This window comes from Apium graveolens, chromosome 9, assembly GCF_009905375.1.
Source record: "Apium graveolens cultivar Ventura chromosome 9, ASM990537v1, whole genome shotgun sequence".
NCBI classification, from domain to species: Eukaryota; Viridiplantae; Streptophyta; class Magnoliopsida; order Apiales; family Apiaceae; genus Apium; species Apium graveolens.
In genome coordinates this window covers 128,031,907-128,103,995 of record NC_133655.1, presented here as the reverse complement: position 1 = coordinate 128,103,995, position 72,089 = coordinate 128,031,907, and the positions used below count along the sequence as shown (strand labels likewise).

Below are 72,089 nucleotides of genomic sequence, written 5' to 3'. Positions count from 1 at the left end.
TTAATGATGACATTCCCAAGATTGATATTGCCATATCCCAAAGTTTTTCCAATGTTGCCATCTCCATAAGAAACACTTGGGCCGGCTTTCTCCACAAAGTCTGATAGCAGGGCCTTATTTCCAGTCATATGTCCTGAACATCCACTGTCCAGAACTAAAAATATTTTTCCTGTTGCCCTGCAATCAAAAAGACCACTAATTATTAGTTTTAAGGACCCAGACTTACTTGGATCCTTTGGCCTTTTTAGGTTCGTTAACATTTGCAGCGGATTTAGCATCAGATTTTATGTTAACAGTTTTCTTATCAGAACTTATACTACCAGACTTTGAATCAGAACTTACACTAGAAGGAACAACAGAAACTTTCTTTAAAGAAGGTTTTATTTGATAATAATCATAGTACAAACTATGATATTCCTTACAAGTATAAATGGAATGCCATAAACTACCACAATAAAAACAAGGATTTTGTGGTTTGTATCTAACAGACTGACTCTTAACTCCTGACTTTGTAGATAAGGAGTTAATATTCTTATTCTTCCTGTAAAAAGAAGCCAGATGGTTAGAACTTCCACAGTTATGACATGCTTTCCTAGGAGCATCAGGAACAGATTTATAGTTATTGCTTTTATTCACACCTTCCTTTCCATTCCTGTTTTTCCTAGGTGATTTTACCTTGTTTGCATTCTTAACATCTTTCAGCTTATGCTTAAGCTGCTTCTTTGTCATTAAGCCTATGTTAACTTCAGCTGTCTTTTCCTGTTTTAGTTTGTCAGAAGTTAATTCCTTTTTAACTTCTGATTTCTCATTTTCAGATTTTTCAGTTACAAACTTAACAGGTTTTAACTTCGGCTTTCGCTTATCAACAGGCTTAATTTCTACAGTTCCTTTTTCATTTTTATTTTCTCCATAGCCTAAGCCCTCTTTCCAGTTTCCACTGCTTAGCAAATTTTGAGTTGTTTTGCCAGAGTTAGTCCAAGTTCTGATAATCTCTCTCTCCTTTTCTAACTCAGTTTTTAGAGATTCATTCATTTTTAGCACTTCATCCCTAACATAAAAAGCATCATCTCTATCCTGCTGAGTTTGATGGAACATGACTAACTCTTTTTCTAAGAAATCATTTCTTTTCCTAAAAGCAAGATTTTCAGAAGTTAATCTTTCACATGTTAAAGTTTGATCTCTATAACTAACAAACATGGTTTTAAGATATCTTCTCAACTCATTAATATCATCAGTATGAAAAGCATAAGTAGTCTGAGGTACCTTTGTTTCAGCAGCTTCAGAACTGCTCTCAGAACTTGATTTATCAGCATTTGCCATCAATGCATAGTTCTCCTCACTTTCAGAGTCTGAGGTGTCTGTCCAGCTTTTCTGCTTTGTGACAAGAGCTTTGCCTTTGTCACTCTTGGTCTTCTTGCAATCAGGAGATATGTGGCCTTTCTCACCACAATTATAACATTTAACATTAGCGTAATCTCCTCTGTCAGACTTTCCTCCTTTCCCTTCAGATCTTCTGAAATTCTTCTTTTCAGAACTTATGCCTTTTCTGGAAAACTTCTTTCCCTTCCTGAACTTCCTGTATGCAATCTTTGTGATTCCTTTCACCATAAGAGCACACAGCTTCATCATCTCCTCATCAGCATTAGTTTCAGGCAAGCTTTCAGAATCTGAGTCATCATCACTCTCAGAACTTGATGACTCAGTATCAGACTTTATGATAAGAGCTTTACCCTTGTCTTTCTTTGAGGAAGGTGGTTTGGGGGATTCCTCTTCAGCCTTGAGAGCAACTGTCCTTGACTTTCCTCCTTTCCTCTTGCTTCTTTGTTCCATCTCAAGTTCATGAGTCTTGAGCATTCCATAGATTTCATCAAGAGTTGTTTCATCAAGATTGTAGTTGTCTCTTATTGTTGTTGCCTTCAAATCCCAACATTCAGGAAGAGCTAACAGGAATTTAAGGTTTGTATCTTCAAGATCATACTCCTTATTTACTAATGACAAGTCATTCAAGAGTTTGACAAATCTATCATATACATCAGTCAATGACTCATTAGTCCTAGAGTCAAAGTGTTCATACTCTTGAGTGAGTATTGTCTTCCTGTTCTTCTTAACTGTTTCAGTTCCTTGACACCTTGTCTCCAGTGCATCCCATATCTCCTTAGCAGTCTTGCAGTTGATTACCCTGTTTGACATTACATTATCAATGGCACTATGCAATAAGTGTCGTACCTTGGCATCCTTAGCAATAGATGCTATATCTTCAGCAGTGTAATCACTCTTTTCCTTTGGTACGGTCATTGCTGCTTCACCTGCAACTACAACAGCGAGCTTGGTAGGTTTGTGAGGCCCTTCCTTGATTCTATCAAGGTATTCTGGATCTGTTGCTTCCAGAAACATGGTCATCCTTACCTTCCATATGGGATATTCAGATGGTCTCAATATGGGAACTCTGATAGTCTCATATCGACTCTGAGTTGATGTCTTTGATGATTCCTCAGTTTTGGTAGGCTTAGTTGGAGTTTCTGTGTCAGACATGATTGTGTTTGGATCTTTAACTGTATGTGTGTTAACAGAAGGCTCTGATACCACTTGTTAGGTCACACTTTCACTGTAGAGGGGGTGAATACAGTGTTTATTACAATCAAATCAAACTTCAAGAACTTATGTAACAGAAAACAAACTTTATTTAAACGATAAACTCTATTACAATCTGGAACTGTTATCTCTCAGTGATGATCAAAATATCACGAGAGCTGCTAGGTTATAGTAAATAATATTCTCGATTATAATAACACTTATAGTGTAAACCCTATGTCTGTGTTTATATACTACACAGTTACAAGATAATCACTAATTGATATGGAATATAATTCTGCTTCCTAAAATATATCAATCAGATATCTTCTATTCCAAGTATTCCATTCTTCACGGAATTCCTTCTTCATGCATATCTCTTCTTATGTTTATCTTGATCTTCTTAACTTTAATCAGCTACTGTCCTTATCTGATCGTCCCAGCACTTAAGTTCTGATATCTATCTCCTGATGCTTATCTCCTGATAATCATAAGTACTGATATCCCTTAAGTTCTGACTTCCAGTATAAGTACTGATCAGTTAAGTACTGATTTGTTCTGTTCAAATAAAATCTGAAATCTAAACATAAAACATATTAGCCATGACATTATCAAATATATCTAACAAAGTTAACTCTAAATCTGAAGCTTTTGTTGGTAAAAAGAAACTTCCAAAGGCCAAAGGCATTGTGATAAAAGAAAGGACAAATATTTAGGCAACTAAGGTCAAATCACAATTGCAGATAGATCCAAGGTCTAAGGGCAAAGAAAAAGTTGGTGAACCTATAAAGGTTTATGTGCCTCCTGTGGATGAAGAAATTATTGTTGAAGATACTGATCTTACTCTCACTTCAAGAAAGATTTATAAGACAACCTCTGACATGGCTCAAGTTGTTCAGAGTCAAGATATAGTTAGTTCTGATATTACAAAGAAGCAAGTAACCTCTGACATAGCTCAAGTTGACTTGATATCAGAAGATAAATCAAAGGAAACCTCTGACATTGCTCATGTTAAACCTTCAAAGTTACTCCTACCAGGTTTCACCAAAGCCAAACAGACTCAACCTTTGAAAACTGCTGCAAGTGGTTTTGAAGCGAGAGTGGTTACTGGAAAGGAAGCAAGAGATAAATCTGGATTGGGTAGTGCTGATGAAAGAAGAGTACAGAATACAACCAATGATCCAACTTCCTTAAGTGAACCAGGTGTTGGAGCAACTCCTGAAAGATTGAATCAACTAGAATCTGTACAGATGGTTTACCATACCTATTTGAAAGAACACATCTTGTTATACTTCATGACAGATGGTAGGGTTTACCACATAAGGGAAAATGCTATTCCACTGAAGTATTTTGAAGAACTGGAACATGTTTTATTTTTACTTCAAGTGAATGACAGAATAACAGAAAGTGCTGCAAACTATTTGAAGAATCAAATTCAGAGACAGAAAAGGCTTTATTCTGTAAAATCTGACAACACATATCTTCCAAAGTACAGAGATCACAAGGGTGATATTGTTGAGATGAAGCCTAACTCTGCTAAGATTATAACTACCTTTCTGGGTTACAAGGCTGTAGAATTCAATCTTGAGTCTGACAAGGCATATTTGATCAGACTGGATCAGGATATAAGGAAAGCTAGAATTAATGATCTCAGGGCTGCTATCTTCCAAACTGGTGAAGATTCTGCAGAGCTTAAAGATGCTAAAAGGAGGATGATTGATGAACTCAGATATGCTGAGAGATGTTTGTTAAAGAACTATCTCAGAACAACTCCTGACATCAGAGAGATCAGAAAGTGAAGCCAAGTCAAGATCTATAACTGCTCAAATTCTGATATGTATACAGACTGAAGTTGTTATCAGAAGTTAAAGTTGGTAAAGCTTTAAGGACTGTAAGTTGTAGTTATCTAGTCAAATTCTCATGTATTTGTACTTAATGTTTTTGACATCATCAAATATTTGTTAAACTTGTATATTATGCTAATTTACAAGTTGGGGGAGATTGTTAGATATATTTGATAATGTCATGGTTAATATGATTCATGTTTAGTTTTCAGATCTTACTTAAACAGGACAAATCAGTACTTAACTGAAATCAGCACTTATACTGAAGTCAGAACTTAAGTCATCAGTACTTAAGGTTCAGGAGATATTTATCAGAATATAATATCAGGACTTAAAGGAAACGTTCAGATAAGGAAGGTGGCCGATTGAAGGAAGGGAAGATCAAGACAATCATAAGAAGAGATATGCATGAAGAAGGAATTCTATGAAGAATAGAATACTTGGAAGAAAAGATATCTGATTGATATATTTTAGGAAGCAGAATTATATTCCATATCAATTTGCGATTATCTTGTAATTGTGTAGTATATAAACACAGACATAGGGTATACACTATAAGTGTTATCATTATCGAGAATATTATTTTTTGTAACCCTAGAAGCTCTCATGATATTTGTTCATCACTGAGAGAGGACGGTTCCGCATTGTAACAGAGTTTATTGCTTTAAATAAAGTCTGTTTTTCTGTTACTTGTGTTATTAGAATTCGATTTGATTGTGCTATACACTGTTTTCAACCCCCTTGTATAGTGTGTGTGACCTAACAACTACACTTGTTGTTCGTAAGATCTTTGTCGTGAACAATTATTTAAGAACGATAAGGTTACTATACACATGAATTATCAATATAAGTATAAGTTTTGTTGGATAGATCTCGGCCCATATGAAGATGATGATTATAACGAATGCAACAACTAAAGTGAAAATGTTAAGAATGAGAAATGTGTTAATCATAAAGTTACAAAGAGGGTTAGGAGATTCTAAATGAGCTATTTTCACTATTATAAGAAGTGGGTTGAAAATTACAAGTCTGGAGAAAGCATTTGAAAATCTCTATGAGATGAGAACCTGGAAACTTCAGAAACTTTGGGAACATACACTACGCCATTGATGGCTTTTAGCAACACCAAAATTGTGTTGCTATAGACCCCTAAAAGTGTTGCCATAGGCAAAAAGAGGTATGTTGTAACACTTTTTCGATGTTGGGTCTAAGGCCGTCACTATAAGTATCTAACCTTACATCAGTGTCAATCTATGGTAACACGGCAAAATATGTTGCTATAGGTATCAATTGCAAAGGATTTTCAGAGTATAGCAACACAGACTTGGTGTTGCAATAGGTATACTAACTTACAAAAAATGGGCCCCACCAGTGGGCCCCACATGTGGGCCCCACTAGTGGGCCTCACATTAGTAGTTTTTAAAATATTCATATTTAATAGTTTTTTGTGTGTTTTTCTTTAATTTTTCATAAATATAATATTAATTAGACAAATATTTATATCCAAAATATAAAACTCAAATTAAATTAATAAATATAAAACTCATGAATCATTACAAAGAGTTGAACCAAATTCATAAAAATTACATTCTACTATCATTAGGAACTATAACAAGTTCTATAATCGCTATAATAGTTGGGTGTAGAAAGAGGACTTGTTCTGACAATCTCACTATCTTGAGTACCTGCATAAGAAATTCATTAATCCCTTAGTTCATAAAGGTATATCAGGACAAGCTAGCAACAACATGAAATTTAGTTATAAAGTTTTCATCTATTTTAGCCCCCACATCTCTTTTCTAAGCTCCTTTCTACTTGACTGAGAAAAGAAAAGAAAAAAATTTCATATTACATCACGTCTCAAAACTATGTCTGGTAAGAACAGAATCAGTCATGTATTCACAAAGCAAGATAAAAAAAAGGTGCATAGAGATCATGTTTTGAACACCTGAAGAAATAGATTGAAGTCTCAATAGTACAATCTAATAAAAAATGATGATTATAAGGTACGTTATTTTTCCAATGTTCACAAGACATTATGAAAAACATGTTAATGGTGGAACAGAAGCGTATTCTAAGATATAACATTGAAACAGTTGCTTCAAAACATCAAATGGCAATTGAGATAATACGATGTCCTCAATGAAGTAAGACCTATTCAAGTGATACTTCCTACTACAGTATAATCAATTCATTAGGAGCTCTAACTTAATAACATGGCAACTCATATAGGTTGTGCATAAGAAATAGCTGCAGCCCTAATTAAGCCAGTAAGCACAATACACACATATATATTTTATCATAATTCATTGAAGGTTGCTACCAGGTCATTTTCCATTTGTTGAAATCCTTGAGGGTGTATGCTACCATTTTATAAAACTCACCTGAGGGGTTTGCATTGGTTGTTGGTATGTGTCGCCAGCCAGTGAATTATTATCTGCTTCTGGCTGTTCTTCCCATGGTGGTCGAGGAAACGCAGTACTTCCTGTCAAAATACTTCACATGTTAAAATTGTAGATTAAACTGCAGCATAACTCAGTCATCCAAAACTATTTCCTTAAATGTTATGCACTTCGAAAGCACTAAGCTTGCATGTCTGAGAAAAAGATGTTGAATGTTGATTGCCTAAATCTAGTAGACTATAATGTGGATGTATGTTGTACCAACCATTTTCCTGTAAAGGCGGCTGCTGGTCTTCCAGAATCTGATTATTCTGAGGCTGCTGCAATGTTGAAGCATTATTTTCTGAAAACATGTCAACAAGTACTAGGGCATTCTGCTGAGGTGCAGCATCATTTGACTGAGATTCCTCAACTTTAACAAGAGCTCGTGAATCCTCGGCTTGTGATGAGCCAAAGTCTCCGCTCAAAAGGTCAATCAAAGGATCAACACTAACTGATGCTTCTGGTAATCTATATTCAGCAACTCTGGATGTGGGTATGATATAACAACCATGTTGGGATCAGTTAAAAGACTTTTTTTAAGAATCCATCAGTTGAACTTATCATCACATGTAAAAGTCTAAGTAAACGGACACCAAAAATAAAGTTTTGTTCATTATGTCCGTCAATGGTCTACAATTGAAATCAAGACTATGTAATTTTGCATATCCAGCTAAATAAAGAACAAATATTCTATGTAGAAGAGATTACAATGAAACAGATATGGAACGAATAGAGCTTTAATATGAAATCGATCAATTCGTAAAGAACAAGCTCGATCAGATGAATATTAATCATCATATTGCTCAATCAGATAAGTATTGCGCAGATAAATGAGTAAGTTCAATCGAATTACCTGAAGTCGGTGATGCTCTTTGGTATCGAATAGTATCTGTCTCATCCCCTCTATAGGAGACTCAGCATCAGAGATTTGTCCTTGCAGAGTTAATCATGTAATTTCACAATGTACCAAATTAGCTAGCAGAGTTATAACATGTTATGTAATTCTAAACTACATAAATAATAAAAAAACAACAAAACAATCAAATAAAATCAATAACTAAGATTCATAGGATAGCCTCCTACTACAAAGTTGATGCATTTGAATCTACACTCACCTTGTACTTAAAAATCTAATAAATTAACAAATATAACACAATTAGCATAACCAATAACAAAAAAATCACAAAAACAAATTTGGACCAATTATGCTAACTATTTATATAAAAAATAGAAACAGAGGAATAAAGCTCACTGGGCTTATAAGAATCACAAAAAGAAGAAACAACAAGCTCGTGTAAATCCCAAACTCTACCTAGAAAACAAGCTCATGTAAGACAAATTTCAGTATCTAATCATCCTAATAAGATATACTATCTCACAAATATATAGAAGACGACATTAAAAGCATATATGATCGGAGTAATCGGACCTCCCAGTGCCAACCTTGGAGCAGGAGACCTCTTATTCGGTCCCAATATAGAACCAGCTTACATCATCTTCGCTTTCCACAGCTAAATTCCATAACAAAAAAGACAATAAGCTCAAAACCCACAATTATATTCACATCAATTCAAAAAAACACAAAATCGACAACCAAATCATCATTAAACCTAACCAACCAGTCTAGCATACCCTTAAATGAAATTCAACCTCACCTCGAAGCCTACTTTAGATAGAGAGAGGCGGGGAGAAATTAGGGGCCAGTGAATGAAGAAGGAAGGAGACAGGGGAGTTTTTCTAAATGAAACGAAGCAACGAAAGTGAATCCCTAAAATTATTTTCCCTTTTTGTCTGAATATTTCACTTCCCGCCTCTGTCTATCTGTCTAAAATTTAGCGGCCCGATCCAATTTTTCAGCAGCCCAGTCCATATCAATTCATTTTTTTAATTTTATAAATTTTATAATATTGTTTAAATAATAGATATTATGAATATTATCATTAATTTATTAAATTAATTAATTTATGAAAAGTAATAATACTACAGGGTGTTATTTTTATAAAATATTTTAGTGATATCAATTAATTTTTTTATTTTATTAAATTAATTATAAAAATACTTCATTTAATTTTATATTATAATAAAATATTTCAATTTCTATAAATATAAGAATAATTTGTTTATATTTTGGGCTTTCACTTTCCAAGAAACTCTACAAACTATTTTATTCAAATTTACTACTTTTAAAGATAAATTTAATTTTAAATTCAAATAAAAAAATCAACCACTTATGGCAACACGGTCTATATATTGCAATAGAGAAGACATCTATGTCAACACCAAAGATTTATTGATCTATTGCAACATGTTATTATACCTATCGCAACACCAAAATCTGGGTGTTGTGATAGTCATAGGGCAATAATTTCATACCAATTGCAACGTTTTCTAAGGCAACACCAGGAAAAAATGTGCAAATATGTCATCTATGGCGTAGTGATATGAAAGAATATGGTATGAAGATACAAGAACATTGATTTCTTGCGGAAGCTTATGAATAAATTGTTGAATTTTAGCTAGTGTTAAAGTGGTCGTATGCATGAGGATACTACATGCCAGAGGAAACATCTTTGAAGACAAAACTACTTATGCACTTACAAGGTGAAGTAGAGTAAGTAGAGTAGAGGTGGCTCTAAACAAACCTGATCCTTAACGTGGGGGGCCTAGGTAAAATGATATATGTATATATTTGAGATATCATGTCTAATATGATTTGTGTTTAGTTTTCAGAACTTAACAACGGGACAAATCAGGACTTACTGGAAGTCAGAACTTAATATCAGAACTTAAGGTCATATCAGAACTTAAGTGCGGGAAGACTTTCATATAAGGAAGGAAGCTGATTTACAATAGAAGATCGAGACTAAATAAAAGAAGATATGCATGGAAAGAGTTAGAAGACTGAAAGACTTGTAGAAGATATTTGATTGATATATTTTAGGAGACAGAATTATATTCCATATCAATTAGAAGTTATCTTGTAACTGTGTACTATATAAACACAGACTTTGGGTTTACACTATATGTGTTATCATTATTAAGAAGATTATACATTGTAACCTAGCAGCTCTTAGTGATATTTGTTCATCACTGAGAGAGAACAGTTCCATCGTAACAGAGTTTATCATATTGAATATATCTGTTTACTATTACTTGTGTTCAAAATTAATTTGATTGTAGTAACATTGTATTCAACCCCCTTCTACAGTGTTGTGTGACCTAACAAGTGGTATCAGAGCTTATATGTTAACACACATACAGTAAAGATCCAAACAATCATGTCTGAAGAAGCACAAACTCCAACCAAGCCCACCAAAACTGAAGAAACTCAAAAGACTCAAACCCACAGTCGATATGAGACTATTAGAGTTCCCATACTGAGACCTTCTGAGTATCCCATATGGAAAGTGAATATGGCTATGTTTCTGGAAGCTACATATCCAGAATACCTTGACAGAATTAATGAAGGACCACAAAAGCCTACCAAGCTCTCTGTTGTAGTTGCTGATTAACCAGCAAAGACCATACCAAAGGAGAATGGTGAGTACACAGCTGAAGACATCTCATCTATTGCCAAGGATGTAAAGGTAAGGCATTTGATGCATAGCGCCATTGATAATATCATGTCAAACAGGGTAATACATTGCAAGACTGCAAAGGAGATATGGGAAGCTCTGGAGACAAGATGCCAGGGAACTGATGCAATCAAGAAGAACATGAGGACTATACTCACTCAAGAGTATGAGCACTTTGACTCAAAAGCTGATGAGTCATTAACTGACTTATATGACAGGTTTGTCAAACTCTTAATGATCTGTCACTAGTGGACAAGGAATATGATCTTGAAGATTCAAATCTAAAATTCCTTTTAGCCCTTCCTGAAAATTGGGATTTGAAGTCTACTACCATAAGAGACAACTATGACCTTACTGAAACTACTCTTGATGAAATTTATGGTATGCTAAAGACTTATGAACTTGAGATAGAACAAAGGAGCAAGAGGCATGGAAGAAAGTCAAGGACAGTTGCTCTTAAGGCTGAGGAGGAATCTCCTAAAGTTGTTGCATCAAAGAGGGGCAAAGGAAAGGCTCTCATCATAAAGTTTGATTCAGAGTCATCATATTCTGATAATGATGATTCAGAAACTGAAAGCTTATCTGAAATGGATGCTGATGAAGAGATGATGAAATTGTGTGCTCTTATGGTGAAGGGTATCACAAAGATAGCCTACATGAAATTCAGAAAGGGAAAGAAATTTTCCAGGAAAGGTGTAAGTTCTGATAAGAAAGGGTTCAAAAAGTCTGAAGGCAAAGGTGCAAAGTCTGACAGAGGAGATAACTCAAATGTCAAATGCTACAATTGTGGTGAAAGAGGCCACATATCTCCTGACTGCAAGAAAGGAAAAAGTGACAAAGACAAGGCACTTGTCACAAAGAAGAAAAGCTGGACAGACACTTCAGATTCTGAAGATGAGGTGAACTATGCCTTGATGGAAAATGCTGATAGCAGCCCTGAAACTGTTGAATTGAAGGTACCTCAAACAACTTATGTTTTTCATACCGATGATACTACTGAGTTGAGATTATATCTTAAAACCATGTTTATTAGTTATAGAGATCAGACTTTAACATGTGAAAGATTGACATCTGAAAATTCTGCTTATAAAAAGAGAAATGATTATTTAGAAAAGGAGTTAGTTGTTCTTCATCAAACTAAGAAAGAAAAAGATGATGTTTTATATGTTAGAGATGAATTGTTAAAATTGAATGAATCTCTAAAAGCTGACATAGAAAAAGAAAGAGAGATTATTAGAACTTGGACTGACTCTGGTAGAACAACTCATAATTTATTAAGTAGTGACAACTGGAAAGAGGGCTTAGGTTATGGAGATGATAAAAGTGAATATGGAATTGAAAAAATTGAGCCAATTGTTGTTAAACAGACTGCTAAGCCAAAGGTAAATCCTGTTAAGTTTGTAGCAAAAATTGTAAAGTCTGATTCTGAAAAGATGAAAGAGTCTGTGACAAAAGTCAAAGATAAGTCAACTTCTGACAAATTAGAATAGGATAAACCAACTGAAGTCAATATAGGCTTAATGACAAAGAAGCAGCTTAAGCATAAGCTGAAAGAGATTAGAAATGTCATCAAGGTAAAGAAAGCTAGGAAAAATAGGAATGGAAAGGAAGGTGTGAATAAAAGCAATAATTATATGCATGTTCCTAATGCTCCTAGAAAGAAATGTTATAACTGTGGAAACTCTAACCACCTTGCTTCTTTTTGCAGGAAAAATAAAGATATAAACTCTTTACCTCCTAGATCAGGAGTTAAGAGTCAGTCTGTTAGGTTTAAACCACAAAATCCTTGTTTTAATTGTGGTAGTTTATGGCATTCCATTTATACTTGTAAGGAATATCATAGTTTGTACTATGACTATTATCAAATAAAACCTTCTTTAAAGAAAGTTAGTATTATTCCTTCTAGTGTAAAGTCTGATGCAAAGTCTGATATAAGTTCTGATAAACAGCATGTTAGCATAAACTCTGAAATTAAATCCGCTGCAAATGCTAACAAACTTAAAAAGGCCAAAGGATCCAAGCAAGTCTGGGTCCTTAAAACTAACTATTAGTGGTATTTGTGATTGCAGGGCTATGAGAAAAACATCCTAGTTCTGGATAGTGGATGTTCAGGACATATGACTGAAAATAAAGCCCTGCTATCAGACTTTGTGGAGAAAGCTAGCCCATGAGTTTCTTATGGAGATGGCAATATAGGAAAAACTCTAGGATATGGCAATATCAATCTTGGGAATGTCATCATTGAAACAGTAGCTCTTGTCTCAGGACTTAAACACAATCTGCTCAGTGTGAGTCAAATCTGTGACAGAGGTTATCATGTGAATTTCTTTGAAGAACACTGTGAAGTTGTAAGCAATTCTATAGGCAAAGTGGTTCTTAAAGGTTACAGGCATGGTAACATTTATGAAGCCAGACTTTCAAAAAGTTCTGATGGTTCTGCAATCTGTCTGTTGAGTAGAGCATCAATTGAAGAAAGCTGGAATTGGCACAAAAGACTCTATCATTTAAATTTTAATAACATAAATGAGCTAGTAAAGAAAGATCTTATGAGAGGACTGCCAAAATCAGTATTTATTCCTGATGGCCTTTGTGATTCATGTCAAAAGGTAAAATAAAGAAAATCTTCTTTCAAGAGCAAAACTGAATCTTCAATTCTTGAGCCTTATCACCTACTGCATGTTGATCTATTTGGTCCAGTCAATGTCATGTCTATTGCAAAGAAGAAATATGTTATGGTTATAGTGGATGAGTTCACAAGGTACACTTGGGTGTATTTCTTGCACAAGAAGAATGAAACTGCATTTACTCTAACTGATTATGTCAAACAGCTGGATAAGTTGGTCAAAGATTCTGTTAAAATTTTAAGAAGTGATAATGGCACTGAGTTCAAGAATTCAATCATGGAAGAGTTCTGCAAAGAGCATAGAATCAAACAGGAATTTTATGCACCTAGAACTCCACAGCAAAATGGAGTTGTAGAAAGAAAGAACAGGACTCTCATTGAAGTTGCACAAACTATGCTTGATGAAGCAAAGCTACCAACCTACTTTTGGGCCGAAGCTGTGCAGACTGCTTATTTTACACAGAATGCAACACTCATAAACAAGCATGGAAAAACACCATATGAGATGGTGAAGAAAAAGAAGCCAAATCTGAAATACTTTCATGTATTTGGTTGTAAGTGTTTTGTTCTTGAGACTCATCCTGAACAGCTGTCGAAATTTGATCTAAAAGCTGATGAAGGAATTTTTGTTGGATATCCACTTTCCTCAAAAGTCTTCAGATTCTACAATTTAAGAACAAGGGTAGTCATGAAATCTATCAATATAACTTTTGATGATAAGAAGATTACTGGACTTGAAGATTTCAATGATCATGATCAACTGAGATTTGAAAATGAAGATTTAAATTCTGATGACTTAAACTCTGATCCTGTAAGTTCTGACGGGTTAAATTCTGATGTCATTGAAATTGTGGTAACAACTCCAAAGAAAAATGCACCTGTCCAGGGGGAGCAAGCTGAAGATCCTACCACAACTCAAGACTCTCAAGAAGCATCAGAACCTGTCACTGGCTCTTCAAGTTCTGATTCATCAAGTTCTGATGAGCCAAACTCTAATAATTCTGAAAACTCTGATTCTTCAACTCCTGAAGGAACCAACTCAAATTCTGAAGTTTCAGAGAGCATAACTACAGGGGGAGCATCAGAAAATGCTGATGGAGACAGATGAATCATGGGGGAGGATCCAGTTCTAGAAATTAACTTCCATCTGCAAGGAAGTGGACCAAATCACATACACTTGACTTAATAATTGGAGATCCTGAAGCATGTTTCAGAACTAGAACTGTAACATCAAATGAATGTCTCTATCATTTTTTTCTATCTCAGACTGAACCAAAAAAAGTGGAAGAAGCTCTTCAAGATGCTGATTGGGTGCAAGCAATGCAGGAAGAGTTGATTGAATTTGAAAGAAATAAAGTCTAGACCCTAGTGCCAAGACCAAAGAACAGATCAGTTGTTGGCACAAAATGGGTGTTCAGAAACAAAACTGACAGTGATGGCATAATTACAAGGAACAAAGCAAGGCTGGTTGTTAAAGGCTACTCTCAACAGGAGGGTATTGATTATGATGAAACATTTACACCAGTTGCTATATTGGAAGTCATAAGAATCTTTTTGGCTTATGCTGCTCACAAAAAGTTTAAAGTCTTTCAAATGGATGTGAAAAGTGCTTTTCTCAATGGAGAATTGGAAGAAGAGGTTTATGTGGAACAACCTTCAGGCTTTGTAGATTCAAAATTTCCAAATCATGTCTACAGGCTTGACAAAGCACTTTATGGCCTTAAGCAAGCTCCAAGAGCATGGTATGAGACTTTAGCTCAATTCTTTCTGGAAAGTGGATTTCACAGAGGTACAATTGATAAAACTATGCATCAACCATGGAAAGGACTTACTTTTGGTACAGATATATGTTGATGATATCATATTTGGTTCTACAAATGCCAAACTCTGTGAAAGGTTTGCATAGCTAATGCGGTCAAGATATCAAATGAGTATGATGAGAGAACTTAGTTATTTTCTGGGACTTCAAGTCAAGCAAAATGAAGAAGGTACTTTTATCTGTCAATCCAAGTACACCAGAAATTTACTGAAAAAATTTGGAATGCAAGACTGTTCAACTGCATCCACTCCCATGGCCACTGCAACCAAGTTAGATAAAGATACTGGTTCATCAGTAGATATTACTAACTACAGAGGTATGATTGGCTCATTACTCTATTTAACTGCTAGTAGACCTGATATCATGTATGCTACCTGTCTTTGTATAAGATTTTAGGCTGATCCAAGAGAACCTCATTTAATAGCTGTGAAAAGAATTTTCAAGTACCTCAAGGGTACAGCTGATCTAGGATTGTGGTATCCTAGAGAATCAGATTTTAAGCTAATAGGTTAATCATATACAGATTTTACAGGATGCAAAAGAGACAGGAAAAGCACAAGTGGAAGCTGCCAATTTCTTGGACGCAGATTAGTTTCTTGGTTTAGCAAGAAACAGAAATCAATTTCCACATCAACTGCAGAAGCAGAATATATTACTGCAGGAAGATGTTGTGCACAGATTCTTTGGATGAAGAATCAGTTACTGGATTATGGGTTAGAATTTTCTAAAATACCTATTTACTGTGATAATCAAAGTGCTATTGCTATGACAGGTAATCCAGTTCAACACTCAATGACAAAGCACATCAGCATAAGGTACCATTTCATACGGGAACATGTGATGGAAGGTACAGTGAAATTGTATTTTATTCCAACAGATCAACAACTATCAGATATCTTCACAAAACCATATGTGAAGCTACTTTTACAAGACTGGTAAATGAACTTGGAATGGTTTCAGGTTCTTTCTCTAAATCTTCTTAGTTTTTGTTCTCATGCATCGGACTTTATGATCAGTATTTACAGATTATCATAACTTCATGTAATATGTGCTTAAATTGAAATACATTAAATGATGATTGTTATATGATGTGGATCTATATACTCTGATAGTGATTTGAATGTTCTGTGACTATTCAATCCAATGAGGATTATTGTGCTAGATGCTGACCTAGTAGTCTTTAACATACTAGAAATCCCATGCTTGAATTAGTTGTTTATCTGGAAATTTATTAACACAAGCAAATTCTGATTTTGAGCTTAGGGGTCATTTGTTAAATCTGAATGAATATTTTCTGGATGATTAAAATTCTGAACGAACGGCTATCTGGATCATTCATTTATTCTATTATTTGATAAATAATTTTCAGACTTTTCTGAACAGTAATATATAATTATTTTTTAATAATAAATATTATTTATTACTTTTTTGATAAACACAATATAAAATAATTTTGGTGATTTCAATACAAAATGAGTATAATGAATTAAAACAAATTTAATTATAATATTATATATTATTTCTTGTACACTCAATAATTTTATTTTTTAATTTTTTAATAAATTATATCACACCTGTCTTTTAGACCTTTTCAATTATTTTTTGATAAATGATCAAACTATATAATGAAATTAGCATCTCACAAAATTACTAAATATTATTTATATAATTTCAATATATTGTTTTAAATGAGGTTTGTACATGCAAAAATAAAAATAATATATAGACATATTCAAAGAAATAATTAATAAATTATAATATTAATAAATTTATTGTATTTTTATTGGAACTTGCAAAAGAATGGAAAAATATAGGTACACTAGACATTAGAGGTGACTGGTTCAGTGAAGTTTTTTAGGTTGTGTCGTCCAGAATAATTTTGGTCTCATTCAGCAAAAAATTACTTAGCAAACAATCTTAACGAGCTTATTTATAGCTCATCCAGTTCATTTAGTATGGTTCATGGCTTAACAAATGAGCCCTTAGTCAAATTTACTTTGTGTATCTTATTACTAAGTCACAAACTAGATTCTTGCTTCTTATCTGTCAAATTATGCTGTTAGTAAATCTTAAGGATGAACCACATGCTTGATAAGCCTCACTTATCTGAAGAAAAGAAAAGAAAATTAGAGTCAGGTACTCCTTTGAGATCTAGAGTAAAAATGTGGAAGGGAAGACCCAAGTACATTGCTGGTATTAAGTTATATGCATTAGAAAAGCAAATAATTTTTTCTTGGTGACTTTTCACATTCTCTGATTACTGGAGAAATACTCTGATAATAGCATAAATTTTGATAAGCAGTTGTGACTCACTTACACTGAGAAGCCACTGTAAAAAGAAATTTTAAAAGATGCATAAAATGAGCACAAACAATTGAGGTGGACTTTTGCATAAATTTATTTTATAGTAGACTTCATTATTAATGACAGATTTTAAGCACTTTTCTTAGTTATGTCTCATTTCTAAGATGTACTGAAGTTTATCAGACTTTAATCTTTATCTGATATTTTTCTAATGCACACACTCTCACTCCATATGAATAATGAAAATTAATGTGGTGATTAAGTTATTTTTGACAAACAGTTAAGTGTCATTTGCATAAATTCTGAGGACAAGTTCTGATGGGAGTTCTGATGATTAAATTCTGAATAAACAAGTTTGTATTTGTATGAAGAATCACATAAAAAGACATTCACTTTTTGAGTACAGAAGCCATGTTCTGATGACTGTTAAAATCTGATAATAGTCAAGTTCTGATATTAAATTCTGATGGAAACTCCGATGCTTACGTGGCATTATTCTTTACTTGACTTATTTGTGGTAAATACTGAAACGGTCATAATTAATCAGAATATAATTAGGTGAGATAAAAATAGTCATAATTATTTGGGTTAGTGGTAAACGTGTTTGTCTTGAAAAACTGCATGTGCATAGTAATTGTTACTTATTTCTCGTGCTCATTAACTCCTGCTTTAACTTTTTACTGACTGTTATTATTACACATCGGTCTAGGGAGACGAGGCATCATTACCTCTACACTTAAATCATTAATCAGTCCTCTAGTCCCTTGATATTCCATTGGCTATTTAACAACCATTTCATCTCAGACAAATCATCTTCTACTCTCACACAAAATCATTCTCTCTCTTTTAATTCTCATCATTTTCTTTCTTCATAAAAATGGTTCTTGTAAACATGTTTATGAACTATGAAAACTTCAACGTCGAGTTCAGTTGTGGTGACTGGGAACAGGAATGGCATGTCACTGCCATTCCTGATGAGATATGGAACTTGGTTCCACAAGAGGTTCAGATAAATCTCTTGTTCTTTAAGATGGACTATCAACTCCATCTTGATCGCTTGGAAGAAGAACGGAGAGAGGCTCTTCTTCAGCAAGAACGGATCATCCGTCTTGCAATGATATTTGTCTGCAGCAGGAGGAACTAATCTTAAACTAGGATTATCTTGTAATCTTTTGCATGTAATCTACAATGTTAAATATATTTGATAATGTCATGGCTAATATGTTTTATGTTTAGATTTCAGATCTAATTTGAACAGAACAAATCAGTACTTAACTGATCAGTACTTATACTGGACGACAGAACTTAAGGGATATCAGTACTTATGTTATCAGGAGATAAGCATCAGGAGATAGATATCAGAACTTAAGTGCTGAAGGACGATCAGATAAGGACAGTAGCTGATTAAAGTTAAGAAGATCAAGATAAACATAAGAAGAGATATGCATGAAGAAGGAATTCCGTGAAGAATGGAATACTTGGAATAGAAGATATCTGATTGATATATTTTAGGAAGCAGAATTATATTCCATATCAATTAGCGATTATCTTGTAACTGTGTAGTATATAAACACAGACATAGGGTTTACACTATAAGTGTTATCATTATCGAGAATATTATTAAATATAACCCTAGCAGCTCTCGTGATATTTTGTTCATCACTGAGAGATAACAGTTCCAGATTGTAACAGAGTTTATTGTTTAAATAAAGTTTGTTTTCTGTTACATAAGTTCTTGAAGTTTGATTTGATTGTAATAAACACTGTATTCACCCCCTCTACAGTGAAAGTGTGACCTAACAAGTGGTATCAGAGCCTTCTGTTAACACACATACAGTTAAAGATCCAAACACAATCATGTATGACACAGAAACTCCAACTAAGCCTACCAAAACTGAGGAATCATCAAAGACATCAACTCAGAGTCGATATGAGACTATCAGAGTTCCCATATTGAGACCATCTGAATATCCCATATGGAAGGTAAGGATGACCATGTTTCTGGAAGCAACAGATCCAGAATACCTTGATAGAATCAAGGAAGGGCCTCACAAACCTACCAAGCTCGCTGTTGTAGTTGCAGGTGAAGCAGCAATGACCGTACCAAAGGAAAAGAGTGATTACACTGCTGAAGATATAGCATCTATTGCTAAGGATGCCAAGGTACGACACTTATTGCATAGTGCCATTGATAATGTAATGTCAAACAGGGTAATCAACTGCAAGACTTCTAAGGAGATATGGGATGCACTGGAGACAAGGTGTCAAGGAACTGAAACAGTTAAGAAGAACAGGAAGACAATACTCACTCAAGAGTATGAACACTTTGACTCTAGGACTAATGAGTCATTGACTGATGTATATGATAGATTTGTCAAACTCTTGAATGACTTGTCATTAGTAAATAAGGAGTATGATCTTGAAGATACAAACCTTAAATTCCTGTTAGCTCTTCCTGAATGTTGGGATTTGAAGGCAACAACAATAAGAGACAACTACAATCTTGATGAAACAACTCTTGATGAAATCTATGGAATGCTCAAGACTCATGAACTTGAGATGGAACAAAGAAGCAAGAGGAAAGGAGGAAAGTCAAGGACAGTTGCTCTCAAGGCTGAAGAGGAATCCCCCAAACCACCATCCTCAAAGAAAGACAAGGGTAAAGCTCTTATCATAAAGTCTGATACTGAGTCATCAAGTTCTGAGAGTGATGATGACTCAGATTCTGAAAGCTTGCCTGAAACTGATGCTGATGAGGAGATGATGAAGCTGTGTGCTCTTATGGTGAAAGGAATCACAAAGATTGCATACAGGAAGTTCAGGAAGGGAAAGAAGTTTTCCAGGAAAGGCATAAGTTCTGATAAGAAGAATTTCAGAAGATCTGAAGGAAGAGGAGGAAAGTCTGACAGAGGAGATTACGCTAATGTTAAATGTTATAATTGTGGTGAGAAAGGCCACATATCTCCTGATTGCAAGAAGACCAAGAGTGACAAAGGCAAAGCTCTTGTCACAAAGCAGAAAAGCTGGACAGACACCTCAGACTCTGAAAGTGAGGAGAACTATGCATTGATGGCAAATGCTGATAAATCAAGTTCTGAGAGCAGTTCTGAAGCTGCTGAAACAAAGGTACCTCAGACTACTTATGCTTTTCATACTGATGATATTAATGAGTTGAGAAGATATCTTAAAACCATGTTTGTTAGTTATAGAGATCAAACTTTAACATGTGAAAGATTAACTTCTGAAAATCTTGCTTTTAGGAAAAGAAATGATTTCTTAGAAAAAGAGTTAGTCATGTTCCATCAAACTCAGCAGGATAAAGATGATGCTTTTTATGTTAGGGATGAAGTGCTAAAAATGAATGAATCTCTAAAAACTGAGTTAGAAAAGGAGAGAGAGATTATCAGAACTTGGACTAACTCTGGCAAAACAACTCAAAATTTGCTAAGCAGTGGAAACTGGAAAGAGGGCTTAGGCTATGGAGAAAATAAAAATGAAAAAGGAACTGTAGAAATTAAGCCTGTTGATAAGCTAAAGCCGAAGTTAAAACCTGTTAAGTTTGTAACTGAAAAATCTGAAAATGAGAAATCAGAAGTTAAAAATGAATTAGCTTCTGACAAACTAAAACAGGAAAAGACAGCTGAAGTTAACATAGGCTTAATGACAAAGAAGCAGCTTAAGCATAAGCTGAAAGAGGTTAAGAATGCAAACAAGGTAAAATCACCTAGGAAAAACAGGAATGGAAAGGAAGGTGTGAATAAAAGCAATAACTATAAATCTGTTCCTGATGCTCCTAGGAAAGCATGTCATAACTGTGGAAGTTCTAACCATCTGGCTTCTTTTTGCAGGAAGAATAAGAATATTAACTCCTTATCTACAAAGTCAGGAGTTAAGAGTCAGTCTATTAGATACAAACCACAAAATCCTTGTTTTCATTGTGGTAGTTTATGGCATTCCATTTATACTTGTAAGGAATATCATAGTTTGTACTATGATTATTATCAAATAAAACCTTCTTTAAAGAAAGTTTCTGTTGTTCCTTCTAGTGTAAGTTCTGATTCAAAGTCTGGTAGTATAAGTTCTGATAAGAAAACTGTTAACATAAAATCTGATGCTAAATCCGCTGCAAATGTTAACAAACCTAAAAAGGCAAAGGATCCAAGCAAGTCTGGGTCCTTAAAACTAATAATTAGTGGTCTTTTTGATTGCAGGGCAACAGGAAAAATATTTTAGTTCTGGACAGTGGATGTTCAGGACATATGACTGGAAATAAGGCCCTGCTATCAGACTTTGTGGAGAAAGCTGGCCCAAGTGTTTCTTATGGAGATGGCAACATTGGAAAAACTTTGGGATATGGCAATATCAATCTTGGGAATGTCATCATTAAAGATGTAGCTCTGGTCTCAGGACTTAAACACAACTTACTGAGTATAAGTCAAATCTGTGACAGAGGTTATCATGTTGATTTCTTTACAGAACATTGTGAAATAGTTAGTAAATCTAAAGAAAAAATTGTTCTGAAGGGATTCAGGCGTGGTAACATTTATGAAGCTAAGCTTTCAACAAGTTCTGATGGTTCTGCAATCTGTTTAGTGAGTAGAGCCTCAACTGAAGAAAGCTGGAATTGGCACAAGAAACTCTCTCATTTAAACTTCAACAAGATAAATGAACTGATCAAGAAAGATCTTGTGAGAGGACTGCCAAAATCAGTGTTTGTTCCTGATGGTCTTTGTGACTCATGTCAGAAGGCTAAACAAAGAAAATCTTCATTCAAGAGCAAGACTGAATCATCAATTCTTGAGCCTTATTATCTGCTTCATGTTGATCTATTTGGTCCAGTGAATGTCATGTCTATTGCAAAGAAGAAATATGCGTTGGTCATAGTAGATGAGTTCACCAGATACACATGGGTGTATTTCTTGCACACAAAAAGTGAAACTGCATTTATCCTGATTGATCATGTCAAACATCTGGATAAATTGATCAAAGATTCTGTGAAAATTTTGAGGAGTGATAATGGCACTGAATTCAAGAATCTGATAATGGAAGAGTTCTGCAAAAATCATGGAATAAAGCAGGAATTTTCTGCTCCTGGAACTCCACAGCAAAATGGAGTTGTTGAAAGAAAGAATAGAACTCTCATTGAAGCTGCACGAACAATGCTTGAAGAAGCAAAGCTTCCAACCTATTTCTGGGCTGAAGCTGTGCAGACTGCTTGTTTTACTCAAAATGCAACACTCATTAACAAGCATGGATAAACACCATATGAGATGGTGAAGAACAAGAAGCCAAATCTCAAATACTTTCATGTATTTGGATGTAAGTGTTTTGTTCTCAAGACTCATCCTGAACAGCTATCCAAGTTTAATTTAAAAGCTGATGAGGGAATCTTTGTTGGATATCCACTTTCTACAAAAGCCTTCAGAGTCCATAATTTGAGAACAAAAGTGGTCATGGAATCTATCAATGTCTCTTTTGATGACAAGAAGATCACTGGACTTGAAGATTGCATTGATCATGATCAGCTGAGATTTGAAAATGAAGATTCATATTCTGATACCTCAAGTCCTGACAGTCTAAGTCCTGATACTGTAAATTCTGATGGATTAAACTCTGATGTTATTGAAACTGTGGGGACTACGTCAAAGGAAGATGCACCAATGCAGGGGGAGCATACTCAAGATATTATCACATCTCAAGAAGCATCAGAACATACATCTGGCTCTTCAAATTCTGATTCGTCAAGTTCTGATAAGCCAAGTACTGACAGTACTGAAAATCTAAATACTGAAGGATCCAACTCAGAGAGCATAGTTTCAGTGGGAGCATCAGAAAATGAAACCGAAGACAGCATGAATCATGGGGGAGCATCCAGTTCTAGAGAAAATCTTCCATCTGCAAGGAAGTGGACAAAATCACATACACCTGATTTGATAATTGGAAATCCTGAGGCAGGTGTCAGAACTAGAACAGGTACTTCGAATGAATGTCTTTACAATTCTTTTCTCTCTCAGTCTGAGCCAAAGAAAGTGGAAGAAGCTCTTCAAGATGCTGATTGGGTGCAAGCAATGCAGGAAGAGTTGAATGAATTTGAAAGAAACAAAGTCTGGACCTTAGTGCCAAGACCTAAGAATAGATCGGTTGTTGGTACAAAGTGGGTATTCAGAAACAAAACTGACAGTGATGGCATAATTATAAGGAACAAAGCAAGGCTGGTTGCAAAAGGATATTCTCAACAGGAGGGAATTGACTATGATGAAACATTTGCTCCAGTTGCTAGGTTAGAAGCCATAAGGATATTCATGGCTTATGCTGCTCACAAAAAGTTTACTGTCTTTCAAATGGATGTGAAAAGTGCTTTTCTCAATGGAGAATTGGAAGAGGAAGTATATGTTGAACAACCTCCAGGCTTTGTAGATTCCAAACATCCAGATTATGTCTACAGGCTTGATAAAGCACTTTATGGACTTAAGCAAGCTCCTAGAGCATGGTATGAGACTTTAGCTCAGTTTCTTCTGGAAAGTGGATTCAACAGAGGAACTATTGACAAAACACTGTTCTATCTCAACCATGGCAAGGACTTACTTCTGATCCAGATTTATGTTGATGATATTATTTTTGGGTCTCCAAATGACAAACTTTGCAAAAAGTTTGCCAAACTAATGCAGTCAAGATATCAGATGAGTATGATGGGAGAACTTAGTTATTTTCTGGGCCTTCAAGTCAAGCAGAGTGAAGAAGGAACTTTTATTTGTCAATCTAAGTACACCAGAAACTTGCTGAAGAAATTTGGAATGCAAGACTGTTCAAGTGCATCCACTCCCATGGCCACTGCAACAAAACTGGATAAGGATACTGGTAATTCAGTAGATATTACTGATTACAGAGGTATGATTGGCTCACTTCTCTATCTAACTGCTAGTAGACCAGATATCATGTTTGCTACATGTCTTTGTGCAAGATTTTAAGCAGATCCAAGAGAACCTCACTTAACAGCTGTAAAAAGAATCTTTAAGTATCTTAAAGGAACAGCTGATCTAGGATTATGGTATCCTAGAGAATCAGATTTTAAATTAATAGGTTACTCAGATGCAGATTTTGCAGGTTGCAAATTTGACAGGAAAAGCACAAGTGGTAGCTGCCAATTTCTTGGAGGCAGGTTGGTTTCTTGGTATAGCAAGAAACAAAAGTCAATTTCCACATCAACTGCAGAAGCAGAGTATATTGCTGCAGGAAGCTGCTGTGCACAGATTCTCTGGATGAAGAATCAGTTACTGGATTATGGGTTAACATATTTCAAAATCCCTATTTACTGTGATAATCAAAGTGCTATTGCTATGACAGGTAATCCAGTTCAACACTCTATGACAAAGCACATCAGCATCAGGTACCATTTCATCAGGGAACATGTGGATGAAGGTACAGTGGAATTGCATTTTGTTCCCATAGATCAACAAGTAGCAGATATCTTCACAAAACCACTGTGTGAAGCTACCTTTTCAAAATTGGTAAATGAACTTGGAATGATTTCAGGTTCTTTCTCTAAATCTGCTTAAACTTGTTCTATGTTATCAGACTTTATGATCAGTATTTACAGAATTAATCTCTTTGTATATTCTGTGCATTAATTGATAAATGTCTTTAAGTACTGACTGTTGTCTGATATATGTTTCTAAACTCTGATAAGTGATATGTCTGTTTCAGTAACTATTCAATCCTATGAGGATAACTGTGCTAGATACCGAGCTACTAGTCTTCAATAAACAAATGATCCCATGAAAGAAGTAATTATTTCTGTGGAAATCTTATGACACAAGAAAATTCTGATACTTGAGCTTAGTTTAGTTTACTTTATTCATCTTACTACTAAGTCCCAAATTAAAATAATGCTACTCATCTGTTTAAGTTCTGATTCTAGTAAAACTGCTGAATGTACTAAGTGCTGATAAACCTCACTTATCAAAAAAAAAAAAAATCAAAGAATAATATCAGGTACTCCTTTGAGATCTAGAGTAAAAATGTGAAAGGGACGACCCAAGTGCATTGCTGGTATTAAGTAAATATGCATTAGAAAAGCAAAATATTTTCTTGGTGACTTTTCACACTCTATGATTACTGGAGAAATACTCTGATAATAGCATAAATTCTGATAAGCAGTCGTGACTCACTTACACTGAGAAGCCACTGTAAAATAGAATTTCAAAAGATGCATAAAATTAGCACAAAAACAGTTGAGGTGGACTCATGCATGAACTCATTTATCAGTAGGTTTCAGGATAATGACAGTTCTTTAGCAAAATTTTAATTATGACTTATTTCTAAGATGTACTGAAGTAGATCAGACTTTACTCTTTGTCTGTTATTTAGCTTAATGCACACACATCACTCCATATGAATGATGAAATTTCTGTGGTGGTCTATGTTATTTTAGATAAACAGTCATTGTGTCACTTTTGCACAAATTCTGAGGACAAGTTCTAGTTACACGTTCTGATGATTAAGTTCTGACGTTCATAACTAAGAACTTGTATGAGTATTTACTAAGATAGATATTCCTTGTTCGAGTTAAGACATTATGTTCTGATGACTGTTAAGTTTTGGTATAGGTCTAAGTTCTGATTTTTCAGTCTAACCCTTTACTTGACTTATCTGTGAGTAAAATTTGGTAACAGTCTCAGATTAATTTCGAAATGTTGAAGTGGAAGATTAATAGTCTATGGTTAAAACATAATGGCACTCGTCCTTGAACAGTTCACTCTTGTTACATGTGCACATTCCTTTTCCAATGACTGTTATTCTTTTTCAAAAGTCTAGGGAGACGAGGTAGAATTAATTCTACCTGTCAGAACTTATCTTAAATCCTATCTCTCCACTTCACAGACTGCTCAACCTTCTTCTTCAGCACCTACTGTGAAGCCTACATCCTCTAAGCCAAAGAGAACAAAGACTGTTCCTCAAACATCTCAGAAGAAGAGGAGGATTACTTTGAGAGATGAATCAGATTCTGAGGATCAGATTCCCTCTTCAGAACCTGTGGTAAATGAAGCTGAGAAGGCAACTTCTCAGAAGGATTCTGCAATTGGGGGTTCTAGGCTTCTCAAGAGGCTTAGACGTATGACGGTTCCTGAAACTCCCAAGGAATCCAAATCAACAAGGAAGTACAAGAAACAGAGGGCACAGAGGCCAGTTTCAGATGATGAGGAGGAAGCAGCTAAGGAAGGGGATCAGGAATCTCTGATCTCACAAGACAAGGAATTTGCTCCAGTCACTTCTTCTCCATCAACTCCATCTCAGGAACCTGTATCTGACAAGGCTAATTCACCTTCTATGTCTCTTGTTGATCCAGGCACAAGTGCTGAAATTGATATTCAGAACCTGGTTGTGCCTGAAATACTTTTCTTAGAAGCTCCAACAGCAAATAATCCTTCCACAACACCTGTTACTGATGCTGTTCAAACTCCTGAGTTATCACTAACACCTTCTCTGCATCAAGATACTGATGATCAGATTTTAGGTGAGCATCAGGATATGGCTGTTGATCAGAACTTAGTATCAGATCAGCAATCAGAGGATGTTGAAGCCTCCATTGCTACTCACACAGTTGTCTTATCAGAAGATACTGATTCTTTAAGTTCTGATGCTGCAAATATTGGAGATACTGGTGAAGCTGCTACAACTGTAGATGCTGATGAAGCAGGTCCTTCAGGACATACTCCTCCACTGACTCTTCCTAAGTCTGAACTGGTAAAGGAGTTTGTTATCAGGGATGCACCAGTACCTTGGAGTGAAACTCCTGCAGGTCAGGAGTGGACTAAGGAATGGAACTCAGTTTCATGTGTTCCAAATGCTTTACATCTTGCTGAGCACTTGACTAAAGCTGATGAAATGTTACATTCTGATGATTTTAAAACACAGCTTAGAGTCACTGCATTGAGTACTAAACATCTACAAGGTCTTCATTCCAACACTCATGCAGAGCTACACAAGATTCAGGAGAACTTTATTAAAAAGGAACAAGTTTGGAAACTTGATAAGAAAAAGTTCTTCCAACCTACCATTGACAGGGTTGCTTATATTGAGAAAACTCAAGAGAAGCAACAAGCTCAGATTGATCAAATTCTGACAAATCAAGCTTCTCAGCAATCGCAACTTACTGAAATCCAGACCTCAGTGGAACTACTTATCTCTCTTTTATTACCTGCTGATGCCAAAAAGGGGGAGAAGGTAATTAAGTCCAAATGCAAAACCAACAAGTCACTGCAAGGAAAGGATGATGGAAAAGATGACCAAGGAAACTCTGGAATGGGTAGTGGTCATAGTCAAGGTAGAAGGTTTACATCAAGACAAGCTAGTCACAGAACAAGTTCTGATACTGGGAAAAGAATAAGTTCTGCTGCTGGTAAAAGGATAAGTTCTGATGAACTTCTAGATCTTGATGAGGAAATGTCAAGACAGTTATTTCTTCAAGAAAATCCAGGGATGGACTTGGAAAGTTTAAAGGAAGAAGAAGCCAGACTTAAATCAGAGAAAGTCACATCTAAATCTGAAGCTTCTGGTAAAAAGTTACTTCCAAAACCTAAAGGCATTGTGATCAAAGAAAGGATACATACTGAAGAAACTTTGGCTAGATCACAACCACAGATAGATCCAAGATCCAAGGGTAAAGAAAAGGTTGGTGAACCTATCAAGCCTTATGTACCTCCTGAGGAAGAAGAAATTACTGATGGAAAAGATAATCTTGCTCTGACTTCAAGAAAAGTTCTTAAAACAACCTCTGACATGGCTCAAGTTGTTCAGAGTCAAGAAATTGTAAGTTCTGATATTCAAAAGAAGCAAGTAACCTCTGACAGTGCTCAAGTTAACTTGATATCAGAAAATAAATCTAAAACACTCCTACCAGGATTCACTAAAGCAAAACAGACTCAATCTTTGAAGACTACTCCAAGTGGTTTTGAAGCAAGAGTAGTTACTGGAAAGGAAGCTAGAGATAAAACTGGATTGGGAAGTGCTGATAAAAGAAGAATACACAACACTACCGATGATCCAACTTCCTTGAGTGAACCAGGTATTGGAGCAACTCCTGAGAGATTGAATCAACTAGAATCTGTACAGATGGTTTACCATACCTACTTGAAAGAATACATCATGTTGTATTTCATGACAGATGGTAGGATTTATCATATAAGACAAAATGCCATTCCATTGAAGTATTTTGAAGAATTGGAGCATGTATTATTCTTACTTCAAGTGGATGACAGAATAACAGAGACTGCTGCAAACTACTTAAAAGAACAGATTCAGAGACAGAAAAGGCTTTATTCTGTTAAGTCTGACAGCAGATATGTTCCAAAGTACAGAAATCACAATGGTGATATTGTTGATATGAAGCCTAATACTGCACAGATCAGAACATATCTTGGTATTAAGGGGCTTGAATTCAATCTAGAGTCTAACAAAGCTTATGTCATAAGACTAGATCGGGAGTTGAGAAAAGCAAAGATTAATGATCTCAGAGCTGCAATATTTCAAACTGGTGAAGATACTGCAGAGCTTAAAGATGTCAAACGGAGAATGATTGATGAACTCAGATATGCTGAGAAATGTTTGCTGAAGAATTATCTCAGAACAACTCCTGACATCAGAGAGATCAGAAAATGATGAAGCCAAGTCAAAGATCTACAACTACTTAAAATTCTGATGTGTATACAGACCAAAGTTGTTATCAGAAGTTGAATTGGTAAAAGCTTTAAGGACTGTAAGTTGTAGTTATCTTGTCTATTTCTCATGCATTTGTACTTAATGTTTTTGACATCATCAAATATCTGTTAAACTTGTATATTTTGTTAATTTACAAGTTGGGGGAGATTGTTAGATATATTTGATAATGTCATGGCTAATATGTTTTATGTTTAGATTTCAGATCTTATTTGAACAGAACAAATCAGTACTTAACTGATCAGTACTTATACTGGACGACAGAACTTAAGGGATATCAGTACTTATGTTATCAGGAGATAAGCATCAGGAGATAGATATCAGAACTTAAGTGCTGAAGGACGATCAGATAAGGACAGTAGCTGATTAAAGTTAAGAAGATCAAGATAAATATAAGAAGAGATATGCATGAAGAAGGAATTCCGTGAAGAATGGAATACTTGGAATAGAAGATATCTGATTGATATATTTTAGGAAGCAGAATTATATTCCATATCAATTAGCGATTATCTTGTAACTGTGTAGTATATAAACACAGACATAGGGTTTACACTATAAGTGTTATCATTATCGAGAATATTATTAAATATAACCCTAACAGCTCTCGTGATATTTTGTTCATCACTGAGAGATAACAGTTCCAGATTGTAACAGAGTTTATTGTTTAAATAAAGTTTGTTTTCTGTTACATAAGTTCTTGAAGTTTGATTTGATTGTAATAAACACTGTATTCACCCCCTCTACAGTGAAAGTGTGACCTAACATACAAATTTCATAAAATGTACTCTTTTGATATTTTAATAAAAAAAATTTTGATTGCAAGATTTAGTCTTTGTTTATCTCGCATTATATGCATATAATTGTTCTCATTGAAACCTGTTAATCTTAACTTCATCTACTTGAACTGTATTTCTTGATGAATATTTTGATTAAAATTGTGGTACTAATAATTTGTGTTGATTTGACAAACAAATGTTGAATTTGAATCGGCATATCCTAAGTTACACTTGAAAAGGTAGAAGCAATTGAGAAAACTCAAGAGAAGCAAGAGGCCCAAATCACTGAAGTTCTGACTAATCAAGCTTCTCAACAGGCTCAATTGGATGAGATTCAATCATCAGTTGAACTTCTTCTCTCACTCCTACTATCAGATGATGCCAAAAAAGGGGAGAAGATAATTAAGTCCAAATGCTCTAATGATCAAATGCTGAAGAAGAAAGATGATGAAACTAATGACCAGGGAAACCCTAGCAAGGGTAGAGGTCAAGTTCAGGGAAAAGAGCAGAGAAGCAAGGTTTCTTCAAGGAAACTAATTACTGATGCAATCAAATCTTCTACTCAAAAGAAGACAAGTTCTGAAGCTGCTCAAACTCAAAATCTGATAGCAAGTACTAATACTCAAAATTTGATATCAAGTTCTGATGAGCAAAGTCTGACAAAGCCTGATGTTCTGATACAAGGTGGAAGTCAAGATTCTCAAAAGTTCATGCAAACTCTGAAGCTCAAGGGGAAGCAGACAATAGTCTACTACAAGGATCCCAAGATTCAGACACTTGATGAGGAAATTGCTAGAAGATTATTTCTTAAGCATAATCTAGGAATGGATTTAGAAAATCTCATGGAGGAAGAAGCTAGATTTAAAGCTGAAAAGAAAAATCTAAAGCCAAAAGTTTCTGTTGTAAAGAAACCTCCAAGGCCTAAGAAAAAAGGCATTGTGATCAAGGAGAATTCAATTAATGAGGCATCAAAGCCCAAGACAAGATCACAATCTGAGATTGATCCCAAAGACAAAGAGAAAGGAAAAGTTGATGAACCAATCAAGCCACTGGAGATGAAAATTCCTCAAATTATGATAAATCCAGTGTGCAAAATGGTTCAAGTTACTGATGATAATCTTGCTGAAGATAAAGATGTTAAACTCTAAAAAGAAAGAAGATTTCTGAAGAATCAAAGACAACCTCTGACAAGGTTCAAGTTGTTCAGAGTGAAGAACAGCAAGCAACAACAGAAACAGCAAGTTCTGATAAAGTCATCAAGTCAACCTCTGACAGTGCTCAAGTTGATTTAGACAAAATGGAAGTAGCTGATAAAAAGAAACTTCTGTGGAAAAATATCAAACCATCATATCCAAAGAAAAGCCAATTATTGTCTGCATTCATGACTATTGGGTTAAATGCTAGAGAACCAAGAGACAGGGCTGGACTAGGTTCTGATGAAGTAAAGATCAAGACAAGAGTTGAAGTTGCTACTAGAGATCCATTTCTATTGACTGACAGACCTCTTGAAGATGTTACACAAAAACACCTTAATAAGGTTATCTCTGTTCAAGTGGTACTGAATGCTCATGACAAGCACAATGTTAAGGAAAATCTGATTCTATTTCTTGAAGATGGAAGGACATATCAGATGTCAAAATCAGATGTGTTAAACAAATCATTGAAAGAACTTCAATTCTTTCATTACGTTTTAGAGGTAAAGTCTGATATTACCAGGAGATGGTCAAACTTCATAATGAAGACCATCAGAGATAAAGCAAGAATTTCTGGATCAAGGGTTATAGAATTCATTCATAATATTGTTGAAGATGATGCAAGTGAAATTCCAATGAAGAAGAATTCTGCTAAGTTTGAAGTAATACTGAAAGAGAAATGTTTGTGCTACAATGAAGATTCTTCTCATCCTAGGGTAATAAGACTGAATGATGGTTTAGAAGAAACCATATATCTGCTTTAAGGACTGCAATCTATCAGATTGGAAGTCAGAATGAAGAGATGAAGCAAGTCAAGACTACAATGTCTCAAGTCCTGAGGATTAAAGAAGAAAAGCTGATATCAAGCTTTGTCAAGAATCGTCATGGATTCAAATTGACTCAGTAAGATTGGTAAAAGCTACAAGGACTGTAAGTTGTAGTTAGTTATCTGGTTAAACTCTTATTGCATTTGTACTTAAATATTTTTGACATCATCAAATCTATTAACTTGTATATTTTGCATAATTTACAAGTTGGGGGAGATTGTTAGATATATTTGAGATGTCATGTCTAATATGATTTGTGTTTAGTTTTCAGAACTTAACAACAGGACAAATCAGGACTTACTGAAATCAGGACTTACTGGAAGTCAGAACTTAATATCAGAACTTAAGGTCATATCAGAACTTAAGTGCGGGAAGACTTTCATATAAGGAAGGAAGTTGATTTACAGTAGAAGATCGAGACTAAATAAAAGAATATATGCATGGAAAGAGTTAGAAGACTGGAAGACTTGTAGAAGATATCTGATTGATATATTTTAGGAGACAGAATTATATTCTATATCAATTAGAAGTTATCTTGTAACTGTGTACTATATAAACACAGACTTTGGGTTTACACTATATGTGTTATCATTATCGAGAAGATTATACATTGTAACCTAGCAGCTCTTAGTGATATTTGTTCATCACTGAGAGATAACAGTTCCATTGTAACAGAGTTTATCATATTGAATATATATGTTTACTGTTACTTGTGTTCAAAATCAATTTGATTATAGTAACACTGTATTCAACCCCTTCTACAGTGTTGTGTGACTAACAAAATATTATAGAGTTATGCTTTTAAGAAGTATTAAAAAACGTGCCTAAAAGTAATGTATAGAATTCAATGAGACAGATAGGGTAATTATCACTTCTTTATGGGTAGGTAAACTATGGGTTGTAAAGGTGCATGAGCTATAAAGGCTTAAAGTTAGAGCGTGAAAATCAATTTATTTTCTATACAGTTGTCTGAATTTGTGGATAGGTTGGAACACTCAAATGCGATCATGATAAGGTGAATGGAATACGGACTTAAACATCAACCTCTTATATGATTGATGTTGGACGGTGAAGTTTGTAAGTAGTTCTTCAAAATATTAAAGGTAATAGAAGTTAACTATAACACCTTATTCCCGCATCGACCGTATTTTAAATTTCAATTCAGTTTATAAGGAAAAGTAAAACCACTAAGTACACTGCTGATAAATCATGATCTTTTGGGGATATATAATAAGTTTGTGGATTATTCAAGCTAAATATGCTACGATCTAGGCCAATGGATTGCCTGTTCAGGCTCGATATATTGTTGATACTTGCTCTTTTTTTGACATGAAAAGATCTTGAACATGTACCCGTGTATGCTATATTAAAATTTGCTAAGCAAAATAAGGAGTGAGTCTGCATGTTTCACCGTAAAAGGGTGACTCTAAGTGTAAAACAATATAACTGTGCAAAGTAATATAGACTGCACATACTCAGAAAATCTACAAAGATTCAGATATATAACTTATGTTCAGTGTTACAGAAATCGCCGATTTCGGCGATTTATCGGCCGAAATATCGGAAATTTGTCAACTGCCGATCTTACAGGCCAAAATCAGTGTACTAATCGTTTTCTGCATATCGGGTCAAAATTCGGTAGAAATCGGTCAACATCTGAGTTTCGAAGAAAAGGTCGGAGATATTACGAAGCTACGCTTTTCCGGCAGAAGCTTAAGTGTGTTAATTGGAGTTCCGTTATACAAGTGAAGAAAATGATGAACATATACAAATGGAAGAAACATGAAAGAAGGAGAGAAGACGGTAATAAATACTTAAGAAAGAGAGAGAAGGGGTGGATGTATAAGAAGGTAGATAGATGATGATGAAGGATGGGGATGATGGGACTGAACAACCCAAATTCCTTGTTCTTTTATGTTTATTTACTTAGAATCTGCTTTTCAATTCTTTCACGGGGAATATACTTTATTTTATTAAATTAAATATATTTATATTTATTTTTGTGTAATAAGATAGGTAGGGTCATTGTTCCACAAATTCATTCATGTACGTTTTTAGGAAATAATCGTATACTTTAACAAACAAATCTCATAGTGACAAAATAATAAATCTCTTCATATAAAAAAAACTTTTAAAAGTAAAAGTTTAATATATTTGTGTTTATAATAATAATAATAATCTAATTTGATATATATTTTATAAAAATAATATTTAAATATATCCGATTTTTTTCTGATTTTATATACCGATAAATCCCCGATTTCCGATAAATCGCAAATCGGTAGCTCAACCGATCTATCCCGATTTCCGATTTCTATAACACTGCTTATGTTAGGCACAAAAAGAAATATTTATTAATATAAAATTATAAAAGATATTTGTTTTTATTTTAAAAATTGATATAAATAACATTAAAATGTAAATTATTTAATCTACTTTAATTTCCGAATCAGTTCCAATTTTTTCGATTCAGTTTCGACCTATAACGGAAACCAATATTCGGTTTCGGTTTTTATTTTTTCGGTTTCAATTTCGGGTCAATATTATACGGATCAATTTTAAGCGAGTTTTAGTAGATTCGGATTCGATTTCGAATTTATTCGATTTTTTTACTCGGCCCTGACAAACACAATTCGCAGTTCTCTGTGTAGAGTCTAAATTCAGTCAGCAGTTTAAGATTCTTCATGGATTTCTGCTTACAAGATTCTGATTTGGGCGTGTGTCAACTGACCGGTTCTAAAACTTGTCACTAGTAAGTACATGTACCTATTGTTAGTGTAGGTGCCCTAGAGGCAATACATTATTCTTTTAAATCTTTATGTCAGTTGATCATTCAATAAATGTATTTATTATGACCTTAATTACTGCGATATTTTGTTAGCATAATAAATGTCCTTAGAATCATGATACAAATTGTATAGTTTAAGTACATGACTTGAACTTGAGATTATATAATATATCATATTCTTAAAGGACCCTAGTCGAGTATTATTATATAGGACAATAATAATACATAGATAGACTAGTATGTTGTTTGACAAGATAACCACATCTCATTGGTTATAAGTATGGAGATACTAAAGTCAATACATAGGTACATATGAGAGTACATGGTACTGGACAGACCCACAGTGAGATTCTTCATGTTTAATAAAGTCATAAGAAATACTCACAGTGATAATGGTGTAACGATCCTTTGACTTGAAATCATTATATTTCTATACGAGGATTAATATACTTTGACTACATTAAAAGTTACTTTTGATCGGGTGATGATAAAAGTGGACATCGGGTATATCATGAGTCGTATGAGAAATATGAATGATAGATAAAGGATTTAACTCTCCTATAATTAGGAGAGATATTATTGACCTCTTGATTGAGTGAGATTATAAAAGCATGGACATGCTCAAATAATGATTTGTCTTGATAATCTACTCATGGATCAAGTAAACCCAGATTAAATGTTGAAGAGGATGACTAAATACATGCCTCGAGTTTAATCTATAATATGTATGGTTAAAGGGATTATATTACATGAAAAACATTAATCACGAAAGGTTTTATCTAATCACGATTTAATTATTGTTTAATTGGGTAACAATGATGTATTACTAGATACCGCTCATTGTTTATAATTTTATTAGAGAATAAAATTATTGTCAATTAAATAATAGCCTATAGGGTCGCACAAATAGAGCACTTAATGGAATAGTTAATTTAAATTATGGATTTAAATTAATTGATGATTATTTGAATTTTATTATAATTAAGTAAGACTTAACTGAGATAATATAAATTCGAATTAAAAGGAATGTTTTTGCCCATAATAATTAAGTATGACTTAGTTATTAATTAAATAATAGAAATTCATTTTTATTATTTAATCAAATACCTACTAGGGTTGGGCTTTGCTGTTATGGGCCTTTTAATCAGCCATTATAAATACATAATGATAGGTTAAAGAGGCTTGTACGTTTTTGAGAAAACCCTAGCAGCAAAGAGAGGCAGAGGCAATTCAGATCGTCAAGAAGGAGGCTAGTACATCCATTCGGTAGTCAAGTTCGTGAGACGTTCTTGAAGGTGCTCGTGTGGATACCATAGAGGTGTTTCTCCGAGAGGTAGACACAAAGCCTGATAGCTAGGATCTCCATTGAGTTCGTGAAAGTTAAGCTCTTGAAAGGTATGATTCGTTATCTCCATAATCTGCCCATAATTATACATGGATCCTGTTTTGGGTTTCAAAATTTTTGTTTTATTTACGTTTATCCGCTGCCTTTTATGCCTTCGGAACCCAACAATGGCATCAGAGCTACGTGTATAAGGGGCTGATTTGGTTACGCGTTTATTGTATTTTTACAAGTATGCATGTGTGATGAGTTTGCCATGATAACAGTTATGTTATATGAGTCTGCCATGATAACAGTTATGTTATATGAATGATATGATGAATCTGTTAATGATCTATATGATGATACTAGTATGTTTAAGATCTGCCATAACTCATATGTATGCGATCTCTTAAAATATGTATAATGATACATGTTTTTGGTAACTGGGATATGGATCGTGTGTATATTGATACATGCTTCTGGAATAGTATTCTGATACATGTTTTGCTAGTATTCTGATACTTGATTTTGCAAAAATTTCCGCCATCGGGGGGCTCGCTGCCCCCCCGAACCCCCCCAGCGACCTCACCGCGGAGGTCGATCTGCGTGCTTAGGGTTTCGTTTTTAATTTGTGCTTATGACATATGCTTTACTTATTTATTATTCTTGATTGGATCATGATAAGTGATAAATAGTATGTCATCTTTATATGATCTATGATGTTCTTTAATGGTTACTTGAGCATGGTGCATAGTTATGGCCTTAAGACCTTAGTTGTAATGGTTTATTCTTTTGGTTTGTAATAAATACGACTTGCATGTCGTTTTCTATTTGTAGTTGTTTTATCTCGAATGTAACTCGAGTTCTTTTGTAAGTTCATTAGTATAATTCTTAATGTAACATCCAAGAAGGACAAGGGAAAGAGGAGGCATCATATGGAGGCCAAGGAGACAATGGAAGCAATAGAGAAGACATATGTAATAGTTATTTTTACACCATAGACTGACCTTGATCTTTTCATTAGCCTGAAAAGATCACATAGGATTGGGCCATAACTATTGCACGTTTACTTTACGCACTTTTCATATAATGTATAAATAGTATGTCTAGAGTAGAAAATGTATGTTTTAATTAGATTAATGATGCATGTATGTATTAGATACATCACCCATGCCATGCCTTTAAACAAGATAAAATCTGTAACGACTCAAGATTTACAATTAACAAACGATCATGAGATTCTCGTGTTTATGAAACACGGAATAAAATACGAATTTTCTTTATTTCTGACATGGGGCGATTTTGTCAACAACGGGTTCATAGAACTTGTAAGGCTGTGGGTTTTAAGCGAGACCGATGTGACTCCTCCACTACCTGGAAATCAAACCATTGACGAGTATTGATTTGAAGTATTTTATTCAAGGAAAAATTGGGAATCTCTATATGATGGGATCATGATCGTTCTAAATTAAAAATCCCTAAGTAAAAATATTAAGTTTTAATCAGATGCTTTCCAATGAATGAACACTCATTGAATCCTAGATCGATAAGGGGAAGGGCTGTCAGTGGCAGGGGACTCCTATCTATCGTGGTGAAATGCGACGAATATAAACGGTTATATTCGGACATTGTATTATTGGGTCTAACTTAACTGAGTCATCATAATAAGGTGAATATAAACGGTTATATTCAACTATTATGAACTTAGAAGCATAGAGTTTGGTTAAAAATCTATTAGATAGATAAGATCAATTGTTGTTCACCAAATTATCCGAGAATTATATATGATATAATTGACAACTGTTGTCTACCTAAATAATCATGTTTTAAGGATACCAGTGGTTGACTTAAAACATGACGAAATATGGATCTTGGCTCACTAGAAAGATTTATGGGATATACTTTCCGAATTAATAGTTAGGGCTATTAATTTGATAAAAAAATAGTGGGAGATATATTATGAATATATCATAATCATATGAACATAAAATTTTAACTCAGACAATCTAATGTTTATTTTGCGCTTTTATTATTGTAGATACTGAGTAATGGCAAACAACACAAACACATTATTCGTACGTTCAGTCCTTGAGAAGGACAAGCTGACAGGAGGAAACAAATTCCTAGACTGGCAGAGGAATTTGAGGATTGTCCTTAGGTAGGAGCGCAAGCTTCATGTCATTGATATTCCTCCTCCAGGTCCCCTTCCTGAGGGTGCTACTGCTGATGAACGAGCATCACGCACAAGGGATGAGAATGATGCAAATGATGTTGCATGTCTTATGTTGGCAACTATGAGTGCTGAGCTTCAAAGACAGCATGTGCATATGGATGCATATACTATCAATGAGCACTTGCAAAGCATGTTTGCAAGCCAAACTCGTCAAGAAAGGTTCAACACGAGTAAGTCACTTTTTAATTGTAAACAAGGGGCGAGTGAACCAGTTGGCCCACATGTTCTGAAGATGATTGGTTACATTAAGTACCTTGAAACTTTGGGTTTCCCGATTGGTCCGGAAACTGGCATTGACCTAATCATGAATTCTTTGAACAACAAATTCACTCAGTTTGTTGTGAACTACAATATGAATGAATTTGACAAAACACCTACTGAATTGTTGCATATATTGAGAACATATGAGACCAGCATGAAGACAGCTGAACCTGCTCCTATACTGATGGTGGGAAATAAAGGTAAGGCCAAAGGGAAGGGCAAATGGAAGGGTAAGAAAAAGATTGGATCTGATTCTACACCCAAGCCAAAGTCAGGTCCCAAACAGGCTTTAAAGCCTAAAGGTGGTGTGACCAAGGGTGAATGTCACTACTGTAAGAAAGATGGTCACTGGAAGAGAAACTGTCCAATTTACTTAGAGGATCTGAAGAAAAAGAAAGCAGTTCAGATTTCTGGATCAGGTATTTATGTTATAGAAGTCAATTTGTCTATTTCTACATCTTGGGTATTTGATACTGGATGTGCTTCTCACATTTGTATAAATGTGCAGGGCCTGTAGAGAAGTAGAACTTTGGCTAAGGGAGAAGTGGACCTAAGAGTAGGCAATGGAGCAAAAGTTGTTGCTTTAGCTGTAGGGACTTATTATTTATCTATGCCCTATGGGCTTGTTTTAGAACTAGAAGACTGTTTTTATGTGCCTGCGATTCGCAGAAACATTATTTCTGTTTCTTGTTTGGACAAGAAAGGTTTTTCGTTTACAATAAAGAACAACAGTTGCTCTTTTGCTTTGAATGATTTAACCTATGGTGTTGCGCATTTATTTAATGGTTTATATGTTCTTGATTTAGATAACCCTGTCTGTAATATAGAAAACAAACGACTTAAAATGAATGACTCAAATCAAACATACCTCTGGCATTGTCGTCTAGGCCACATAAATAAGAAACGCATATCCAAATTACATAAGGATGGATACTTGGATAAGTTTGATTTTGAATCATACCAAGAATGTGAATCTTGTTTGCTTGGTAAGATGACTAAAGCCCCTTTCACTGGTAAGGGTCAAAGGGCCACTAAACGTCTGGAGCTAATACATAGTGATGTATGTGGCCCAATGCGTGTAATGGCTAGAGAAGGCTACTACTACTTCATAACATTTACTGATGATTTCAGTAGATATGGATATGTATATCTTATGAAGAACAAATCTGATTCTTTTGAAAAATTTAAAGAATACAAGGTTGAAGTAGAGAAGCAAATTGGCGGAGATGCAAGTATTAAGATCTTACGATCCGATCGTGGGGGTGAATACTTAAGCACCGAATTTAGAGAGTATTTGAAAGAGTGTGGTATTGTATCACAACTCACTCCGCCAGGAACACCTCAATGGAATGGAGTTTCAGAGAGGAGAAATTGCACCTTGTTGGACATGGTGTGATCGATGATGAGTCATGCAGATCTTCCAATTAGTTTCTGGGGTTACGCTCTAGAAACAGCGGCTTTCACACTTAACCGTGTTCCTACTAAGAAGGTTCAAAAGACTCCATATGAGATATGGAAGGAGAAACGGTCAGGCATGAACTTTTTGAAAGTTTGGGGATGTAAGGCGTTTGTGAAACGTCAAGAATCTGATAAGCTTGGACCTAAATCTGAAGAGTGCATTTTTGTAGGATACCCTAATGAAACAAAGGCGTATTATTTTTATAGTCCTTCTGAGCAGAAAGTGTTTATTGCTCGAGATGTTGTCTTCATGGAAAGAGATTTTATTTCCAAAAGAAACAGTGGGAGAACTATAGATCTCGATGAAGATCGAGAACTGCAAAATTTCATTGAACCTGAAGTGGAACAAGAGCAGAATAATGATAATGCTCAACAAACACAGGTTGTTCGTAGATCTGGTAGATTTTGCCATGAGCCAGAGAGATATAGATTTCTCATGACTCAGTGCGGTTATTTGATGCTCATAGATGAAGATGAGCCTCTCACATACCAAGATGCTATGAACAGTCCAGACTCTAAGAGATGGCTTGAAGCCATGAAATCCGAGATAGATTCCATGTACGAAAACCAAGTATGGACTTTGGTTGATCCACCTGAAGGGGTAAAACCCATAGGGTGCAAATGGGTTTTTAAGAAGAAAAAGGGCATGGATGGAAATGTTCAGACCTATAAAGCTAGGCTGGTTGTAAAAGGTTTCAAATAAATTCATGGTATTGACTATGATGAAACTTTATCACCAGTAGCTATGGTCAAGTCTATAAGGATTTTACTTGCCATTGCAGCATTCCATGATTATGAAATCTGGAAAACGGATGTCAAAACAGCCTTCCTTAATGGAAGCCTTGAAGAGGATGTGTACATGACACAACCTGAGGGTTTTATCGATCCAAGGAATGCTGGCAAGGTATGTAAATTGCGTCGATCCATTTATGGATTGAAGCAATCCTCTAGGAGATGGAATATCCGTTTTGATAAAATAGTCACAGAGTACGGCTTTGTTCAAAATGAAGATGAACCGTGTGTTTACAAGAAGGTTAGTGGGAGCTATGTGGCATTCATAGTACTATATATTGATGATATACTACTAATGGGGAATGACATACCTTCTCTAAAGGCTGTTAAGACTTGGTTAGGGAGCAATTTCTCCATTAAAGACTTAGGAGAGGCATCCTACATTCTAGGAATGAGGATCTATAGAGAAAGATCTAGAAGGATGATCGGTCTAAGTCAGAGCACATACATTGATAAGGTTTTGCATCGTTTTGGAATACAAAATGCAAAAAGGGGATATGTCCCCGTGTCTCAAGGGATAACGATCTCTAAGGATCAGTGTCTGAAATCATTGGATGAGAAGGACCACATGAATAAAGTTCCATATGCTTCAGCAATTGGATCTATCATGTATGCAATGGTATGTACTCGCCCAAATGTCTCGTATGCTTTGAGCATGACGAGCAGATACCAGTCTAATCCGGGTGAAGGTCACTGGACGGCAGTTAAGAATATTCTTAAGTACCTGAAAAGAACTAAAGATTCATTTTTGGTGTATGGAGGAGAAGAGAAACTCGTTGTAAAAGGTTACACCGATGCAAGTTTCCAAACAGATAGAGATGATACTGTATCACAGTCTTGTTTTGTGTTTTGTCTAAACGGAGGTGCTGTAAGCTGGAAGAGTTCAAAGCAAGAAACAGTAGATGATTCTACAATGGAGGCTGAGTACATTGCAGCTTGTGAAGCAGCTAAGGAGGCCGTTTGGATTCGAAAGTTCATTTCTGATTTGGGAGTGGTTCCATCGATCGCAGATCCCATTGATCTATACTGCGATAATAATGGAGCCATTGCACAGGCTAAAGAACCTAGATCACACTCCCGGGCTAAACATATACTCAGGGGATTTCACCTTATTCGAGAGATTAATGAAAGGGGTGATATACACATATGTAAAGTGCACACAAATGATAACATTGCAGACCCACTGACCAAAGGCTTGTCGCAGCAGAAGCACGATGGTCACACTAGTTCCATGGGTATTAGATATATGGGTGATTGGCTCTAGTGCAAGTGGGAGATTGTTAGTGTAGGTGTCCTAGAGGCAATACATTATTCTTTTAAATCTTTATGTCAGTTGATCATTCAATAAATGTATTTATTATGACCTTAATTACTGCGATATTTTGTTAGCATAATAAATGTTCTTAGAATCATGATACAAATTGTATAATTTAAGTACATGACTTGAACTTGAGATTATATAATATATCATATTCCTAAAGGTCCCTAGTCGAGTATTATTATATAGGACAATAATAATACATAGATAGACTAGTATGTTGTTTGACAAGATAACCACATCTCATTGGTTATAAGTATGGAGATACTAAAGTCAATACATAGGTACATATGAGAGTACATGGTACTGGACAGACCCACAGTGAGATTCTTCATGTTTAATAAAGTCATAAGAAATACTCACAGTGATAATGGTGTAACGATCCTTTGACTTGAAATCATTATATTTCTATACGAGGATTAATATACTTTGACTACATTAAAAGTTACTTTTGATCGGGTGATGATAAAAGTGGACATCGGGTATATCATGAGTCGTATGAGAAATATGAATGATAGATAAAGGATTTAACTCTCCTATAATTAGGAGAGATATTATTGACCTCTTGATTGAGTGAGATTATAAAAGCATGGACATGCTCAAATAATGATTTGTCTTGATAATCTACTCATGGATCAAGTAAACCCAGATTAAATGTTGAAGAGGATGACTAAATACATGCCTCGAGTTTAATCTATAATATGTATGGTTAAAGGGATTATATTACATGAAAAACATTAATCACGAAAGGTTTTATCTAATCACGATTTAATTATTGTTTAATTGGGTAACAATGATGTATTACTAGATACCGCTCATTGTTTATAATTTTATTAGAGAATAAAATTATTGTCAATTAAATAATAGCCTATAGGGTCGCACAAATAGAGCACTTAATGGAATAGTTAATTTAAATTATGGATTTAAATTAATTGATGATTATTTGAATTTTATTATAATTAAGTAAGACTTAACTGAGATAATATAAATTCGAATTAAAAGGAATGTTTTTGCCCATAATAATTAAGTATGACTTAGTTATTAATTAAATAATAGAAATTCATTTTTATTATTTAATCAAATACCTACTAGGGTTGGGCTTTGCTGTTATGGGCCTTTTAATCAGCCATTATAAATACATAATGATAGGTTAAAGAGGCTTGTACGTTTTTGAGAAAACCCTAGCAGCAAAGAGAGGCAGAGGCAATTCAGATCGTTACATCCATTCCGTAGTCAAGTTCGTGAGACGTTCTTGAAGGTGCTCGTGTGGATACCATAGAGGTGTTTCTCCGAGAGATAGACACAAAGCATGATAGCTAGGATCTCCGTTGAGTTCGTGAAAGTTAAGCTCTTGAAAGGTATGATTCGTTATCTCCATAATCTGCCCATAATTATACATGGATCATGTTTTTGGGTTTCGAAATTTTTATTTTATTTACATTTATCCGCTGCCTTTTATGCCTTCGGAACCCAACACCTATGATGTGCCATTAGTCCCGCACTAAAAATTAATTACAAAAATTCCAATCAAGATTCACCAACTTCGTAAATAAGGGGTTGTTAAAGTCTATCCTTGATATACACGGAAAGGCGGAACATATCCGAGTTGAATAAGGAATGAGGTGAAATTTATTTCTATATAGCAGTGTTTTACTAATCTTGATTGCAACTTTAATATTAGGTATAGTACTTAAGTGCAGTGCTTCCTTTCAGTGTCTAAACATGATTTATTTTGTTGAAAGGTGGGTTTAATGAACATCTTTTTGTTCGTCCTTCAAAAAATAGATTTTACTTGGAAGTGACCTCTGATTCAGTGGCGAGACAGATCAAATGTACAAATATATTGTTATTCTTTTGTTGCAAGTACCATAATTGAGAACTTATATTTTACCTGAATCCCACTCTCGTGACTAGAGGAAGTGGAGGCATGTCCTACACTAGTAATGGAAAGAAGTCATCTGGTACTTCAGTAGACTAAATTTTCGGCCATACAAACCAATGCATATTTAAATTATCCATTAAATATCCATTAGTAAAGGAAACAAGTCATCTTGATATTTTAGACAGTAAATTACCCCTACTATAAACTTCAGTCGCAGAACAATATTTATATATACTCCTTCCATCCAGCGGCGGAACAAGAAAATAATCATAGCACGGGCGAATTTGAGGCAATATTTTTTAAAAAAATTCATTAAAAATAATTATTAAATATATGCAAAGCCCGAACAAGATTTACTAAACTTATCTTTTTCTTTCTTCTTAACTTTGAAAGTGAAACCTTGATAAAAGTAATATATCCTCTTGTATATGTATACATCTCCAACTATAATCAATTTATACTTATTTTTTAAAAATTAATATAAACTGTATCTAAAAATATGCAGAAGAGTATATAATATTCGGTGAAAATTTGGGTGGGCAAAAAAAATCAAAAAAACAAATTTCCCAATTTTGCTGATTAATCACATGACACCTCTACTTCCATCCCACCTACATGTTCATCTTGACTTTTAATCGTTCAATTTGATGAAATTTTGACCAAAATTTACACTTATTATATAATTGACAATAATAAAAAAAAGATTATTAAAAAGTACATTTAATCTATTTTATAACATAACTTTCAAATTTGAAAAATAATAAATTAACAATTTTTAATATTAAATAAAAAAATTGTCAATTTGACTACTACAAATACAAAAGGGACATAGTACATCGAACACAAATACACAATCAAACCACATGAGCGTAAAAAATTGTTTTCATACATGGGTGCTCCCCATAGCCACACACAAAAACCGCAGCCGCAAAATATTTAAAACTATCTTCGATCAAATTTACTCAAAATTAAACTTAGGAGTCATCGATGCTCACTTTATATTTTGCACCTTCAGCAAAATCTTATGTATAAATAATTTTCAACCTATATGTTATTTTAAAAATTATATATAATTAACTTAAAGTCAATAATGCACACTTTCAATTCTCACATCTTGCTCTAAACGATAAATATAAGAGTAAGTCTAATGCAATATTATAAGTGGTACTATTTCTATAATTTAAAATCAAATGCTAAAAATTTCAACTTCAAAATAGTTCTATCCTTGGATGCAAATATGCATATATGCATCCTTGATTCTAAATTTGAAACCAATAATGCATTTATACATTCATACCACATCATCAAGTAATCATAAATGACATGTATATTGATAAACTTTAATTAAAGATATAGTAGTAAAAGAAAAAAATGAGTTAAATTTGAAATTATTTAATTTCAAAATGAAATTAGCACCGGAGTTGAAGTTGTATTATAGTACCAAAAAATACTTTTTGATATTAAATTATAACAATAACTATAGTTATTTTGCATCTAGAATTGGACTTACTCTAAACATTTCGTAGCTAAGTTGTTTTGAAAGTCGTACACTCTGTCACCATTTGAAAAAAAATTAATCTAATTATATACATTGTTGTGTTCTGCTATCAAAAAAAACTGGCAGATCTATTTACAGTAAATTACAAACCTGTTTAGGCTTCCCCCATAGCTTGTGAAATTATGAATCATAATCATTAAAATCCTAACAATTTTAATCACCCCATAATGATCCCATCCATAGCCATGCTGCTTCAAATTTTTTGATTTGTTTTGGAATTGAAGCGCTTCCCCTATGAACTGTTTGTACTTGCAACCAATGCTGAACATCTTCCATGAACAAACTTGGAATCTGACTGTTTGAATTCCGAAAATTAGTGTGAGCTGGGTTGTATCCACATCTTTGGGATTCTAGCTATGCGCAGATTAAAAATTGCAATATGAACTATTGGAATCTGTGGAAAAAAATTCCTCCATGTAGCCAACACTGGAGGAAAACAAACTATGTTCTCAAAAAAAGAGGGAAAACAAACTATGCCTTATTAATTTGCTTCCCTAAAATGCAAGTGAGGTTTAACTAAAGCAACTGCAACTCAGTCTATATTGTTACATTTAAAAAATACACTACAGTATCTTCTCAGCTAGAAAGGTCATGATAAAAAAGATTTAACATTACACCTATTATCTGGGGATCTATGATAATTGGCTCACGTCGACTAATAACTTTCAAGGTTTCGTCAGACCTCAATTTTCTTCTGTTATAGTTTTATCCTACCAATATTAAATGCTGGTTAGCTATCAATTTAGCGAAGATTACAGAGGGAAAAGATCATACCTATTGGAAAAAACCCATCTGATCCTTGCTAGAAATGTAAAGTTTTTCAAGCCATAGATGCCCTAGTTCATGAAAAATTAAAGAAAAATAAATGCTGAGAACATCTCACAACGAATAACTTGGCATAAAAAAGGCGCTGAATTAGATTAGGAAGCTCTAACCAAGCCTGGCGACATTTCACGGCTTCTTGACGAACAGCCCTCTTTGGATCATCCAGAGTTTTAGATATAGATAATAGAACCTAAAAGGAAACATGAAAAGTGATATATACTCTGATGACATTACATAAGACTGCACCAATTCAATATCCATCTCCACTTATCTGAGTTAGTATTTGTGTGCTTGTGTCGCGGGGGGGGGGGGGGGGGGGGTTCATATGAAAATCATGATTTTAAACCTGAGTTCGCATTGGATATATTCTTGCATGAGGCAACTCGGACATGGCAGTAAGACATTGAATCGCTGTCTCTCGTATCACCTGGACATGTTCAAAGTTTATAATTCTAACTTAAAAATAAAACTTAGCAATATTTGCAATGTATGAGCTTATTGCACACCTTTTTATTACTTACGGATCCGGTCAAAAGGAACAAAAGAAATAACACAAAAGAGTACAACCAATATCCAGAGTTATATTCTAATTTCATCCCAGCAAGCGATGGCAATTACTGTATATGTTCTATGTTAGCAGACAACTGGCAACAGTTACAAGAAATACAGAAGGAAGCTTTTCTTGAACTTAATCGATTTTATACCTAATGAATGCATCAGCTTTCAATGGAACCCAATGAGATCCCAAAGAAAAATATTAAATTCCTGTAACAAAACTAATCAAACGTGGAAGTCTCATAATCGTACCATCATATGAGGGTAGGATAGGAGTGCGATAAGGCGTCTGATGATGATATGTGCATTTTCTACCACAACTTCTGATCCTGCAGACATGAAATGGGAACTAAATGTTTTGGTGGGATAAACAAAATCCAACCAATAGGAGAGTAGAACATGAAAAATAAATATTCACTAAACAAAATATAGAGAAGCATGCCAAACATAATGCTGAAAAAAAAGAACTCCACATTGCCCAGAATATACTGTTTGTACAGCCTTTACTATCTCCCTATGGCTTCAAAAATCACAGACCAAACTGGCAGGTCATCTGGTCATCAATCCTTCTACCATTTTACTTAAGCACGATTAAACCCTGTGCAAAATGCTTAAAGAAAAAGGGTATGATATACACAGTACCCACTTTGTTTTTATGTAGAAGAGTTAATTATGGTGATCAAACTTAACATCTCAAGAAGCTACAATTGAATTGTTTGAAAGGAAAGAGACACAAAATATTAGGCATATTTCATACGAATTTTTACAGGAATGAAATGAAGGTATTTCTGTTGTCTTTCATGAGCACCGTGTTAGAAAGTAAGATTATTAACTGGTCCTTATTCCACTAGAATAGCTTTACAAGATTTTCTAGATCAAAATCCAAAGGTTTGAGGTATATCATTATATATCATTTTGATAAAAAAAACAGAACTTAATAGATAGGCCCTTACGTTTTTTATCCGTCAAGATTCCAGATAAGACTAGTAAGATACTGTAAACTATATCCTTATGAAGAATATCCTCACTCAATACGAACAAGCTGTCTACAAGGATGGGGATGAGCTGAAACAATGAGAACGGCAAGTTAATAGTCAAACATAGAGAAGTTCAAAGTTGGAAAAACATTAAATGGACTAGTTGGTTCACCTTCTTTGCTTCGCTCAAAATAGCACTGAGTGGAGTACCACATACAACATTAGCAAAAGCTCGATACAGCATAGCTCTGTAACAGTAAAGAGTTTGACAAAAGCTTTAAGCTTATCATAATTATTACAAATAAGCCAAGGGAAGATGCACATTCCAAATCTTCATTCTTTTTTTACAAAAAACATTAACACTTGTAGCTATTAATAATATATTTTACAACCTCTGCCATTTTACTGACCAAGCAAGTATTAGCATAAAAGCTTAATAGTAAATTCATTATATGTTACATTCAATATTTTATAACTTTCACAAAAAAAAATATGAAGAGAATGAAGAGAATAAACAGAACTCGGACAGCCTTGGAACAAGTATTACCTTTGGATTGATGAATCAGCTTTCGATATCAAAGATAGTATAACGGGCAGTACAATACTGAAAAGACGTTGCTTATAGAGTGGTCTTATAGTTGCATGAAGCCTTTTATTTAAACAAGCATCAGAATCACTAATAAGTATATAAAAAGCATCTGCAGCAGTCCTCATAATAGATTGAAGGCCCTGTTCATAATTTGGTAGTAAACAACTTAACAAAGTCACTACGATATCTTTCACTTTTTCATGACCTCGCATGAGCAATCCTTTCCCTATCCATGCTAAACCTTCGATAGCATGACTCTTAACTAAGAGGCTGTTGTATCTAAAACTTGTATCGTCATTATTACCAGCCACCAGGAATTCAGTTGGACCTTCATTACATAAAATCCATAATCTGCTGCTAAATATCATATCCATTGCTTCTTCAAGACTAAAAACTTTTGAAGCATCCATGTCGTCAACTTTTACAGCTAGTTTATTAATTATAGAGCCTAATGCCTGAGCTGACGCTACATGACCATATAGCTGTGTAGTCAGGAACAACTGCAATATCACTTTCACATTGGTGATGTGTGCTTGAGGGCGAAGAGCTTTGACCACTGAAGCAAATAAAGAAATGATCCAGTTATCTCTACACGAAAAACAGCTCAGATCATCATTGGACTCAAAACCTTCTCCGTTTACAGGTGCGGTATCATTCATCAGATCCTTTAATGGGATAGAGGTAATAGATGAAAGCAAGCTAAAAGCTCTATTAACAATTACTGTCTGACTTTGCACCAAACACCTTCCAACAGCATATTGCATGGCTGTCATTGCCGCATCAAGTAGCTGCTGAAATAAAAAATATTAGCTTTTTAAAGAGTACATTTTCACACATTTACAATATTTCTAACTGCTGATATCAGTTCAATAAACATGATAACTGGCTCTGATTTTTTCAAGGCTTTAAGTTAAGTGAAATTTATATAACTAGCAGTACTTGAATACGAGCTGCAATTACCTGTTCCTGAGAACTAACGCAGAAAGACATGTTATTTTCAATTTGGTCCCATATATTAAGCGCGAAGTGAAACTGGACTTCCTCATGACCTCCAATACTGTCAAACCTGATCCATTTCAGCAATTATTACAGATGCTAGACACCTGGAATATTAGGAAAAGCGAAACGTGCAAGCCACAGGTAGATTACAATGTGAACACGTGCTACCTGTCCTCAGATATATAGTCCACTGCTAATACATTATGAAAAGTTCATGGCATGAAAAGAAGATTGGGTTATGAGTGTGATTGTAAAGCCATATTAAAACGAGTTCCAAATAAAATGTAGACAATTTTCTTTGCATAGCAATCTACTTTTTGACAGGCGCAACAATCAAAGTGGATATAACAAAACATGGTTGTCACGTCGATAGGTCGAATCGAGTCAATAGAGGTCAAGCTTGTAGACTAGTCGCTGGCTATTCGATAAATAAATATTAATTAATTAACTAATATAAATGTGGTTTCCCACAACAAGAGTCTAGCATTCTCATACGTGTATGTATATCAATTACAAAATAGATATGTTTATCACAGACATCTTTTCTCCCGTTCCATGCACACACATATATACAGTTTTAATCAATTTATTACATACATACACACACACACGCGCAAAGATATCTAATCTGAGATTAGCATGTCAAATGTTGCTGATGTTAAGTAGGTCTTAAGTTTTTTTATTTTATATTTTTAATGGGTGTACTAGCCAACCAAGTCAAACGGCTAGTCCATAAATCAATTGACTAGTCGAAAATTTGCAAGTTGCCTCTTGCAAACCGAATAGTCGACCAGTCGAGTGCCATGACAACAATGCAACACAAGAAATCTGAGACTACTTAAATTATTTATTAAAAGACATATGAGCTGACTCCCGCCCTGTTATATTTAATTAACTTCTGTCTTAGATATAAAATAGAACCAAGGCATTCATCATCGACAAATATTGTGACCGTTATCTTATGACTAACATCAAAGACACTCATTTCAATGGAAACCAACTAACACTCGCTTCATTAGCATCTACGTAACAAATACAAGAAAAATGTAATGTGATTAAAATGTCGCAAACCAAGCATGTTTGAAACACACTTGTGACCTAGAGCTTCTGAATAAATTGTTTTTTATTTAATTTGAACTTTAGATGTTACAAATGAGAGAGCAACAAAGAATGGATGGACTGTCCAGAAGAAAGCTGTAGAAGGGCATACCATGGTAGCACTTTGCAGGAATAACACTCCAAAAGAGCAATCGCTATTCCAAGAAGCTTAGGATCCCCGTTAACCTATACCAAAATTGTGTTGCTTTTTCAACAAAATAAAAAGGAAAAAGAAACCGCATTCATAGGAAAGAATTAGTAAAAATAATAAAATAACAAAGCAACAAAAAAGGAATGCATCCAATGTCCTCAAATTTAAGGTAAGTAACATCCCTACTCCGATGACTTTTTTAGGAGATTTTTATCATGTACCCCCTACTAAAGTAAACATCAACTAAATATTATGTATATGAACCAGTTAAAGGAAGAAAATTGCATGTCAACCTTCTTTTTAACTAAAGGTATGTGTTCTAAAGAAAAGATATTAAAAAATAAACATACGAAAACGCCAGATAAACTAGCCGATAAAGAACTCTCCAGCCCCTGAAGAATTTTTTGCATGCAACTCAGCCCAGTTGTGCCAATGCTAGAAATTATTTCAAGCTTCAGTTGTGAAGGCATAGTAAGATCATCACATAACATTAAAGAAGCAATTCTATCCACAACAATGGCATCAAAGCTTCGAGCCTTCTCAGTGTCTTCAGATTTATCAACAAAAGAACCGATTTCCACTAGTGCCTTCAACGCCAGCTTCCATAACAAAGCATCCTTAAAATTCAAAGTTACGACAGACATTAACTTTAACAAGATACTCTCATATACGGATTTAGATAGTGGATGGAAGTTTCCAGGAAATGTAGCCAATATTTGGAGGCCTTTTACTGCAATGTATAGGAAGAAAAAAAAACATCATTTAGCATGTGCAGAAGTGTTCAATATACAATACAGCTAAATTTGTAAATAAGGAGGCATTTAAAAAGAGTCACAGTTATCATATTACAATGTCTGACAAAGAGGAACAAGGAAGACAAGACTGATGTAGTTTCAGCAATGGAAGTACAAATCCAAGATGTGACAAATTATACAAAGATGTAATATACACAATAAAACCAATTTGTAAACTGTAATGATATTATCAAACAAAACATTATGCTTAGATACAGTTATATACATATACTCACAGTCGTCAACACTAAACATCTATATTTTGTACGAGAGACACTATAAGATCCACATGGAAAAGTACCTCCATAGTGTAAATAAGCATTCTGAGTACTCCCATCCTGACCTGTCACCAGGGTTAAACCAAAAATCTCAATTAATGAAGTACCGTAACTACATAGCATGTTACACCATGCCTCCTTAGAAAATATATTAGTTGAGGTACTTCCTTCTGTTCCAATAACCAAAGTTCGACAGCCAGCAAGGAGTTCAACACAGAGGTAAGTTGCTCCGATATTGCATGGTGAAGAAAGAGGAGCATCTGAGTTTCCAAGTGAAATCCCAAGAGCATGGATTAGGCACGGAAAGAAACCTTCAAAAACTCTGTTGCACGAAGCAATGGAAGCTTTGGCAGATAAATACAAAATACAACCAACTGCATGTAATCTTTGCTTGCTTTGCAAGGTAATACCATTAAAATCCTTAAATTGATGAATGTCATCTACAGTTCTTTTTATGTCTTCATCACTGACAATCAAATCTAAGAGCAGGTTGCTGTTTTGGTAAATAACCTTTTGTAGAAGTAGAAGGGCTTCTGTCACAGTATGACTTTCTTGAAAGCTCATGCCATCAACCAATTCTGATTCCAAAGATAAGACGGATTCTGGTGAAGTATAGATTATATCTTTCAATGCAGACCACATAACTTTAACATGTTTTGCCATTCTAGCTGCCCCATACTTATCACTACAATAACTAAGATACTTCAAGGATTCTACCTGTGACCAATCAAAGTCAGACAGGTCTGGGTAGAAAGAGAAATATACTAAAAGTAATGAGCTGCAATGTAGTAAACATGAGTTTGAAGTTTATCAACCTTAGCTAGTGGCAGAGAAGAAGAAAGCTTCTCAAGAAGTAGGGGAATGGCAAATGGCTCAAACAGAGGTGTGGAAGCAAATGCCACCTAGAAGATAAACAAAACACGAAAGATTTTTAACAAAAGGAAGGCAATGTAGAATTTGGCTTACATCGAAATTCTCCTCCACCACAATTTACTGTTTGTCAAGAAATTTATATCATATTATGAGCAACATAATATTAGTGAAGACGAGAGGCCAAATGATCACTCTTCTTTTTCAAAACTTTACAGAGCAAAACAGAAAAAAAAAACATGATATAAATATATTCTAATGGTTAAATTTCAAAATAAGTTTAGTAAAAATTATATTGTCCAAATAAGGCATAGGCATTTTATCCTCAAGCATTTGCAGTACAAAATGAGTACTCGCCCACTGCTACATTTCTTTCAATTATCTTTATCATAGCTCATTTTTCTACATGTAAATATCACTATGCTTTTGATTGTTATGCATCACTGGTTAAGTACATCAATATGTATATACTGCACTCCACGATATTAGTGTCAGGCACTTCTGTAAATTTTACAATAATGATGTTAGACATTTTTTTCTTAAGCTGGAAATCTTAATTTTTATGTTTGCTAATACAAAAACAAAGAGGACACTTAAAAGAACTTAATTGCACAGACAGCACTCACCACTCGTAGCAAATATAAGAATTAAAAAACATTTATAAAGCAAAACATTTAATGTAAGTGCGCACTCGACTGCTTTTAGGTTCTAACTGTCACACTTTCGATGATAGAAAACCTTCAACATAACCACTCAGAACCTAACAAGGCATGTTTCTGATGAAACTTTAATAAATTTGCACGCAGCAGTTAAAGACATACAAACAGTCATGAAATTGTACTTGTTGAGTACATCATAAGTTAGTGCAACAAAAATCAAGCTTTAAGCAATTATATATAAAATAGCTATAGAAGTGTTCGATCCATAGCAAATTTTGATATTTGACAAGGGTATGCCACCAGAAGTTAGGCCCTTACCATCAATGTCCGCGAAAGCTCTTCTTTCTTCACATCAATATCTTCCCCCTTCGGCTAAATAAGGAAATATACGAATGAGACTACAAACAAAATACTAAAAATTGTAGCAAGCATATACGCAAAGGATTCAAATTTTCGACTTTTGTTGTGAAGAAAGAGAAATATTAGGGTTTATTTACTGGCTTAATAACCTATAAGCAAGAAAAATCGGTGCCAAATGCACCCGAGTATAAAGGGAGTACCATGAACATGCAACCAAATATTCCTAAGTCCAACAGAAGAGAAAGGAGAGAGAAAAAGCTTGACATCATAACCTTTTTAATCAAAAGCTTTCAGAGTCATCCCAAATAAAGATTCACAACCCCCCCCCCCGCTTTCTTTGCTCGCATGTAAATCAAAGATCTCTAGACCCTAAACACTAGGGCCTCAACTTCAAGTAATTAAAAAAAGTTGCTTACAATACCTAAATATGAAAATCTACTTTATAGCAATTAATGATCTACAGAGCTGATGCCAGAAAAAAGAGATTAGTACTAAAATGCAGTGAGCTTTCCATTCATTGTTATCCCCTTCCATCAATGGATCCGCAACGAATCATAGTGAACCTCTCCTTGTGATCAGGATGAGGTTAAAAACAAAATGCTACTAAAACAGAAGAGAAAATTGTACTCCCTCTGTCCCATTTTAATTGCCTTTTTAGAATTTGATTTTTGTTCCAATACAATTGACCTCTTCACATTTCCACACATTATATAGCAAGTAAATTTTTATTTCTGCCCTCATTAATGCAGCATATATTTCCCATCCAATAAGAATGTTAGTTTAGTTTGATTATAACTATGAACTTTATCAAGGAAGTTCTGTAAAAGTATCTGAATAAACATCTTAACTAATGTAAAAATTGGTCTGTGGGCAAGTCTGTGAAAAAGAAATTAAAATGGGACAGAGGGAGTACCAAAGCATGCAACAGAACTCATACAAAAATATGGGCATTACATCGGTATGATGAGACGTGTCAACAGGGTCCCAACAGCAACTACTCATCACTAGTCGACAAGTCAAAATAATATCTAGATAATATATATATACATATTTGGATGTGTGATAGCATCAAGTACTACTTGCTGAACAGTTAATAAGAAGATAAAATTAGTAAACAAAAAGATTATTTCCTACCTTATGAGAAGGCAAATGCTTTTGTAAATCTTTGAAAGTTATATACCAGTGACTTATGATAATTAATCAATAATCATTATATAATAAATGATATATTAAAGCTATACAAGCACTAATTAGTTACGGAAATAATTTTAAGCTAGATGCCCGTTACATAATCTAGTGACTAGTACAATAAATAATTCATTTGATCACTTTAATCGGAAAATAAATAACAAAAATTTATTACATAATATCTTACAATATATAAAATCCAAAGCTGATTAGTGGAATATCCGACTCGTCAACAGATCACCTGGCTAGTACGAATTGCCTCTAAATCTAAGTCGATTGTTTAAATCTCTTGCGATTTCAAGACTTGCTAATTAGTTGGCAACTAGTCAACAATTTAAGATACAAGCATATTTCGGTGTAGGCATATATGTTATAATGGGGAAACTTTTAATGCTAGGTGTTATTACTGATATTCTATTTCAATATCAATGTTTGGCCTGTTGAGCTAAACAAAAATAAATAATATTAGCAAAGAAACCTACTCCAGCCTTGTATGGGGCACATGTGAGAACTAATAGCAACAGGCCAAAATAAATACTGCAGTTACTGTCATGCTTTACATATTATTATCATCAAGAGCAACGGGAACAATACGTTTTATACCAATATATGGCCTAGAATTTGGTTTATCTGGAATAAGTTAATTACAGATATTTTTGCACAGGAAAATGTACAGAAAGTAGATTCAGTCCCATGCACACATCAATTTACAGTGTGTTGTGACAGGCGCAAACTCACTAAAAACCGCAAAGTAATTTTTAGCAAACGTTTCTTTACCAAAGGTTGAACTAGTGCAATTACTGAAACAAATTTGTTGCTACTTCAATACTTGAGAAAATAGCTTGTAACACAAATAAAAAAAGACCACTTGACATAAATCAGCCCAAGTTCAATAACTATGCTTCAGAATCAATTACTTCTATCTTGAGGCCTAATTTTCTTTTCTTCCTCTTCATTGTCTTCATTAACGATAGATGGGAAGAAGGTCCGTGGGACTAGTACGAGGTGCGGGCAGATCAAGTGTCTGTTTTTGCATTTATGTTTCTTTGTATAATGGTCACTATCAGCTGTAAGATTGCCCTCGTGAATTCTTATCTTGCGTTTTTTTGTATTTTTGCACATAATATTGCCAAATTAAACACACAAAAAAAATCGTAATTTTTCAACTTGTGAATCATTCCTACTCATGAAGCTCGTGAGTAACTCTTTTCACAACACTAGTTAACACTCTAGCAGATTTTTTTTGTCACAATTCTTTTCATTTATTTTATGGGTTAGATAAATACACGTATAATATGCACCAGAACAGTCTGCGGTCACCTATTTTAATGAGCAGTGAGCTTGTAGAACATTTGATGGAGTACAAATACGCAGCAGACTACTAAGTTTGCAATTAGAAAATTTTAAAATCACATGTGCTACTAAGAGCAGAAAAACTTGTGCTCTAGGTGATTTTTAGAATTGCATGTTCATGAATAGCAGTGTCTATAACATAAAATATGTACAAGGAACAAGGTAAGTAGATAACACAGATCTTACATGTGTAAAATGAATAGGAAAGTAACAGCTCAAATTCTCAAAAAGATCTGAGGCATAACTTGAAAGCGGGCCAGTTGGATCTGGATATAAATGCACCAGAACTTCTACAATTTGGAAGGCTAGCATTAGACATTCAGGATCCTTCTCTCCATCAATAGATTCACAAATTCCAGGGATAAGTACATTCTCCTAGACCATAAAATAATTCTCTAATATTAGAAAAGTAGTAAAATGTATCTTTAAAACAAATTTTAGAAAATGCCGTACTATCGATATATTGTTAATAACAAAAAACTCCATTAATATATCTCATAACATAATAGGCAAAGTAAATTGTCAAACACAATATAGTCGAAGCTTAGTAACTCATTTTCTTCAACTCTATCGATTCTCTATCTAGTACTCTAAAACCCAAAGGGAGAACGTTGGCAATATTTCCTAAAACCTACTCCGACAAAGGTAGTAACAAGTGCATAAGGTTCTTGCACCAACAGGTTAAGTAAGATCCCTCAGCTTTATCCGTTATTTTCGAACCATGACCTGGTGAATAGAGCGCCAAAAGCGACCTTGCTATTTCAACAAAAGAAAAGACCTATGTTCTTAGAAAACGATGCAAATAGTTTTTGACCAATATGTCACCCAAAGCTTCATCTGTATAAACTCTTACAAAGGTGATGTAATAACTTAAAAGATTAAATATGATACAATATTTAAATCTCAATTATAATGCAAAAGTTCTAAAATGTTAACACCATGCCCTACGTGAGCACAACAGGATGGCAATAGAAATATATATATATACACACACACCCCAAGTGAGCACAACAGGATGGAAATATATATAGACGTGTGTGTGTGTAATGTATGTATATATAATGTTTACCCAATGTAGAAGTTCTAACATGAAGATGATATAACTCCGTTCTGAATTGTAGATAATATTGATACTAAAAAAAGAAGCTGGCAGGAACGTTGAACATGCTCCAAATATAGTTCATTTGCCCGATAAACTGAAGTATAGAACATTATCACAGGGTGTAGACCTGAACATATGAACTTGTAAGCATGTAGACTGGGATTCTCTTCTTAAAAGGCTTTAAATTAATGTCACTCGAGAAATTATCAAGTTCAATCCACTATCTCTCACTAACAACACTACTATAGGTTTCTAAGTCACTTATTTCAAGCTTTAAGTTCCAAATCAAACCACAGCGTGTCTAAATTCCTCCATTTACTCCTACAAAAATTTAGAAATGATTTTAGCAGGTACAGATTCTAAATATATAACTAATATGATTCCAGCTCTTGAAAACTTGATAGCCAAGTTAGTTCAAGATGAGCATTATTTAGCAGGAAACCGGCTTTAAATCTCTATTCAGGTTTTTTTCAATTTCAAGTAGCCTAGAACATCAGGCTAGAGGGAACTTTAGTCATATATGTTCCATAATTGCAGCTGGTGTAGCAGGTCAATTCATATTGAACCGGTGAGGGTTCGATTCCTCTTTGTAATTATTTTTCTGTAGAAGTACCTTGGAAAAAATTCCTTCCTCAGCCACTGAGAATAAGTGATTACTTAAAAGTGTTATTGATAAACTGAAAGAAATTGCTATTTTTATAAAGTTCTGTGAGGTCATACTTTTGATGTTTCTGCTGCGAAAGAACTACAAAGTACAGGTAAAATAATTAATACCAGGAGAGTATAGGAATATACCAAATGTACTACATCATCAGGATAGCGCTCCAAAAGGCATCTCAGAAGTTCAAAACAGAGCTGCAATAAAAATCATTGTTACAATATAAAATAAAATGGTAAAAACGTAGTGGTATTTTTGTTGGATCTTATCCAACAAATAATATTCAGACACCATAAATCATCTTACCTTCCTGTCAGATTGTCTTAAAGACTGAACTTGCACATTTTGCAAAAAAGACTGAGTAACTGCTTGTGCTTTACTGCTGCTAACTATACCCACATTTCCTTTCCTCCTCAATAAGGACAAGCAACCTATAAGTGCACCATGCAATGCTTTCCAATCTACCTGATATAGATACAGTGTCATCTACTTTCATGACGTAGGAATATAAAATTGCAAGTATTCAGCATGATTAGTCAAAATACTTCGAAAGAAACTGATGAATAGCATAAAATAATTAAATTAGTTATTAATTATTTTATATTGTTACCTTTTTTTAAGTAAGTTTTGTCATCAATGATTATATTATAGTTCAGATATTCTTGAAAATAGATATATGGTAGACCGGTGGCAGGTAAGTACTAGATAATAATTAATAACAAAAGAATTTGTTTATTTATCTAAAATTTCTAATTTTCCAAGTTTACTTGTTCACTAAGCTTTACAAATTAAACATAAACAATTATAATCTTCTTCATTCAATAGCGGCGACTTTCTTATGAATTAAAACTGAGATTTTATCGTGTTTTTTGCCGATTCTCTGTGGTAATAAATTTTTATCCGTTCTTTCCACCCCTACTCGTGAAGTTGTCCTGCCTACCTCAAGTGCTATGAGAGCCAAAAATTCCACTAACATTCTTGATACTTCTTTCTCCTAATTTCTTTCTAACCATTTTCTAGCGTTGCCCATTCGTCAAAGTTACCGAGGAAATTTACATCCAACAGAGACGAAAACACAATCTGTACCAGGAATTGTTGTTGCCTAGCCTCAAACAAAATGTCTTCTAATATAGATCCAACAGTAATTATGACTAGGAGATAAACTGCTTATAATTTTTTAGGGGACTAAAAGTCTCTTGAAGATGTTCGTAAATAAGATGAAGTTAAACTCGACAAAATCCCAGAAAGAATCAAATAACTGAGAGTAAAGATAAGCAGATACATGAACCTATTAATGCATGATTAACTCCATAATTAGTTATAGAAACTTCAAGAATCTTGCACAACACCTCATATCCAAGTCCAACATAATATGTGCAGAATTACATACTTATAAAGGAATATCACTTATATAAGGAATAGAAACATTAAAACATAACCACATGGATTAAGGCCGTAAAGAATTGAGCTTATCAGTATTCTAAATAAACTACCTATTAATTTATCTACTAGCCCCACATAATAAATACATAGATAAATACACTTTCATCTCTATACTGCATATAATTAATTTAATTAATAACATATTTTGTTCCTCGTAAACACAAAAAACTGGTAAATGCAAGAATTGGATACAAATTGCTCCTCTTTGACTAAAAGAAAATGAAATGTTGGATAAGGCCATCTAATACATCTTTTGTTCATTATTTTAAATGCAATGCATTTGATTAATAGTGTTACTACCAATAATTGTTGTCAGTGACACTATTAAAGGTACATGCTAAATTTTATAAGTTTGTGTTAAGTTGATACATATTTTCACCGTAAACTGCATTTAGATATTAAATTTTGAATTATTATTTATATGTGCATAATTGTAAATGTATATGTATCAGAGTTATACAACTTGTGTGCCTCGCTTCGGTCACCTCCCTTAAATAATTTTGATGGTATAATTTTGGATGAATTCCTGTTAAACTGAGTATGCTAGCGAAAATCAATTGCAAAATTAAACAAACAAAAAAAATTATTTTAGCTCACTCACCAGTCTTTCAGTGAAGAATCCTATCAAGCTAAGTACAGTTTCGTTTTCCAGTGGCTTAGATGCTAGACAAGCTAGCAATTCTGCAAGAAGGAGAGTTCCTGCATAGAAAAACACATGTAAGATATATAAACATATTATTCAAAAACAACTACAAGTTATTTACTCACGTATGTCAGTAAACCTTGCCATCATTCTCGAAAACTCTGACTAGGATTGGCTAGTTTCATTAAACATTCCTTGACTTTCACAATTTCCTAGTCAAATTTTTAAATAAATTTATTTCATAAGCTTATCTTCTGCATTAGCAAAACCGTACCAGCAGATGAAAGAATTTAAGATGCGTATATGAGAGATTGATTTTCAAAATTGAAATTTATAAATTCAAGCTAGAGTTCTTAGTTACAAGAAAGCGCAAACTGGTTTAGGGAACCCTATACTAAATAAATACTATCCGCTTTAATAGCTAACCATAAGATGTTGTCACAAATTAGTTTTTCACACTGCGCTAAGTACTTTCTTTACATATAAATCAATAAATTTACCTCTTGCACGAAGGAAGCTGTCAGTGGTGGTCAAATACAGCCCCATCTCTCTAACCTAAAGTTTTGAAATTAGCATATGTAAGAAACAGTAAACAAACAAATAACAAAACTAAACTACAACAACGAAAAACCGCAGCTGAAAAACGGCAAAGCAAAGGAAAAACTAACCAGTGATTCCAGTTTTATTATATCATTCTTAACTAGAGCTGCAATTGCATCAACACTTGCAGCCTGTAAATTAAAACACGAAAAGCAATTACAAATTATTCAACTACGATAACTCGAAACTATACAATATCGAAATACTTCATCATATGCTAGGAAGAATTACTGTACTGAATAGATATACATTTATTGTATATACATAAGAAGTTGTATTTGAATAAATTAAACACGAAAATGAGAAATTGAAATAAGGATTGAAGTGAAGAACAATGAACCTGCTGTGCAGGGGTGCAGGACGAGTCAACGAACGATTCGATGTGCTTGACGCAGTGAGTCAAATCGGCCATAGTAAGAAATTAGTCCAGAGAAATGGAGGGTTTTGGTAGCTCTGGGGTTTTGCTTTAGGGTTTTTAATACAGAGGGAGGGGCTTGCCTAAAGACTTATTGCTTTTAAATAAATAAATGTAAATGTACCTTCTAATTCATACCGAGTCAGTGTTGCAGAAATTGGAATTCGGAAATATAACTAGATTGATTGAGCTTTCAATTTACGAATTATCAAAAATCGCGAATTTAGAAGAAAAAAAATGGATATATTTTTTATATTATTTTTAAAAGTATATGGGTTAAAAACATCATGGGTCCTATATTATGTGTTGTGGTCATAACTATTTTATAATATGTGTTGGCTTAGAAGGTTTGTGATGATGATCCAAATACAAGAGAATGAGATTATTACAAGAGGATGATTCAACGAAATTGCAACTCAATCAAACCCGAGATTAATGCATTGCAGTTTCCATAGACATTTTAGCATATAAGGTTTAAAAATGTTAATGTACATCTTAGTTTGACTGGATATAAACTTCTTCTGAACAAATCATATCTTAAACTTAGTTTGAATCTTTCAAATACTTATATTTAACTAAGTTGATCCATTTCCAAACACTCTAGCAAATTATTATCTTCAAGACTTTTTAAAATATTTTCAAAACCGTTCTTCATAACGTTTATCTCATCACTTATTTTAAAACAAAATATGTTGGACTTTGCCTGTAAATACAACTCGAGTATTTCAGATTTGGACTAATGTTTTCACGTCAATCTTTTATCATCTGATATATTTTCTTGTTCATTTTTCTCCAAATACAAATCCAGTTGAATAAGATATAGTGTGAGTTGTAATCAATTTGTTTATTCTTGTACTCGTGTATTCATATCAACTTTGTGTCGGGTTGTGACAAGACTTGATTTCAAAGCATAGCAAGGTAGCTAGAAGGCTAAGGAATAACAGTGGGTTAGGTAGTAAGGTTAGCTTGGGAAAGGGTTTTTTTCAAGTACTATATTTGTAATCAAGGAAAAGACTGTAAGTTCTTTTATTAAAGTTGATATAATACATTCTCTATGCTAGTTGGCATAGGGACTTGGATGTAGGCCATAGACTAGGTATAAGGGCCGAACCAAGTGAAAACTTCTGGTGTTTTTACTTTATTTAGTTTACAGCATACTGCATTTATTTTACTGTTATTTTCTTTTTGCAGTTAAAAGAGACTGTCCTATACCCTGTCTCATTTGTAAAGGGACTATCTCATTTGCATAAGAGACTGTCTCATTTGCTTTGTCAGTTAGAATATAATACATATCTATCGAGCCTTTAAATTTCAATTGGTATCGGAGCAGGTGCATTTAATTCTCTATTTAGTGTTTATTTTGCTAGCGTTCAATGGCTCAACCAGATAGGTATTCAAATATGTTATATATATTTGAGATGTCATGTCTAATATGATTCATGTTTAGTTTTCAGATCTTAACAAATAGGACATATCAGGACTTACTAAAATCGGGACTTACTGGAAGTCAGAACTCAATATCAGAACTTAAGTACGGGAGGACTTACAGTTAAGGAAGGAAGCTGATTTACAATAGAAGATCGTGACTTAAACAAAAGAAGATATGCATGGAAAGAGTTAGAAGACTAGAAGACTTGTAGAAGATATCTGATTGATATATTTTATGAGACAGAATTATATTCCATATCAATTAGAAGTTATCTTGTAACTGTGTACTATATAAACACAGACTTTGGATTTACACTATATGTGTTATCATTATCGAGAAGATTATACATTGTAACCTAGCAACTCTTAGTGATATTTGTTCACCACTGAGAGAGAACAGTTCCATTGTAACATAGTTTATCTTATTGAATATATCTGTTTACAGTTACTTGTGTTCAAAATCGATTTGATTGTGGTAACACTGTATTCAACCCCCTTCTACAGTGTTGTGTGACCTAACAAGTGGTATCAGAGCTTTTTTGTTTACACACATACAATAAAGATCCAAATAATCATGTCTGAAGAAGCACAAACTCCAACCAAGCCCACCAAAACTGAAGAAAATCAAAAGACTCAAACCCACAGTCGATATGAGACTATTAGGGTTCCCATACTAAGACCTTCTGAGTATCCCATATGGAAAGTGAAGATGGCTATTTTTTTGGAAACTACAGATCCAGAATACCTTGACAGAATTAATGAAGGACCACATAAGCCTACCAAACTCTCTATTGTAATTGCTGATCAACCAGCAAAGACCATACCAAAGGAGAAAGGTGAGTACACAACTGAAGACATCTCATCTATTTCCAAGGATGCAAAGGTAAGGCATTTGCTGCATAGTGCCATTGATAATGTCATGTCAAACAGGGTAATACATTGCAAGACTACAAAGGAGATATGGGAAGCTCTGGAGACAAGATGCCAGGGAACTGATGCAATCAAGAAGAACAGGAAGACTATACTCACTCAAGAGTATGAGCACTTTGACTTAAAAGCTGATGAGTCTTTAACTGACTTATATGACAGGTTTGTCAAACTCTTGAATGAACTGTCACTGGTGGACAAGGAATATGATCTTGAAGATTCAAATCAAAAATTCCTTTTAGCTCTTCCTGAAAATTGGGATTTGAAGTCTATTACCATAAGAGACAACTATGACCTTACTGAAACTACTCTTGATGAAATTTATGGTATGCTTAAGACTTATGAACTAGAGATGGATCATAGGAGCAAGAGGCATGGAAGAAATTCAAGGACAGTTGCTCTCAAGGCTGAGGAAGAATCTTCAAAAGTTGTTGCCTCAAAGAGGGGCAAAGGAAAGACTCTCATCATAAAGTCTGATTCAGAGTCCTCATATTCTGATGATGATGATTCAGAAACTGAAAGCTTATCTGAAATGGATGCTGATGAAGAGATGATGAAATTGTATGCTCTTATGGTGAAGGGTATCACAAAGATAGCCTACAGGAAATTCAGATAGGGAAAGAAGTTTTCCAGGAAAGGTGTAAGTTCTGATAAGAAAGGATTCAGAAAGTCTGAAGGCAAGGGAGGAAAGTCTGACAGAGGAGACAACTCAAATGTCAAATGCTACAACTGTGATGAAAGAGGCCACATATCTCCTGACTGCAAGAAAAGAAAAAATGACAAAGGCAAGGCACTTGTCACAAAGAAGAAAAGCTGGACAGACACTTCAGATTCTGAAGATGAGGTGAACTATGCCTTGATGGCAAATGCTGATAGCAGCCCTGAAACTGCTGAATTGAAGGTACCTCAAACAACTTATGTTTTTCATACTGATGATATTACTGAGTTGAGATTATATCTTAAAACCATGTTTATTAGTTATAGAGATCAGACTTTAATATGTGAAAGATTAACATCTAAAAATTCTGCTTATAAAAAGAGAAATAATTATTTAGAAAAGGAGTTAGTTGTTCTTCATCAAACTAAGAAAGAAAAAGATGATGTTTTATATGTTAGAGATGAAGTGTTAAAATTAAATGAATCTTTAAAAGCTGACTTAGAAAAAGAAAGAGAGATTATCAGAACTTGGACTAACTCTGGCAGATCAACTCAGAATTTATTAAGTAGTGGAAACTGGAAAGAGGGCTTAGGTTATGGAGATGATAAAAGTGAAAAAGGAACTGAATAAATTGAGCCAATTGTTGTTAAACAGATTGCTAAGCCTAAGGTAAATTCTGTTAAGTTTTTAACTAAAACTGTAAAGTCTGATTTTCAAAAGATAAAAGAGTCTGTGACATAAGTTAAGGAGAAGTCAACTTCTGACAAATTAGAATAGGATAAACCAGCTGAAGTCAACATAGGCTTAATGACAAAGAAGCAGCTTAAGCATAAGCTGAAAAAGATTAGGAATGTCAGCAAGGTAAAGGAAGCTAGGAAAAATAGGAATGGAAAGGAAGGTGTGAGTAAAAGCAATAATTATATGCCTGTTCCTAATGCTCCTAGAAAGAAATGTTATAACTGTGGTAACACTAACCATCTTGCTTCTTTTTGCAGGAAGAATAAGAATATAAACTCTTTACCTCCTAGATCAGGAGTTAAGAGTCAGTCTGTTAGGTTTAAGCCACAAAATCCTTGTTTTCATTGTGGTAGTTTATGGCATTCCATTTATACTTGTAAGGAATATCATAGTTTGTACTATGAATATTATCAAATAAAACCTTTTTTGAAGAAAGTTATTTTAATTTCTTCTAGTGTAAAGTCTGATGCAAAGTCTGATATAAGTTCTGATAAACAAAAAGTTAGCATAAACTCTGAAATTAAATCCGCTGCAAATGATAACAAACTTAAAAAGGCCAAAGGATCCAAGCAAGTCTGGGTCCTTAAAACTAACCATTAGTGGTCTTTGTGATTACAGGGCAATAGGAAAAACATCCTAATTTTGGATAGTGGATGTTCAGGAAATATGACTGGAAATAAAGCCCTGCTATCAGACTTTGTGGAAAAAGCTGGCACAGGAGTTTCTTATGGAGATGGCAACATGGGAAAAACTCTGGGATATGGCAATATCAATCTTGGGAATGTAATCATTGAAACAGTGGCTCTTGTCTCAGGACTTAAACTCAATCTGCTAAGTGTGAGTCAAATCTGTGACAGAGGTTATCATGTGGATTTCTTTGAAGAACACTGTGAAGTTGTAAGCAATTCTACAGGCAAAGTGGTTCTGAAAGGTTACAGGCATGGTAACATTTATTAAGCCAGACTTTTAACAAGTTCTAATGGTTCTGCAATCTGTCTGTTGAGTAGAGCATCAATTGAAGAAAGCTGGAATTGGCACAAAAGACTTTCTCATTTAAATTTCAACAACATAAATGAGCTTGTAAAGAAAGATCTTGTGAGAGGACTGCCAAAATCAGTATTTGCTCCTGATGGCCTTTGTGATTCATGTCAAAAGGCAAAATAAAGAAATTCTTCTTTCAAGAGCAAAACTGAATCTTCAATTCTTGAGCCTTATCACCTACTGCATGTTGATCTATTTGGTCCAGTCAATGTCGTGTCTATTGCAAAGAAAAAATATGTTATGGTTATAGTGGATGAGTTCACAAGGTACACTTGGGTGTATTTCTTGCACAAGAAGAATGAAATTGCATCTACTCTAAATGATCATGTCAAACAGCTGGATAAGTTGGTCAAAGATTCTGTTTAAATTATAAAAAGTGATAATGGCACTGAGTTCAAGAATTCAATTATGGAAGAGTTCTGCAAAGAGCATGGAATCAAACAGAAATTTTCTGCACCTAGAACTCCACAGCAAAATGGAGTTATAGAAAGAAAGAACATGACTCTCATTGAAGCTGCGCAAACTATGCTTGATGAAGCAAAGCTACCAACCTACTTTTGGGTTGAAGCTGTGCAAACTGCTTGTTTTACACAGAATACAACACTCATTAACAAGCATGGAAAAACACTATATGAGATGGTGAAGAAAAAGAAGCCAAATCTGAAATACTTTCATGTATTTGGTTGTAAGTGTTTTGTTCTTGAGACTCATCCTAAACAGCTGTCGAAATTTGATCTAAAAGCTGATGAAGGAATTTTTGTTGGATATCCACTTTCCTCAAAAGCCTTCAGAGTCTACAATTTAAGAACAAGGGTAGTCATGAAATCTATCAATATAACTTTTGATGATAAGAAGATTACTGGACTTGAAGATTTCAATGATCATGATCAACTGAGATTTGAAAATGAAGATTTAAATTCTGATTCTGTAAATTCTGATGACTTAAACTCTGATCCTGTAAGTTCTGACGGGTTAAGTTCTGATGTCATTGAAACTGTGTTAACAACTCCAAAGGAAAATGCACATGTCCATGGGGAGCAAGCTGAAGATCCTACCACAACTCAAGACTCTCAAGAAGCAGCAGAACCTGTTATTGGCTCTTCAAGTTCTGATTCATCAAGTTCTGATGAGACAAATACTGATAATTCTGAAAACTCTGATTCTTCAAATCCTGAAGGAACCAACTCTAATTCTGAAGTTTCGGAGAGCATAACTACAGGGGGAGCATCAGAAAATGCTGATGGAGATAGCATGGATTATGGGGGAGGATCCAGTTCTAGAAATCAACTTCCATCTGCAAGGAAGTGGACCAAATCACATACACCTGACTTAATAATTGGAGATCCTGAAGCAGGTGTCATCACTAGAACTGCAACATGAAATGAATGTCTCTATCATTCTTTTCTATCTCAGACTGAACCAAAGAAAGTGGAAGAAGCTCTTCAAGATGTTGATTGGGTGAAAGCAATGCAGGAAGAGTTAAATGAATTTGTAAGAAATAAAATCTGGACCCTAGTGCCAAGACCAAAGAACATATCAGTTGTTGGCATAAAGTGGGTGTTCAGAAACAAAACTGACAGTGATGGCATAATTACAAGGAACAAAGCAAGGCTGGTTGCTAAAGGCTACTCTCAACAGGAGGGTATTAATAATGATGAAACATTTACACCAGTTGCTAGATCAGAAGCCATGTTCTGATGACTGTTAAAATCTGATAATAGTCAAGCTCTTATATTAAATTCTGATGGACACACTGATGCTTACGTGGCATTATTCTTTACTTGACTTATTTGTGGTAAATACTGTAACGGTCATATTTAATCAGAATATAATTAGGTGAGATAAAAATAGTCATAATCATTTGGGTTAGTGGTAAACGTGTTTGTCTTGAAAAACTGCATGTGCACATTAATTGTTACTTATTTCTAGTACCCATTAACTCCTACTTTAACTTTTTACTGACTATTATTATTACATATCGGTCTAGGGAGACGAGGCATCATTAACTATACAGTTAATCATTAATTAGTCCTCTAGTCTCTTGATATTCCATTGGCTAATTAACAGCCATTTCATCTCACATTAATCATCTTCTATTCTCACACAAAATCATTCTCTCTCTTTTGGTTCTCACCACTTTCATCCTTCATAAAAATGGTTCTTGTAAACATGTTGATGAACTATGAAAACTTCAATGTCGAGTTCAGTTGTGGTGACTGGGAACATGAATGGCACGTCACTGCCATTCCTGATGAGATATGGAACTTGGTTCCACAAGAGGTTCAGACAAATCTCCTGTTCTTTAAGATGGACTATCAACTTCATCTTGATCACTTGGAAGAAGAATGGAGAGTGGCTCTTCTTTAGCAAGAACATATCATCCGTCTTGCAGTGCTATTTGTCAGTAGCAGGAGGAACCAATCTTAGACTAGGATTATCTTGTAATCTTTTGCATTTAATCTACAAATTTCATAAAATGTACTATTTTGATAAATTTATAAAATTTCTGTGGATTGCAAGATTTAGTCTTTGTTTATCTCGTATTATGTGAATGTGAATGTTTTCATTGAAACCTGTTAATCTTTACTTCATCTATTTGAACGGTATTTCTTGATGAATATTTTGATTAAAATTATGGTTACTAATAATTTGTGGTGATTTGACAAACAAATGTTAAATTTGAATCGACATATCCTGAGTTACACTCAAAAAGGTAGAAGCAATTGAGAAAACTCAAGAGAAGCAACATGCCCAAATCATTGAGGTTCTGACTAATCAAGCTTCTCAACAGGCTCAATTGGATGAGATCCAATCTTTAGTTGAACTTCTTCTCTCACTCCTAGTATCAGATGATGCCAAAAAGGGGGAGAAGTTAGTTAAGTCCAAATGCTCAAATGATCAATTACTGAAGAAGAAAGATGGTGAAGCTGATAACCAGGGAAACCCTAGCAAAGGTAGAGGTTAAGTTCAAGGAAAAGAGCAGAGCAACAAGGTTTCTTCAAGGAAACTAATTACTGAAGCAAACAAATCTTCTACTCAAAAGAAGACAAGTTCTGAAGCTGTTCAAAATCAAAATCTGATAGCAAGTACTAATACTCAAAATCTGATATCAAGTTCTGATGAGCAAAGTATGACAAAGCCTGATGTTCTGATACAAGGTGGAAGTCAAGATTCTCAAAAGTTCATGCAAACTCAGAAGCTCAAGGGGAAGCAGACAACAGTCTACTACAAGGATCCCAAGATTCAGACACTTGATGAGGAAATTGCTAGAAGATTATTTATGAAGCATAATCCAGGAATGGATTTAGAAAATCTCGAGGAAGAAGCTAAATTTAAAGCTGAAAAGAAAAATATAAAGCCAAAAGCTTCTATTGCAAATAAACCTCCAAGACCTAAGGTAAAAGGCATTGTGATGAAGGAGAAGTCACATACTGAGGCATCAAAGCCCAAGGCAAGATCACAATCTGAGATTGATCCCAAAGATAAAGAGAAAGGAAAAGTTGATGAACCAACCAAGCCACTGAAGATGAAAATTCCTCAAATTCTGATAAAGCCAGTGTGCAAAATGGTTCAAGTTACTGATGATGATCTTGCTGAAGATAAAGATGTTCAAACTCTGAAAAGAAAGAAGATTTCTGAAGAATCAAAGACAACCTATGACAAGGTTCAAGTTGTTCAGAGTGAAGAACAACAAGCTACAACAGAAACAACAAGTTCTGATAAAGTTATCAAGTCAACCTCTGACAGTGTTCAAGTTGATTTAGATAAAATGGAAGTAGTTGATAAAAAGAAACTTCTGTGGAAAAATGTCAAACCATCAGATCCAAAAAAAAGCCAATTGTTGTCTACATTCATGACTATTGGGTTAAATGATAGAGAACCAAGAGACAGGGCTAGATTAAGTTCTGAAGAAGCTAAGATCAAAACAGGAGTTGAAGTTGCTATTTGAGATCCATTTCTATTGACTGTCAGGCCGCTTGAAGATGTTACACAGTAACATCTTGATAAGGTTATCTCTGTTCAAGTGGTACTGGATGCTCATGACAAGCACAATGTTAAGGAAAATCTGATTCTATTTCTTGAAGATGGAAGTACATATCAAATGTTAGAATCAGATGTGTTAAACAAATCACTGAAAGAACTTCAATTCTTTCATTACCTTTTAGAGGTAAAGTCTGATATTACCAGGAGATGGTCAAACTTCATATTGAAGATCATCAGAGATAAAGCAAGAATTTCTGGATCAAGAGTTACAGAATTCATTCCAAATATTATTGAAAATGATGGTAATGAAATCCCAATGAAGAAGAATTCTGCTAAGCTTGAAGTGATACTGAAAGAGAAATGTCTTTGCTACAATGAAGATTCTTCTCATCCGAGGGTAATAAGACCGAATGATGATTTAGAAAGAAACCATATCTCTGTTTTAAGGACTGCAATCTACCAGATTGGAAGTTAGAATGAAGAGATGAAGCAAGTCAAGGCTACACTCTCTCAAGTCCTGAGGATTAAAGAAGAAAAGCTGATATCAAGCTTTGTCAAGAATTATCATGGATTCAGATTGACTCAGTGAGATTGGTAAAAGCTACAAGGACTGTAAGTTGTAGGTAGTTATCTAGTTAAACTCTTATTGCATTTGTACTTAAATGTTTTTGACATCATCAAATCTATTAACTTGTATATTTTGCATAATTTACAAGTTGGGGAAGATTGCTAAATATATTTGATATGTCATGTCTAATATGATTCATGTTTAGTTTTCAAATCTTAACAAACAGGACATATCAGACTTACTGAAATCAGGACTTACTGGAAGTCAGAACTTAATATCAAAACTTAAGGTCATATCAGAACTTAAGTGCGGGAGGACTTACAGTTAAGGAAGGAAGCTGATTTATAATAGAAGATCGTGACTTAAACAAAAGAAGATATGCATGGAAAGAGTTAGAAGACTGGAAGACTTGTAGAAGATATCTGATTGATATATTTTAGGAGACAGAATTATATTCCATATCAATTAGAAGTTATATTGTAACTGTGTACTATATAAACACAGAGTTTAGGTTTACACTATATGTGTTATCATTATCGAGAAGATTATACATTGTAACCTAGCAGCTCTTAGTGATATTTGTTCATCACTGAGAGAGAACAGTTCCATTGTAACATAGTTTATCTTATTGAATATATATGTTTACTGTTACTTGTGTTCAAAATCGATTTGATTGTAGTAAAGCTGTATTCAACCCCTTCTACAGTGTTATGTGACCTAACAAAATAATTATCCACCATTGCTTTAAGGTGCTGAAAACTACAATGACGGGAAATTCCGGATGAAAATCCTTTCTCCAGCGTGATGCGTTTGAATGAGATGCTGTTTAGAATGGTTTCACAGTCCCTATGAAAGATGGCAAGCCTAAATCCCTGAAGGAACTATCTCTAGAGGAAGTAAGTGAAATGAATTCCAATGCTAAAGCTATGAACTCACTTGTTAATGGCACGGTAGTTACCTAAGTTACGAAAAAAATCAGCATGTACTACTGTGAAACAGATCTGGGATACGATCAAAGTCATCCACGAAGGCACTTCTAATGTATGTGAAGTCGAATTAAGTATGCCAATGAGCGATTATGAAGATTTCAGGTTGGAAAGAGATGAAAACGTACGGGATGCTCAAGGAAGATTCCTGCCACTAATGAACTCTGTCTCACTATTGGATTTGATCTTTCCTCAATATGAGATCAATAGGAAAATCCTTAGGGAAATGCCAAAGAAGTTCGCACCAGAGGTTACCATTCTGCAGGATTCAACACTTCTTTCGACTATGGACACTTTAACACTCTTCAGTGAATTGGAAGAGTTCGAAAATCAGCTATGCAGATATGATGAAGAAGATGAATCTCCTCGTAAAAAAGACTTTTGCACTCAATGTCGAAGCTGATGAGTCTCTTGGTGATTCTAACGAGGAAATTGCTCTTCTGACCAAGAAGTTTCATAAATTTCTTGCCAAACGGAATGCCTCTAAACGACCTATGAAGTCATAGTTTCCAAATAAGGACTTCAAATCTAATGCTAGCAAGGAGAATAAAGCAAATCAAAGCAAGGATACATGCTTTGAATGTGGAAATAAAAGGCATTTCAAAAAGGACTGCTACAAGCTGGAGAACAAAAAGAAAGCATTGGTCACTTGGAGTGATGAGAAGTCTGATGTTGAGATCGATTCAGATGATGAAGTGGCTCAACTATGTTTTGTTGGACTCGAAGACAGTTCCAGTGACAACGATGAGGTACAAAATGTTCAATATAGTAAACATTCTAATGTATCTCAAACTGTACTAACCTTGCAGGCTCAGAATAGAAAGTTAAAAGAAAAGAATGCTTATTTGAAACAAGCATTGAGTGAAGTTCTCAGTGAAATGGATGATCCTATGAAAG

At 34.4% G+C, this 72,089-nt stretch overlaps 1 protein-coding gene across 5 annotated transcripts; it reads right to left on the bottom strand.

Moving 5' to 3' along the window:
- Window positions 1-45,278: 45,278 nt before the first annotated feature.
- On the bottom strand, window positions 45,279-61,004 carry LOC141683746 (MMS19 nucleotide excision repair protein homolog). 5 transcript variants are annotated; one of them, XM_074488496.1, is made up of 21 exons: window positions 60,788-61,004; window positions 60,516-60,578; window positions 60,348-60,402; window positions 59,806-59,903; window positions 58,068-58,226; window positions 57,899-57,958; window positions 56,188-56,376; window positions 53,419-53,472; window positions 52,387-52,473; window positions 51,595-52,288; window positions 50,850-51,229; window positions 50,461-50,534; window positions 49,212-49,317; window positions 48,210-49,042; window positions 47,835-47,910; window positions 47,639-47,750; window positions 46,938-47,014; window positions 46,477-46,557; window positions 46,241-46,320; window positions 46,080-46,141; window positions 45,279-45,731 (listed from the first exon to the last, which is right to left on the bottom strand). In XM_074488496.1, the coding sequence occupies exons 1-20, from the start codon at window positions 60,857-60,859 to the stop codon at window positions 46,126-46,128; spliced, it is 3,366 nt and encodes a 1,121-aa protein (XP_074344597.1). In that variant the 5' UTR covers window positions 60,860-61,004; the 3' UTR covers window positions 45,279-45,731; window positions 46,080-46,125. The 5 variants fall into 5 exon arrangements, with proteins under 5 accessions (XP_074344597.1, XP_074344598.1, XP_074344599.1 ...); XM_074488497.1 differs by having other exon boundaries at window positions 45,279-45,655; XM_074488498.1 differs by having other exon boundaries at window positions 45,279-45,596.
- Between the last annotated feature and the right edge of the window lie 11,085 nt (window positions 61,005-72,089).

Bases quoted from the DNA above. Each gene is read 5' to 3' on its own strand.
- LOC141683746 (XM_074488496.1), bottom strand. From the start codon at position 60,859: ATGGCCGATTTGACTCACTGCGTCAAGCACATCGAATCGTTCGTTGAC. The intron at 53,473-56,187 runs GTAAGATCTGTG...TTCCTTATTTAG, and splicing joins TTCCTATTCATTTTACACAT to CCGAAGGGGGAAGATATTGA. The intron at 49,318-50,460 runs GTATGCCCTTCT...GAAATGGATCAG, and splicing joins TCCTGCAAAGTGCTACCATG to GTTTGACAGTATTGGAGGTC.